The sequence below is a fragment of the Clupea harengus genome, chromosome 13, assembly GCF_900700415.2.
Source record: "Clupea harengus chromosome 13, Ch_v2.0.2, whole genome shotgun sequence".
Taxonomy (NCBI): Eukaryota; Metazoa; Chordata; class Actinopteri; order Clupeiformes; family Clupeidae; genus Clupea; species Clupea harengus.
In genome coordinates, this window is record NC_045164.1 from 25,037,158 (window position 1) to 25,090,354 (window position 53,197).

The following is a 53,197-nucleotide window of genomic DNA, read 5'->3' on the forward strand; positions in this document are numbered from 1 at the left end:
ACGGCACATCGTCACAGGTGCTTTGAGGCTGTCTCAAACCATCATAAAATCTCTGATTAGTATTCCCGTTGACTCATTTTGGATGGGGTGCTGAATCTCACGACAGCTTGGATGACATCAAGGCTAAGGATGTGGAAGTGTGTCATCTATGCAATTCACCCCTTAAGCCTAAATAGTCAACCATCCAACCAGACAAAAGTTTTCATTAGGTTCAGGATTGGAGAATTTGTTGCGAAACAAAGCTGTATATAAACATTAGAAAAATACCAATTTATCAGTAAATATCACAAGGTCATAATCTTTAAATACCAGCAGTTTTTTGAATGCACATGCACACACACTATTTGGCCAGTAAATGGTCTTTTGGAATGGTACTTCATTTGTGGATCAATTGATGTCAACTGGTTGAAGTCCCAGTAACAAAATGAAATACAGTGAGTCATCGCAGTCATTTTCACAAATAAAAGGCTAGTTGCTAAGGGTTGTGTTAATTGAGAATGCCAGTAACTGCTAATTAAGTAAGTGGCTTCTGAAAGTAGCCAAACTGTTTTGCATGAGAGAAAGAGTAACTGTTAGTACATTCTGTGCTCTGGTGTCTAACACTGGTGTGGCATGGTTTGTTAAAAATGGCTGTGCTTAGACTACAAAACTAGCTCTAACTCTTCCAAAGCTCATCATTGGTAAAGACAGTGCTCTGTTAAAAGCCATTGAATAACTTCACAGATCAATGAGTCCTGATGATCCTTCAAGAAGGGAGGAAGAGGAAGAGGCTGCTCAAGTGCTCTCTTGATTGGTAGTTACGTCACTCAAGCAGAGTTACTAGAAACGACTTATGTTCTTGAAAACATACGCGAAAAAGAGGTAAAAAATATATCATTACGTGTGCAACAGTGTAGATGTCACATTCATTTACACTTCTTAACCAAACAGAGACTTGAGTATGAGTATAGAAGTCAAAGAAAAGGGTAATATAAATATATATGTTACATCTATACAGTGATTCACAAAACAATTCCTACTCTGGTCCTAACATGAACTAGAAACGTTGTATTGTCTTCTTTGGCAGTAAAAGAGATCTGGAACTATCATCTGTTCACTAGATAATATGAAATAAAAATTAGGAGTCAGTAAAAAAAAAAGATTTGAGGAGCTTTGTGATTAGGAATGCCATTATCTTCTCTTTTTCTCCTTTAAAAAAAAAGAAAAAACATGGGAAAGCTGTGGGAAGTTTTAGCAAATGTGAAGATGAATCATCATGGAAAACTGATTACATCTTGACTATGGGCTGTTAATGTCATTCATAATTAGGCTGTGTGCTCACAAATAATGAACTACATATGCAGTGTAGGAAGCAGTGTACTTGAGGGATGTTAGTTATGATGTATTTGCAAAGACATAGTTGTGTAAAGTACAGTATTCTGCATATTAATGATAAAACAAATGCCAGTATTAACATATGAGGAATGGGAAATGGAATAGAATATACCCATGAGGAGATTAATGTTTCAATTTCCAAAGTATCGTCAGCGGAACCATTAATTTATTCTTGTGGTCCTATTAGCAACTCATCTTTTAAATTGAAAACAACTTGGTCACATGATGTTTTATAAATGAATGATATTCCTCCCACTAGACTTAGTTTGGAACAAACGTTAGATAAACTAAACATAACCAGACACAGAGCAAATTAGAATGTTTTTTTTTTGAACCAATGAAACATTGGTTAATGTCCAGTCTACTATACCAGCAAATGTGCTTGTTGTGAATCAGTGAGGAAATGTTATTAATATGCCTGATATGGTATCAATGAAACTCAGCTAAGCTCATGCTACTGACCTGATCATTGATATTTATTTCCCAGCTTATGCCAGTGCAATCCATGGTCTGCCTGTTCAGCCTACTGAGTTCCTACTAAATTTCTTGTAATCAATCAGGACTAAATGACCTCTCAGCCGCTGAAAGTATTTTGGTGGCTATTGTATTTTCCACAAGATGGAACATACGTCTTGGTTTGTGCATAAGTGCAACACCATATGAGATTTGCAAAATTTCAGTCTTCTTTGAAGGATGTCGTGATCAGTAGTAGTCGTTACAATGAGGGAGTAAGAATTGCTGAACTTGTAGGAAGTCATTTTTCTCTTAAAAAATGACAGAAAGTGAGAGAAAAGTATGTGAAACGTCTCTGGCCAGCGTTGCCATCTCTATTACAAATGTATGCTCTAAATTCATTTCCAAAATGAATACATAAAATATGTAGTTTGAAACAAACCTTTTATCTTTTTGCCATTGCACCACTTTTGCAAAAACAAAATCTGAATCCCCATCTTCTCCGGAGTTATGCATCGTGCAATTAATGGCAGGCAGGGCCATTTTTCTGTTGAAAATGTTCTATTAAAACAGTAAAAGCCAGTGCAGGGCCGGAGAGAGGAACGCTGTTCTCACTTCTCACTCAGGAACACAAAGGACTGCCCCATTGTTCATCTTCCTCTCTCCTTTCCATGGGTGCTTGATTTCTCTCTCTGTCTTGGCGGCAGGTTTTCTTTGCTCTTCGTGGCTCTTCTGTTGAGTGCTTTCTCCATTCAAACGCCTTTTATTTTCTTGAAGAAGAGGTGCAAAGTGCACACTCCACTGTCAATGGGGTATTTTCATATCACACCCCTCACAACACTGATTGCGACACCACCCTGGGCGGCTTCTGGAGATATTTCTCACGCCTGTCAAGGCTCATCATGTATCTCATATGGTCATATTTGTATTTTATTAAGTTTTAGGTTCAGAAAGTACCTCAGTTTAAGCTCCTTCTATGCCCTTCAAGCGCTGTAGCTCGTTTCTCGTACGAGAAACGAGCTACAGCGCTTGAAGGGCATAGAAGGAGCTTAAACTGAGGTACTTTCTGAACCTAAAACTTAATAAAATACAAATATGACCATATGAGCAGCACAGCCAGCTGAGATTAAAGTATTATATTCTGACAGCAGCCTTAAAATTGTTTAATCAGCAACCACCTCCTGACAAATATATCTTCATAACGCATCATGGGCGTGTGTGATAATAAGACAAGTGAAGGTTTTGTAAATGGTTGGCAATGTAACAGATGGATTAAAAAATATATATTAAACGAAATAATGTGTGGAATACTATGGGTTAATGAAATACAGGTTAGTATTGAGCATATAGAGTTTTTTTCATGTTCACACTTCTGTTCTATAATTCCCTTGTGGTCACTATACAGTACTTTACGTTTAATAGAATAGAATCTCATCCTGTCACTGAAATTATTTGTAGTGTGAGTTACTCCAGGCATTGATGGCATTGTCAGTAACCCATTATTTCAGTTTGGCTGCAGCACAAATATCTGCTTATTGTTATAATCTCAAAACCAGGGACGTGATAGGGCACTCGATTTTAGCAAGACTTTGATGGATGAATCATCTCTCTCTCTTTACACACATACACACACGTGCCCAGAGACACATACACACTCATATAATCTCTCTCTCTCTCACACACACACACACACACACACACACACACACACACACACACACACACACACACACACAATCACACTCAATTATGCAGGCAGCTCCAGTTGTCTTGGCGAGTGCGTTTGGAGTTTTGGGGAGAGTGTGAATGTGTGGAAAGTTAAATATGCCAGTCATCTCGGCTGGCATAGGCTGCTCCTCACTTCCCTATTGTGTGCCATAGTGAGAGAGTGAGAGAGTGAGAGAGTGAGAGAGTGAGAGCGAGAGCGAGAGAGTGAGTCATCGGCACCGTCTACCTAAATCCGTGACAGAGGGTTCCCAAGGGGCTTCTGCCTGAAAAAAAAAATGGAGCAGTTCTCCCTTGAAGGAGGAATAAGTTGAATTTTGTTCAAACGGTACATTGTATTTTGCATTTCTGTCCTACGGCTTACATCTCGTATGTAACAAAAGATACAATAATAATAACAATGACAACAGTAATAATAATAACAATGCACTATTAAAGATAGATAGATGGATGGATGGATGGATGGATGGATGGATGGATGGATGAATCTTTGAAACAGAACATCCACTTTTTTAAGTGACTGCAAGTCATGACGGCAAATGGAAGCACAGGGCGTTCTCCTGCCGAGTTTCTAATGATTGTTTCTTGGACATAATTACATAACTATAATTACATAACTATAATTACTCATGGTGTAGGTCAGCCCTGAAATAGCAGCGGGTCTCAGAGGCTCTGAAAACCCATCTCTGACCGAGCAGCGCTCACGTCACTCCTTCATGTGAGGTAAAGTACATTACATTAATATGAAGAAATATTTACATTTGTGAACAATCTACTGTGTCTGTTTAAAACCAGTTATATGCCGTGTTATCCACAATAAAAAGCCTGGCATTTCTCATTCTCTGTCTCTCGCTGTTTTAATTAGTACCTCTGATTCTTAGTTCCCTGAAGAGATGTCTCACAGTAGAACAGTTGTTGACATCACTGCCAAGATGTTCACTGGCATCTGTACTAACTACAACTTTCAATTAGACGTTCTTATTATTACCGGTCCTGTGCATCTAAATGTGCTTGAACTGGAACAAGGACACCTAAAAAAAAACTCTGGCCACATGTCTCAAATCTCTTTAAGTCACACACACACACGCAGACTTTAAGTGAAGTGCACCAAACTTTCAGAAGTGTGAGTGTGTCTATGTCTGTGTGTGTGTGTGCGTGTGTGTGTGTGTGTGTGTGTGTGTGTGTGTGTGTGTGTGTGTGTGTGTGTGTGTGTGTGTGTCTGTGTGTCTGTGTGTGTGTGTGTGTGTGCATGTCTGTGTGTCTGTGTGTGTGTGTTTGTGTGTGTGTGTGTGTGTGTGTGTGTGTGTGTGTGTGTGTGTGTGTGTGTGTGTGTGTGTGTGTGTGTGTGTGTGTGTGTGTGTGTGTGTGTGAATGCATGTTTGTGTGTGTGAATGTGTGTCTATCCATCCTATTTGCCTCTCTGCAGCTCGTCTTCAAATTGCCTCAGTGTCCTGCTTTTAGCGTGTTCTTCTCCAGAGCACTTTAACTCCGCCAGCCAGGCCCAGCGGCAGGCCACTCCCTCCCTCCCGTCTCCGCCGCCGCCACTGGGCTCTGGCTGAGCGATCAGGGGAGAATACAGATCTCAACGAGGGCCGCACTAAAAGCCTCCTTAGCCAGACGAACAGGCAGGGCAAGATGAATGCGCACACAAAAAAAGTATTTTAAAGAGCCCTCATCAGTCTCCGTGACCTCAGACGGCCTTCCATCGCAGGATCCAAGAGGTCTTATGGAGTCTGCTCAACTTCAGATTTTAAAATCCAAAGTGCCAGTATCAGGTGGCATAGGAGGAAGCCCAATTACCCGACCCCACAATGGCGTGCTCTGTTCCTGTGAGTCTCTCACTTTCTCTGGTCTCCTTGTGTGCCAGTGTCCAGTCTTCCTAGCCATGCCCCTTAATCAAACCTTACTGTTTAAATGTATAACGGCCTAATTGAATTGCATAAAATGTTTAACTCTGCCAGGATAATGACATTTAAAAAAACATGTGGAGGTTGATAATTTAGTAAGATTATTTATAATTATTAGTCCTTGGCAGGTGGTGATGAAATGAACTCTAACTACCTCTGATTAAGCTCTCATCGCCATGTGATTCATTATTAAGATTACTTTTTCAGAGAGCACAACAGATACTCCTTGTTTCTGACCCTTTAAATGATCAAAATATTCACTGTTTTACAAGACTAACACATTGTGCGGTGGAATATTGAGCTCCTGGAAATATGCATCCTCTGATTCACCCCTGATTTTCTTCCAAAGCAAATAAATGTAACACCTGACCCCTTGGACCCCCTTCATAATTACAGCCTAATCCTCACCCTTTTATACAATAAAAGTGCACATCAATCAAGAGCAATAAGTCGAGTGAATAATAAGACGTCATTTCAGCCCTCACTCCTCAATGCTTCCCCTATGACATCAGGCCCAGGTGTCCTCTTTGATATCTGCTATTATGGGCACCGGTTCTGTCCTGGTGTTAAAAGCCAGGAGCCATTCTCTTATAAGGGTGCATTGGTAATGATGCATTAAGCCAAGGATCAAAGTCCAATCAGCCCGACTGAGTGTACATGGAAAGGGCCTGGCATGGGGTCTAAGGGGTCTTTGATGGAGCCTGTGTTTAATTCACAATGCCTGACAGTGCTTAATGGAGCTGCATTTCCCCCCTACAAGTCTTCAACAGGCAAATCCTGGACGATAATGAAGACCCAGGGTGAGAGAGGTGCAGTAAAGGTAACCCGAAAGTTAAAACGGCGCGTGGACATTCTTGTTGAGGACAGTCTTGTTGACCCGTTGACTGATATTGTGTCCTGTCCTAACCCCCCACGCTTGACTTGGATCTCTGTGTGGCCTCCTCTGTCTGACTCCACATGTGGGTGTGGGGGGGGGGGGGGCGACAGTGGTACAGGAGGTAAAGAAGTCGTTAAGTAATCAGAAGGTTGCTAGTTCGATTCCCTGTCGAAGCGTCCTCGAGCAAGACACTGAACCCCTAATTGCTCCTGATGTGCAGTGTGCCATCAGTGTAAATGTAAAATGTGTATACATTGTAAGTCGCTTTGGATAAAAGCGTCTGCTAAATGACTAAATGTAAATGTAAAATGTAAACGTGTGATGGTGCAGTGGGACTGTGTGTGATATAAAACAATGGCGCAGTGCTCACAGTGGCAATGTGAATATGCAGTGAAGGAAGTCATCTGTAACACATTTGAAATGCTCAAGATGAATGAATATGTACAAGAACACATGACCCATACCTCTGTCACTTCCTTTCAGTGGAAAGATGAATGCATTGCACACATTGTTTGGGTTGTAAATGATAAGGTACTCCATCTCTGGAGCGTATTGCTTGTTCAGCTGAAAAAAGGCATAACATTGTGACTTTTAAGAAACACTGTATTCTGTATTAGTTTGCAATAATACTTACAATATTATTAGCTTACAATAATGCAGTCGCTTGGGGAAATCCTGATGACACTGTCATAACTGCTTTAATTAGGAAGGCGTTACCTCTGTCAGTACTGTTAATATGACATTCATTATAGTAGTTTTGCCATTTAAGCTCTTCGAGCTGTCAGAATGATAACATTAGTTCAACACAGTCTCAGTGAGCCCAACAAAAGCATTCGCCTCTAAAACAAACCCACCGCAACCTTCCTCCAGTATGGGGTTTTGGTGGAGGAGACGGTTATCCCCTATAAGGACTTCACATTACCTCATCCACTCCCTTCATGTCTATTAGCTCAGCTTCAGCTTGTCGCCTCGTATGCTATCCAATGTCAAGGGTGTGGTGGAGGTGGTGCTTATTGTTATTCATGACAATCTCAATCTGGATGGCCTTCTAATGACATGAAGATGCTCCAGAGCACAGATTGGTTTTCATCTCATCAAAATTTCCACTGCAGGCTGCTGGGAAGTAGCTGAGAGAGGGATGTACTGTATATGCACTCACACACTCTCACACACACACACACACACACACACACACTCACACACACACACGCAGTCACCCACAAACTCACTCATCCACAGACACATAAACACACACACACACACACACACACACACACACACACACACACACACACACACACACACACACACACGCAGTCACCCACACTCTCACTCATCCACAGACACATAAACACACACATACACACACACACATGCTCACTCACTCACAGACACAAACCTTGTGAGTACTTTTCACTTGAGAAAAGGGGGATGATATACTGGAGTGCTACGCTGCATAGTGATGACGTTGGCAAGCTACTTCACATCATCCAACTGAGTTATCATTCTCTGCAGGAATGTCACAACCTCCTGCTGGTATATTGGGTTTTAATTAAAACCAGTCGTTGTTTGATAGCAGGATATTTAAATGATCTTTATCACAGACTGTTATCAATACAGCCTGATGATTAGCTTGTAACAATGTGGAACAAGGAACTGTAATGAGCATGCATCTCACACAAGGTATTTCATTCAGAGAGAATTCCCAAGTGACAAGTTCCTCAAGCGCTCAAGTACGCCTTCCATAATTAAGCTCCATATATCAGTCAATGTGTAATTATGGCAACAACCACAGAAAAAAACAACAACAACAACAACAATTACAATAATAATGCTGGAGATGCAATGGATGCAAAGTGTATTGTTTGCCGTCCAGTGCACTGCCATTGTATTTGTGCTGGAGTCCAATAAGCTGGCATTGGCAGGCCAGCCGTGGCACGCAGAGCCGTAGTTGCAGAGAGCACTTCACGCACATGTCGGGCGCTATTCTCTCGTGCGTGCTGACAGTGAAGCCAGCCGTGTGGGTACGGAGCCATCACACATTAAGCCACTCGGCATGGCACAGTGGGGGGGGGGAGTGGAGAGTGTCAGAGTAGCCTTTCTCTCCCAGCTCCTCCATCGCTCGCCCGTTTGCTATGATAGTGATAGACTGAGTCATGGCCACGCTTAATGCCTCCGCTTCCCCAATCAATCTAAATCAACGGATCGCCCAGCGCTCGTGGTGGAGACCTCCTGTTTGAGCTGCGTGCTGCTGAGCGAGTGATGGGATGAAGGAGACTCACATCCTCTGATTGTGTTCTCTTTTTACGAAAACGCCGACACAGATCCCTGTAGGCTTGTGACAGGCCCTAAGGGCTTAGTTTGTGTGTGTGTGTGTTTGCCATGATTCCGTTTTTTGCCAAAGAGACACGCTCACCATGACAACTGTTAAATCTCTACTCGGCGACACACCTGGTCGTCGCATTAGTGACATTTTCCTCTGCGGCCCACCCGGGGAAAACCTTGGAACATTCAACAGAATTCAGAGAGTGATCATTTTTTGAAGGTTTCTTTTGAAAGCAAGCCTAAATAGCCACCAGGAGGACAAATAGCATAGAAACCTCCAGGGACACCATGCCATCACATCACACTCTCCCCTGTTGTACGTTAGATAGGAGGTTAGATAGCTGGACATGTAACGCATGCTTGCTTTCTAACCAATTGTGGCATTGCAGACCCTTACCCGACTTCCTATTGCTTCTCTTCTAATTGTAATCCTGTAATCTCTGAAGTTCACTTATTTTGTGAGTATGAGAGCAACACCCTGCCACAGTAACAAGCCATTAGCTTATGAAGTCTTCTGACCCAGTTATGTCAAACCATTCAAAGGAGCCTCCTCTGCAGCTTCCATGCAGTAATTCTGTTCCAGTGAAAAAAGGAAGCACTTCAGTAGAACTTGCTAGATAGTGCCATAGATACATAATTCATTGTGATGCCATTAACAGTGCGCCGTAATGCATTGTGATGCAGCCAAAATGGCCACCATCAAGGGATTTAATGAATTGGTGGTGCACAGATCCGGAGCGATGCACATTTTAAACAGGCAATAACAATATTATTATAGCAATGCATGGCAACATCCAAAATGTCACAGGGCAATCATCCTCGGTGACAGTGCAAATATCTGCTCATTCTATGCTGGGTTGTCCTGGCTATTTGATAAGCATGACAAAACTCCCGAGAGAGCGAGAGAGAAATGGAGGGAAAAGAAAGAGGGAGAGGGGGAGACAGAGAGCAGTCCTGAATCATGGTCATCAAATCACAGTATGATACAGTGTGACAAAGCAGTCCCATAATTCATGATTCATGACTTCTGCTGCTTAGAGCACAAACACATCTTTGACAGACTATTCTCTTGGCTGCAGACAGCATAAACACAGAGAAGGCAGCTCATAAATGTTTCCAGTACTCTGACTTTGTATTTACGGTAAGGAGAAGACAAAAAAAACACCAACCAACCATGACTCATGCTTTCTCCTTCAAAGTAGTTTTCGCTGTGTGGTGAAGAGGAGACTACGTGTGCATGTAATGTTTTACTTTTTAATGACCGTGTCAAACTAGGTACTTAAAGAACCTAGACATATCTACTGACATATCAGAACTAATGGAAAATAGAATTTTAAAATATGTGTCTGGTTTATAAGGTTATACTGGAGACCTGACATTGGATTTTAAAAGCATAATTTAAAAGTATGCAGATGCAGAAGCTTTGATGAATTTGAAAAAAAAAATGGCCTTCTGAACCTGTGGTCTGTTAAGCTGAAGTTACTGACTAAAGAATGTCATGTATTAGGATTCAAACCAACATACTATTCATTTCACCAAAATACTGCTGTCTGAAAGAAACCTTTCTTGCATATTTCTAAACAAAACATGAAGGCAAAATTATAATTTTTTTTTTTTTAGTATTCTATTCCTGACACAGAAAATGTACCAATACCATTTTCTCAAAGTCCCCACTTAAATTTTAAGGTAACAACTCAGAGAGATCCGCTTTTTGAGCTGAGGAAAACAGAATCATACCTGATAAAGCATTCTGGGTAGACATGGAAACCGTAGAGAAACAATGAGATACACTGATGTGGGTATGATTCATCTGTTATGTACAGAATTACTGTCCTCTCCAGAACAGTTTTTATTTTATTTTTATCTAACTACATCTTTAATGTCAGGCCTCTTATTTGTTTCTATCCTCTGTAAGGTGGAATGGTAGAGAAGAAGATTCCAGAAGATTATCACTCCATTTACATTCCCCTGCCGTGTTCCAGTGGACAGCCTGTGCATCGGCAATGAGCCCCCTGAGACTAAACGTCAGCTAAAAAGGGAGACAGGTGTATGTCTTATTTTAGGCAAAGCATTACATTAGCCGACTCCCAGATGCTGAAGTACACGCTGTTCCTCAGACACGGGGCTGAGTGTCAGATACTTACTCCCAAGGTCTCGGCTAACTGCTCATAATCAAAGACAACGAAGCCTCCAGCCTCAGGAAAACAGCGCGGGCTCATCATTATCATCAGTAATGGGTGTATCTGACTCCAGCGGGGCCACTCCGGGTCATCTCATGCTGCTAGCTTTTTAAATAGCAATCAGGATAAAAAACCAAGCTGTAAAATTGTTCACACAAGGAGCCAGAGATGAGGAGACTGAGTATTCTCAGTTGGCTTCAGAATCGGTGAGACATTTGCAAACATGTGGCACTTGACACCTCAGTGTGTTTATGTGTGAACGTGCACATGACACAAGGCAGCGATTTCATTGCTTGATGACTACTAACACACTCCGCTCTCCATGGCCGCTTGACTTGTGACAACACAGACCTGCAATGAATCACTCACGCAAAGGAGCGGATGCACACACAACATAACTGTAAGAGTCTGTGTCATGACAGTCTCTGTGCTGAAGGTGAACGATACATTCAGTGCCCTCCCAGTGTCACCTCTTTCTGTGCTGAAGGGGAACGATACATTCAGTGCTCTCCCGATGTCACCTCTCTCTGAGCTGAACGATACATTCAGTGCTCTCCCGATGTCACCTCTCTCTGAGCTGAACGATACATTCAGTGCTCTCCCAATGTTACCTCTCTCTGAGCTGAACGATACATTCAGTGCCCTCCCAATGTCACCTCTCTCTGAGCTGAACGATACATTCAGTGCTCTCCCAATGTTACCTCTCTCTGAGCTGAACGATACATTCAGTGCTCTCCCAATGTTACCTCTCTCTGAGCTGAACGATACATTCAGTGCTCTCCCGATGTCACCTCTCTCTGAGCTGAACGATACATTCAGTACCCTCCCACTGTCACCTCTCTCTGAGCACACTATCAGCGTAAGCATGCAAAAGAAATAGCTGAAAAAGGCCCTCTGCCAGCAGACAGCCAATGGAGATTTAGTACCAGACTAGTGGGGGTCACTTGAAGAAGGAGTTCAATTGAGCCCACTTTCCCAGCATGACTGCACACAGTTCAGAGTCACATGAAGAAAACATGGCAGTAATCACAAGCAGCATGCCAGGCCAGGTAAGGGTTCCAGACCTTTAGACTGGTCTGGATGCAGTGGTGTATCTTGATACATGGAGAGGTGCAGGGCACTCACAGACCACACAGCCCCCCTTTGAGGTTTGAGGTCATCTTTCTCCAACACTACACCCATGTGTGGCTACCCACCTCACTGCCCCCCCCCCCCTCCCCCCAAACCACTGTGATGTGTTAAAATGTCTGACAATATATGTACACTGAGAGGTTGATGAAGTCATCTTTCTAGGTAAGCAGTACTACTTTTGAGCACATTGATATGAAAATATTATGCAAGGCCCATGGAATCTCTAGCACTCTGGCTTTACACTGCGGGTAAAAGCAGGTAAGCCCTGCTGTGTGAGCTGGTGCCATTCTGGAGCTCAACTCTTAAATGCCACGTCTCTGGAGGCTGGTGAAGATCGATCTCCAGCTCCTGATACAGAGCAGCCTCTGAGGGGAGGTGAGAATCATAGCACCTTGGACAGCACTGACACTCTATGAACACAAGCTGATGCTGAAAGACCAGGGAAGCGTGGGCTGACATGCATGATTTAGACGCCTCTCCCTCGGGTTACAGAGGTGCTGAGCTCCAGGTAGAAAAAGAGACACTGCATAGCTTTGCATAGTAGGTAGAGTAAACCAAGGAAGTAACAGAAAGGGTTTTTCCTTTAAAAGTTTAATTTGGAATCGAATAGAAGAAAAAGAAAAGCCTTTATTGTCATTGTATTTGCGAAATATGGAGCATACAGCGTAATTTTGAATGAATGCGTGGCGTTCAATGTTAACTTTATGCCTAATGTAACTAACCACCAACCGGTAATACTAGGTGTATACACACACCTAATTTGATCTAAAGTGATCTAGTTTTAAAAGTGGTTTGCTCTAATTTTATGTGCAGTAAACCCAAATGTTTCACAAAGTGTGGTGCAACTGTCCGAGGGGCCGGGGGTTGGGGCCTCTGAATAAAAGCTTCTATGTACACGGTGCACAACCACTCACATATACATATAACAAGCGTATTCAAACTGTTCCTAAACTGTCGAAGTTTAGTTAACGTCCGTAAAAGATATTCGTGAGCATGCTGGAAGGATTCCTCATCCGTGTCCTCTCCAGTTCTTTCCCATTCCGTGGTGTTTCAGGAAGTGAAGGCAGTTTCAAAGGGTGACCTCTGGGGTGGCCCTTCGTCTCTGCCCGACGTCTCCTTGTTAATTGGGCGAGTGCATCGCCGACTCTTAAGCTCTGCCTTATTAAAAAGGATCAGATGTGCCGCTGTCATGGTGAGGCTTTCATCCACGACGAAAAAAAAAAAAAAAAAAACACGCCGTATCCCCGAAGATATCCTCTTTTGCTGTCGACGCGTCTTTGTTCTCCAGCTAAACACTGCATCTCAGTCTTATTATTGAAGACAGAGGACGAGGTGTGCGAGAGAGAGAGAGGACAAAACCCGATTAGTCTGGGCTAGTCTGTGTTCTCCCTCTTCTCTAGGGTACGTGCACAGAGGGACACCAACATAACACCCCCCCCTCCCCGCCCCAAATGTCTTATCTAAATTGTCAGCGGCACACAGCCTTGAGTTGGGTGTTTTATCAGCTTGTCTCATCGCTCTTGCCCTGAGCTGTGCTTTTGGCTGAATTCAAAACTGCACACAAAATGGGTGACCTTGGTACAGTACTTTAAGGTGAACACTCTCTATTTTCTTCCATTACTGAGGATGTGAATGGTGGTTGTAATGCTGACAATACTGACAATCCTCTTGGTTGTATGAACCTGGTACGTTGAATCTGCAGTGCGTTGCTTCAATCCCATTATGATCAGTCTGAATTAGTGCTCAGATTGACATTGTATATTACACACTGTGCAGGCATAGAAGTCAAACATAGCACTAATGATGCATAAGGGGGGGGGGTTTGCCATGCAATGCATTACTCATGCATAGATAAACCACATTGCAAGGTGTCGGGGATCTGCACTGTGAATGTGCTGCCCCCTGCTGTGAGCGGTGGGGATTTGTACGGCCATTTCAACTGAGAAGACGTGACAAGCGTGACAGGATGGATTTGTATGGCCATTTCACTGAGAAGACGTGACAAGCGTGACAGGATTTTCTCTGACACTTATGAAGACATGAACACAGCAATGGCAGCATTTCAAGTTGACTTTTTTTTTAGTGCACACCTTTTAATTGAGCATTAAATGTCAAACATGTTTGTTCATGTACACAAGTCGCACATTCAACGTTGTAGATGTGGCACACATATAGCAATGACCTCGTAGTCATTTCCCTGCAGATAATGGCATTGGAAAGGTTTGCAAGAAAGGAGCTTTAATAGGCTGTGTTCACACAAAGAAATAGTGTAATCATTTTCTCATATGTCTTTCTCCCTTAAATGCAAAAAAGTGCAATCTCAATAATATGGCAAGAGCACACCATGAAAAAAGAAGGGTTACTGGATTCAGAAAACAAACAGAAATCTAGCTTTGCCCACATTATTCAGAAAACAAACAGAAATCTAGCTTTGCCCACATTACATCAATGTCAGACAGTCCTGTGGACAACTGCTAACCACCACCTGTGACAGAGGAAGATGAACACCTGAACAAGGTCAGATAACAGGAAGAAGAATTAGTAGAATTAAAGTGTCCAGGAAGATTTATTGAAGTGGTAAAAATAAGGCTTATTATTTACATTAATATTGTGTGTGTGTGTGTGTGTGTGTGTGTGTGTGTGTGTGTGTGTGTGTGTGTGTGTGTGTGTGTGTGTTTGAGCAGTTCTACTCTCAAATGTACCATTTGGCAGACAATAAGGACAGAAGTCACAGGTCACACAGACACTGGCACAGGATACAAGGCCTGGGCAAGGACACCGATTCCCCTGGTGTGATAGGCTGATAACCCTGCACAGATCTGCAAATGTACTCCTACAGAAGCCATTCTATTCTGGTCAGCAGTGGCATCACATGCGCACACACACACACACACACACACACACACACACACACACACACACACACACACACAGATCTGCAAATGTACTCCTACAGAAGACTCTACAAGGCCATTCTATTCTGGTCAGCAGTGGCATCAATGGTATACACTGGCAGTGTATGTATGCATGCACACACGCACGCGCGCACACACACACACACACACACACACACACACACACACACACACACACACACACACACACACACACACACACACACGGCGCATACACACATACACAATGGGTCACAAGGCAACTACACCAGTCTAATGCAATGTTATGCTTTTCTCTCACACCTTTTTGTTTACTGTACTAAGTAAGTCACCCCCTGCTAGTAGTATTCTCCCTGTGAGATCATTGAGCAAACAACACTTACACATTATCTATCAGTTGGATTAACAGAAACACCTTATCTATCAGTTGGATTAACAGTATTTCCCATGATCAATATGATGTGTTCATCAATAAATGCAAAGTGTATTGAACCGATGCAAAAATATTAACAGGTCAAAAGAATACAATTAAAGTTACCTGCACTTATTTAAATCCATCTCTTGCCATATCTCATCAGGTAAACTGTTTAAATGTGGCTTATAGACCTACTGACAGACAACAGTGATGCTTACAGGATGACATGAAATAAATGGATGTTATTATACACACACACACGTTAATTTGTGCATCCGTTTCAAATGTATTACCGGTACTCTGCATGAAAGGCATGGTGAATAGTAAACAGCGCTGACTGATGTATGTTGATGTTAGACTTAATGACACGACTTCAAATGAAGGAGACGGAGAGCCACACACACCACCCCTTTTAGATTTGGACATATGTCTTGAGTTAATCATGACGTTTCCCATGGTGTTCCTTATACATTATCTTACTTCCTCACCGATACAAAAACAACCGCCAAGGTCTTGCAAGAGGAATATATATATGCAGCTCACACAAGTAGTCATATTTCTCTGCTGAAATACTCACTCATCAATATATCTTTTTGTGCATTTGAGACTTGCTGCAGAGGCAGTTTGCAAATTAGGAGAGACATTCAAGGACGTTTCTTGAATCTGGCAGCTTTCGCCATTCATTGGAACCTCACACAGACGGACTCGCTGGCGTTCCACACTACGGGCAAGGACAGTAGAGGAGCTTCGACACCCACAGAGTCTACACGTCTCCATACAACCCTGTAGTCATAAAGGTTTTTTCTTTTTCAAAAAGTCTTTTGCATCTCTGTCACATTGGAGTGGTTCCACCTGGAGGTCACCCCAAAAGACGTCTTTATGAAAACGCTGTTTAAGGAGAGGCTGGTCCCTGTTCCTAGGGTTGCGTCTATAGGAAGGCCTTGTCCCTGTTCTCAGGGTTGCGTCCATAGAAAGGCCTTGTCCCTGGTCTCAGGGTTGCGTCCATAGAAAGGCCTTGTCCCTGTTGTCAGGGTTGCGTCCATAGAAAGGCCTTGTCCCTGTTGTCAGGGTTGCGTCCATAGGAAGGCCTTGTCCTGCAGCATCTTGGCTAGTCTCTGGTTGAAGGGCTGGTAAAACTGCTGGAGGAGGTCCCTGGTTGCAGGCAGCATGGGGCCCAGGTGCAGGTCAGCTGGTCTCCTGGTGTTGGACGCTGGACTCCTAGTGATCTCAGCCTCCTTCTCCACTGACAGGGATCCTGAGTTACACAACCCCCACAAACACACAAACACACATATTTACACACATGTGCAGCCATACAAATACACAAACACACACATTTACACACATACAGACATATTTATACACATTTACACACAGTGCAGGCATACAAATACACAAACACACACATTTACACACATACAGACATATGTATACACATTTACACACATGTGCAGACACACAAATTGATAGGACAGCCAGAACAAAACTATTAACATCAGTAGGGCATTTCTGGTAAAGGTTATGTTGTATATCATACAAAAAAAAAGGAAAGGTTTGGTTCTTACCTAAACTGAGGAATCTGAAGACTTTGTGCATTGTTTTTTTGCAGTTGGCTGCATGATCTTCCAGGCGAAGAACTAGGATCTGCTCTTTGCTGTAAACGGACATCCAGTCCAGTAAGTACACTATGTACAGGCCAACCTGCAGTCTTACCTGGAGGAAGAGAGGGACAAACAAATGGATCAGGCTCTGGACATGCATTCTTGACTACCCTACATGTACACAACTCAAACAAATGTCTAAAACGTCTAAAAAGAATAGATGTTTTATAGACTGTGCAAATTCTAGGTAACTTAACCAACCATACATTTATTCCTGGTGATTTGTATTAGTAATAATAACACATAATGATCCAACATAATGATTCAGGAAAGACATTTTTTTTGGTTTTACGGCCACAAGAGATTCACTTGTCACCTGTCCTGTACTTCCACAGTCAACCAGCAGAGTGCGCCAAAGACTATACTTACAAGATTTTCACTCCTGTCATCCCTCTCTACATGCCCTGGGAGTTGTCAGTGAGCAGCTAGTTTCATTATCCGCGTTCATGATGAGCAAAGGCTGGTGTCATTATGTGGAACATGTTTCTCAACCACCTGAGCTCTCCTAGCCTCTGATGGTATGAATATATCCATCTGGCCGAGGCAACCAACAGCGCAGCTGTGTCCAGTGTAAAAAGGCTTTGGGAAAAATGAAGCCCGCCCAAGCCAACTACCCTACCGAGATCAAGACACATCTACACAACGGCCAGTCTGCAGCAGAGCATGTTGGGTTTGTCCTATGAGAAGGACACTAATGGACCGTCACTGAGCTCCACAGCGTCAGGCACATAGCAGAGAGCTGTGGGTCATTAGCCTAACTCATGTCACCTGAGCTCACAGCATTTAGCCCAATCAAGACGCCAGGAACCGAGCGAGGAGCCATTCGGCGCTGACACACTCAGGCCCATTAGGAAGAACGTGTCTGCTATCAGGACGGGGCTGCTGTTCCCAGCCTGTTCCTTTTCAATTAAATGGGGCATTACTTAGTCATGCTACGGCAGAGGTCTGATCGGTTGAGCCCCCGTCCATGTTCATCGCACGCTGCTCTGCTGTCTCCGCCGCGGCAGCACAAACCCTCTTAATGTGTGAGACTTACAGCAGTTAGTATCCATTCCACTGAAAGATTTCACACTGCGGCTCGAGCCAATTCTGGAGCTGTTTTTTTTTCTTCTTTTGTCTCAGTGAGACGCAGTCGCTTCTCAGTAAGCCGCTGACACAGGGAACATTACCCCCCAAAAGGTTATGACTGTGTAGCCAATGAACCAACAGCCATACCATTTGGCCTTAATTTGGCTGGATGCCGCGCGTACGTATTTAAAAAAGGAAAACACAAGCCTGGTTCATTAAGCAGGCCGACTCGTTAAAAAAAAAAAACACGTGATGCGACAGCCTTCTCATCCTGTCCCTATCAAAGAAACGAGCTGCGGGCTGACTCACGGGCATGGCGACGTTGAGGGAGGTGTTGTACACACAGGAACGCAGGGAGCTCTCAGACAGGCACGCCTCCAACAGCTGCAGTGACTCCGACACCCTCTCGTGGAAGTCCTCCACTGACTTGTTGGCCAGGCCGAAGTACAAGTAGTCAGAGTAGAGTCTGGGGGAGGAGGAGAAAACCACAGGGCAGACATGAGCACAGCGCCGGAGGAGAGACCCAGAGCAAACGCCCGAGAGACCCAGAGCAACGCCCGAGAGACAGCACAGGACACATTCACACGGACGCAGTAGGGTTCGCTGAACACAACCCAGGATCGATTTATTTGGGTTAGGGATAATGGACTAAGGCAATGATCGCCACCTTTTGACACCAATTTCTATTACAACTACGTGTGATATCATGAAGATGGGATTTAAGATACAAATAATATCATAATGGATATCACAGGTGATGAAATAAAGATTTTGGAACTATGACTTGATAATATCATGTATCAATGATAACATTGCATAGAAACCACGTGAAAAGGTCTCATCTTTGGAATTCATCTTTGCTTTCAAATTTTTTATGAAACATTAATAACCTCCTGACATTCATTCTTCAATGACATTCAGATACTGTGAATAACGTGTGCCTTTGTAGTCTTTGAAAATGCAAATCCATTGAAAGGAAAACAATAACACACTCTGGCTGATATTTTTTAATGAAGCAGTGGGTGCAGGGGACCGTATATAACTGGGGTTCAAACACAGAATCACTTAATAATTAAAAACCTAAAATATAGCAGTTGTAAAAAAAGCGGGAAATGTATTTATTACATGCGACAAGTAATTAAAATTCTGTAAAACACACAGGAAAGTCTGAGTCAGACATTCCTGGAGTGAGACTGCAGTCTTCGGCAGCGGCACCAAACCGAAGAGGAAGATGCTGACTCACGGTGTGCCTACCACACAAACAAACATGGCCTGTTTTAATCTCTTCCTCGCCTTAGCCATGTTTTCTTGGAGATCTTCATTACATGACTACATGGCATTTTGATGTATGTGTCTGTGACAGCCCTACCCCCCTCTAGACCACTGCACATCCCTCTCGTATTCAGAGTGTTTCTTTGCTTGCTACACCGTATGGCAACTGTGGTTATAGTTTAGCTGACTAAACTGGAGTTAAGTAGGGGTTTAAAGTTTAAAAAAAAAAATTGTTATGGTTTGTATGGAAAAGCAAATCTATGCACATTTGTGAAGATGGCCCTTTGTGTCATGGTGGGAAGGGGGATGGATTTCACCTTCGCACAACATTTAAATATTTCCCCATTGAGGTAATGAACAACCAAGATCAGCATAAATACCACAGTAGCGAATTAAACTATTTAGAGCTAAGCTATTTAGAGGGTATTTCTATTGAGAATAAACAGCCTGCATATTTGATATATAAAACTGTAAGAGTATAAGTCCGTACTGTACCTCTCTACTGGATCTCTGAGCATTTCTATTGAGAATAAACAGCCTGCATATTTGATGTATACAACTATAAGAGTATAAGTCTGTACTCTACCTCTCGACTGGATCTCTGAGCATCACAATGAATTTGGCATCAGGCTGGACGGCGTGGATGAAGTCCTGCACCAAGAATGGCGGCTCCTCCTCTGTCCCATTGTGGTAGAAATATACCCAAGCATTGTTGTCCCACATCGTTGAAGCACTGGCTTCACCTGCCAATCAAAAAGATGCTGTCACACGACCATTTCTTTACATCTCAACCCACTGGAAAAAAAAATAAAGTAAGCCTTTTTAAACTTTATTTCACCCAGGGTATAGTAGGATATTGGATATAGTCGATTCATAGATCATTACACCTGAGCATGTAGCATCTTCTGTTTGAAGGAAGCTACGGTACTGTCAGGTTGTGATGTGAGGGTAGTTTTCAAAGGCTTGTCTTGAAGGACCCGCTTTGATGTTCGTTAGCGTCGTCCAATTCAAGACGAATGAATTCCATCTGGGATGTGAGCTCTAGCAGCAACATGAGTCTGAATTTGGATGATGGCCTTCCGCCGACCGGCTCTAAAGATCTGACTCATTCTTCTGATCTGCACAGCAGGTACCCTGCATGATGTACCGTGCTGTTCCCATTCATCAGTAACACTGTGGTCAGGCTAATGATAATTCAACCCCCACATTCATAGTCAGGGCCAGTCCAGTGCCAGAGGAAGGGCAAATACAAGCACTGTTAGAGTCTAATATCTACCCTTTAATAGCAAATGAGCTCCTTCAAACAACCTGTCACCCTTACTTATTGTTGACAAGGTAGGCCTTTGTGCCTGTGAGCACTGCGTCCGATACAATTCAAGCGTGGTCAAGATTGGGTCAGGACTGGACAATCACCATTTAGAGTTAAACATAGGGTGAAAAGATATGTAATGACACATAATATGTAGGTGTCAGTCCCTGCATCTTATAATAACAAAAGAAAGCTACATGTTTGACTGAAGAAGAAGAGCAGGGTCTGTGTCCTTCACTGTACCCTTGGTCAGGAGGGTTGGTCAGATTATAACAGCGTCCTCCCACCCCCGTATCAGTGATGCTGTTTTATCACAAGATCACAAATCAGCCAGTGCCTCAGTCTCGGACACAGCAGCGGCCTCCAACCATCTCCGATTAGAGGATTAAGACACAGGATTCCACCTGCACAGCAAGTGTGAAAACAATCTTGTTTTTGCTGAGGGTCCACCTTGACTACAAAAAACGGGGCTCGGAAGTGATGCATGCTTTTTAGTCTTACGTAATGATGTCATAATGATGTCATTTACCTATAATGATGTCCCGCTTGGCACGACCTTTGGATCGGTTTCCCAGGAGATTGTCGTGAATCTGAAAGGCTGCCAGGTCAAGCAGATCCAGGTAGTCCTTCATGGGGTAGCGAGCATTGAAACCATCACTCAGCCTAATGATACCTGAGTCAGGGAGACAATCAGCATTCAGTCAGCTGTGCAGGGCCGTAGGAATCTGGGCCCCATTTCCCAACAACGATGAATCTTAGCGTTTACGACGAGTTCTCATAGAATTAATTTTGACACGCGTTTCCCAAACAAGCACATAACGCGAACACGCGTGCCCTGCTCTCACATATTACTTAACAGACGCTGTCCATGTAAACAGTGCTGAAAGATCATACCTGGTGATATCAGTTGACGTCATAGCTGCCTTTTGAACTTCACAGGACCTACATGCTAATGGCCTGCCATTTAGAAGTATACGGTAGTAGATATGGAACTCTATGGAAGGATATGTGACACATTCCACTTGTGTGTGTGTAAAGGGAGAAATGGAGTTTTTTTTTTTTTTTTTACCAAGCTTTTAAATTCCAAGGACAATGAGACTTAGTGAATAGTGGAGTGTAGTATAGAGCTATTATTCTTCTTTTTAAGTTGTATTATTATTATCATAATTATAGTGTATTACAGTGTAATATGGAGCTACAACTCAATGAACTACGACTAGCTAAGGGGGAATTGGATGAGCATGTTTAAATATTTCTAACTATCACACTAAGAGATTTGAGCATTGTGTTATAAGCAAACATCTTTAGTGTAACATGTTTGCTAGTGGTGTTATGGCGAATATATATTCACACCCCACGTATTCATAAACAACGAACAAACTTTCTGTGTGCAATATGTAGTTAGTTAGATAGCCAGTCATGAGTATTTTGTTTTGTTTGATGTGTGCTAGTGTGAACTCGTAGGCTATTTACAACATGTATTCTCATACAGTAGGGCCTATAAATGCGTTTGGATGGTTATGGAGTGTAACCGTGTCATTCCCTTATGAAAAAGCTTTGAGTTGTGTTAACAGCCCATCTCTGCATATGCATTGTTCAGTGAGAGGCTCATAGATGTCAGATGGCCATTTATTTGTTCATTGAGCTTTTACGAGACCTTAGAGAATCACCTCAAGTGATTGACTCTGCCAGGGTCCCATTTCATAACTTTGACAATTTTGTGTCCATAGTTTAATCATATTTTTATGAGCTTAAAATAACGTCATTCAAAAAAATATATAATATAATATATTTAGAAATATATATGAAAGAACGAGAGCGTACCGTTGCAATAACACTGATAAATGTATTGTGAGTTGTAATTTCCCTGTGTGTCCTGCTGGTGACCTCAGTGCGAAGCCTCTTAGCTGTCTAGGACTAATTCAGAGCATTTGTCCATTTACGGCCGGTTCCTAGAACTACTTGTCATGTTACGATGCCTCGTAAGATGATCCGTCAGAGGGATTCCACGAACTACTTAGGTTTACGACGCTCTTGGGAAACAGGGGCCTGATTCATCCGTTCATTCATCCGTTCATTCATTCATTCATTTATTCATTCACATCAGTTCTATTCAGATCTTTTCAGGTCAGTGCATAGTGCAGCTCAGATTATTTACATTCAGTCTGGCACACCTTGTGGTGTGGTCGTGTTAGCTCAATGTTAAGGCCTTATCAGAACATGGCATGCATATCAGTAATATTTCCCCAGAGCAGACCCACACGCACACACACACACATACACACACACACACACACACACACACACACACACACACACACACCCACGCAGCATACAAAAGACAAAGGCATTCACAAATGGAAAATGCCATGTGATCTTTGCAGCTTGAATGTGTTTCATTCTTTTTGGTCACAGTGCTGGTATGAAATGAGATTATCCCGCTACCGCTGGGCAGAAAATGGCAATTTCATAAATTGTTACATGGCTGATGAAGATGAAACAAGTGCAACAGCCCATGATGTTTTCCTCAGAGGTTTATGGTCCTTGACTACACCCAGCTGTTAGGCCAGAGGTGGCTTATAAAACCTGCGTTGTATTTCAGAAACAAAGTCATGGTTTCGCCACACTCTTCTCACTGTTGTGTCAGTAATGTCCCAAAGTTACTCCGAACTCTTTTAATCAAACAAATCTGTTGAAAGCATGGTTTGCATTTCACTTCATTAAGCATTACCTAACAGGCTGATCGTTTAGTTAATTTAGTATTTACTTGCTTTATTAAGCATTACCTAACAAGCTGATAGTTTAGTTCATTTAGTATTTACTTGCTTTATTAAGCATTACCTAACAGGCTGAGAGTTTAGTTCATTTAGTATTTGCTTGCCTGAGGATTGGCAAAACTTAAGCTTGTCAGAGAACACTGAGATTCTTTTGAAAGAGTCTAAAGACCCTCCTGTAAATCATCTAGATTCTAGAGGCTGCAGAATATAAATGAGTCACATGAGTTAGAGTGGCCTATAAATATTTAACACCTCCGTAGACACTATATCACAGAACAGCTTCACAAGCACTTTGGAAATGCTTGTGTCAATGACCATAAATAGCCATCCAGTGTGTTATTTCATCATTCACTAGTCGGCTGCGATATACAATGCACACACAGTGAGTCTAATTATGGGTACGTACAGACACTGGTGTGTTTGTGTGTCTCTGACTTTGATTACAATACCATGCGTGTCTGTGCGAGTGATAAATGGTTGCGAGGGGGAGCGTTGCATGAGATTTCTTCAAAATGGAAATCACACCCTATACTTGACACTATAGCCATAAGTCAAATCTCCTATCTCTGCCGTAGAAACTGATAAGAGCCTGGTCATGAGGGAAGATATGTTGGGTGTAATCCAGTTCCTCCGCCTGGGGAAACGACATCCCTCATTGTTAAGCCATAGAGAGACAATATATACTGAAAGGGAAGCCTGGCACCGCGTGTTACTACACTGCTGGTAGTGTTGTCGTATACAGTTTCGTTTCAGCATTTCGTTGCTGTGACTAAACGGAGAGGAAAACAAACTGCACCACTCTGCTACACCTGTGAAAAAGCTCCTTGATTTCAGACCCTTCACCGGGACAATCACATTTATTTTTCCTCCCACAGTTCAAAATGGCACAGTATTTCATGCTGATTTTTCCTCTCTCTCTCTCTCTCTCTCTCTCTCTCTCTCTCTCTCTCTCCCTCTCTCTTTATCTCTCTTTTTGTTTTGTCTCTTCCTGTGCGCTTGGCTTAGCTTCATTGGCCCTGCTGAGGGTGTTCACGCACCCATAAAAGCACGTATGAGGCACTTGTTTGTGAGAGATTAGGGCCGTGGTGCAGTACCACTGCAGCCTCCTCAGCTCTGGGTGCCGTTCCAGAATGACCCCCTGGATCAGCCCTCACGCAGTCATACCATAAACAGCACCTCAGGGAAATCATCGCCAGCATTACAGGCCTGCTGGGCTGTCATTCAGGGCACCTCCCTACACTACTTATCTAGTTGAGCGGTTCTCTGTTTCTGTCGACTGAACCTCTTAAACAACAGGATTTAGCCTACCGATTAGAAACAGGCTGGAGTTTATCAAGTAGTAACAGGATGTAGCCTACCAAGCAGTAACCGGATGTAGTCTACCAAGTAGTAACAGGCTGGAGCCTGCCAAGTAGTAACAGTATGTAGCCTACCAAGTATTAACAGGATGTAGCCTGCCAAGTAGTAACAGGATGTAGTCTATCAAGTAGTATCCCCCCCCCCCCTCATACACATTTGAGTGCTATCAAAACCCCATAACACTAAATTCTGAAGCTTTATCGGCATGAATGGTTCAAATGAACTTACACTGAACCTGAACGCCTTACCAATTCTCTTTCCTTACCAATTCTCTTTCCTTACCAAATCTCTTCAAATGAAGTTGCACTGAACCTGAACGCCTTAACAATTCTCTTTCCTTACCAATTCTCTTTCCTTACCAAATCTCTTCAAATGAAGTTGCACTGAACCTGAACGCCTTACCAATTCTCTTTCCTTACCAAATCTCTTTCTAGTCCACCAGTGAGGCTCCTTCATGGTAGTGAAGCGGACGTCGGGGTGCCGGCGTAGGCGGTCGTACAGGTCCGTGGTGCCACACTTAGGCTGACCCATGATGTAGAAGTAAGGGAGGCATCGCAGGCGGTACCGTTTCCCTCCCTGTTCGTACAGGTGTTCCCTTAAAGCGCTCCTCAGGTATTCGTAGATGGCCTGGAAGCGGCGTGAGTAGAGGGCGTACACGTTCTTCCCGTAAGGGTCAGCGGTGCCATTTCCAGTGTGCTCCTCGAACCAGCAGGGGTTTTTGATGCTGGTGAGGAACTTCCGAGGGATGACGGAAAATATCTGTGTGGTAAATGCAGAGACGGTGGCCTCGTTCGTTAAGCAACGTCAAGGCACTTTTATTTATACAGCAGCGCATTTTAAAACAACAGGAGTTTAACAAAAGTAACTTTCCAGTCAAGGTCAATTAATTGTCAATAAAAAATATACATGAATAAAGGAATAAGAGTTCAAAAGAATAAAAGTTAAAAAACGTTGAACTTACATGTGGTTCATTTTCCAGCAGCTGTTTAAGGTCAGGCACTCTTCGATGGCTGAACTCCACTTTGGCTACAATGCTCTTCACCACCTCTTTGACACTGGCATAGTCTCTGATGAAGGTCAGGTTATAAGGGTGATGTCCTGTATTACTCACGACCTGCACGTGGTATGGCGACGGGGTCAGCAGAAGACCCTTCTTGTCACCATTAAGGACGTAGGATGCCGTGATCAGGAAGGCCACTGTCAGTCCAAACAGGAAACTGTAAAGCTTGACCTTCTTGTGGCCCCAGGGCCACCATTGCCCCCTGTTCACCTCCACCAGAGCCAGCAGGCTCATCGACCTATCGCCCACGCTTTGCAGGACAGGCCCCCTTTTGAAGTCCTCAGCCTGGACAGGGAGGCTAAGACGGCCATATTTGTAGTCCATTTGGGAGATGCCTCAAGATCTTGTGGATTGCAGTAAATTAAATTGGACTCAGGAGCTGGAGGCTTCCAGATCGCCCGGAAAGCCGTGGGACACATCTGGGAGAGGATGATCATGCCTCTCCATCGCAGCCACGGCCAGATGCTGCCCTGCAGGCTGCACCAGCAATCACTCCAGATGTCGTTGCGGTCGTCGGCCCTGCAGACCAAGATCGGCTTCTACCTCAGTCTCCTTTCATCCTGTGGAGATAAAGAGGCAATATGAGCCCACTCCACAGTAAACAGAGCTATAAATACAGATGTTAAGCCTTTTAGGCCAACGCAATCAATCAGACTTAGCTGTTCTGGCCGGAGATATTTTACCTCAACTGTCACTGATAGTTCACTTTTGGTGCTCTTTCAGAAGCAAGCTGAGAGGACGCATTCCTCATGCCTGTTTGTTCTCAGCAACAAAGGCTTATAAATAAAAAGTTAATAAATTTACACCGCCCAATGCAAACGGCCCTGGGTCAATAAGAGCACCAGGCAGGGGCGAGAAATAAACAAGGCACCAGACACACACACACACACACACTCACACACACACACACACACACACACAAACATCGCACCAGACACCAAGTGGTGCGCTGCAGCTGCCAGGAGGAAGCGTGTTTTGTGTGTTTTGGGAGCAGATTTAAGTAGTAATCCATTTCTGGCCATCGGCCTCAGGCGAGAACTAATTAAGACCAGCCAGAGACCAGCTGCTAACCTTCTCACTCTACTCTCACGCTGCAAACACACACACACACCCTGCACACACACACACACACACGCTGCAAACACACACACACACACACACACACACCTACAAAAGCAAACACACACACACAAATACACACACACACAAGCTGCACACACCTACAAACGCAAACACATACCCACACACACGCACGCTGCACATGCACATACACACACACACGCTGCACACACACACACGCACACTGCACACACACACACACACACACGCTGCACACAGACACACACGCTGCAAACACACACACACGCACGCAAAGAGAAATATAGATGTATGCCTTTACACATAAACACTTCTGCACCTGCATGTTAACATACACACATACTGACATATGAATACACTCCCTTACGTATGCATGCATTCACAGACAGTTCCATGCCTTCTACAGTAGTGTTCCATACAAATCAAGCTTTAAAAAAGCTATGTGGCTATAGCTATTATGATATAAAGATACAAAAGACATTGGAGGCTGAGTGAACCGAATAAAGATATAGTTAATAAATAAATAATAAAGTTAAAGCATGACATTCATTCTAAGGCGTTCCCAATATAGGTTCTCTTCAATACAGGTTTGTTAGGGAAATCCTGGTAGTGACCGTTGTGCACTGAACGGAGTAATGCACATTTTGAAAGCGTTCCAGTGTAGTGCACAGGGTTTCTGGAGAACAAGGAGATATCTGACAAATGCCCTTCATCAACCGTGTAAGCTTGCTCCCCGGGCAACCGCTCGCACAGCCGATGACATTGATGAACATTCATCCGAAAAGACCCGCTTCAACACATTCAACTACAGTGAAACCTTCTTCTTTGCTTACATTCAGCACTTTCCACACAGTCACTCTTCAGTTTTTTCCCCACATATGTCTATAATAAATATGTGAGTTAAGTAGAATAAGTTAAGTAGATTTTTTCAAGGAGAAAAATCTGACGCTGATTTTCCTTAATGTTTAGCTTTGGTAGAAAGAGTGCATAACTCACGAAATGATGTTGTGTGGTCGGTCCACTTTTTAGGTGTGTCATGCAATGTGAATTTTTAAAGTGGAAAGAGTTATAGACCACTATTAAAGACTTTGCAGCTTATGCAGCTTCACTTCGGTGAATGTAAATATGAAGACTGGGTGAAACTGGCTTAATTTATAGTACTGCATAAACCAGTGGTATTATTACCTGCTGGGGCAATGTGGGTGGTTATACCCATCTTGTTGACTGACATGGTGTGTGTGTGTGTGTGTGTGTGTGTGTGTGTGTGTGTGTGTGTGTGTGTGTGTGTGTGTGTGTGTGTGTGTGTGTATGTGAGTGCTTCCAGGCTGACACCTGTATTAACATACATCTTTAAATGTGAGTCTGCAAAACACTAAACCTGTGTCAACATCAGCCAACAACAACAAAACGGCTTGCCTGAACATGAGACCAACCCCATCAACAGCCATCAGTATCCCCAGGCTATTCCGTCAAGTTGAGAAATCGGGTGTTTACACAGAACATTGAAGGGCGTGTGCCCGTGCCGAATGTCGACAAACAAATGTGTCTGGCTGTGCAGAAATCTCTGCTACTTTCAGTAGATGTGCATGTGTACTATGACTCTTGCTTAGACGATCCTGTGAACACGTACCGAGAGCGCGCTGAGATCAGTGTAAGCCAGCATAAAAAATCGGTGGGAGCTGAGCACACGAAGCCAAGCAGGGCCGGTCATCCGGGCCGGCACCGCGCCGCGCACCCCCAACAGCCTCACAGTGACCACAAAAACATTCCGGCCACGCCGAGGCTCGTAACAACATCTGCAGGCAGCTGGCTTCTCTCGGCATGACATCCCCATGCTGCAGCCCCCTCGGTCACTGACACAGATGGGCAAGGAAAACAAGTTCGCACTTTTAGCTAAAAGGCCAATTATGGTTCCTTGGCACTGTTTGGGAGTTGTGTTATTCCTGGAAGCGAACGAAGAAAAGTGACTGTGTGTGTGGATGTGTGTGTGTAGGGGGAAATCCCAACCGTGAGCACGACCCACACACACACTCTTATTGGACTCATAACTGTTTTAGTTTACTTTCCTCTCCAGCACCGTAGCAGATTAGACTGCCTCAGGAGAAGGTTATAAACCGCAGTCCAACTCTGACGACTCCACTCATGATGTGACTGTGAGTGTGAGTGTGAGTGTGTGTGTGTGTTTTGCTCCTTCTCTATGCTGTAAATGCCACGCCAGGGTCTCTTGAACAGACGGGTCGTGTACCAACAGGAGGGCTTGGCAAACACAGCAGAGGCGGCAGGTTTTCATATGCCACGCATGAGATTCACAACAGCCCCTTTGCAGCCGGGCCCTCTGCACTGCATGCTGTGTGTGTGTGTGTGTGTGTGTGTGTGAGAGAGAGAGAGAATTCATGCTCGTCCTCTGCTTTCTCTCTCTCTGATCCGGCAGCCGCTGTCTCGCTGCCTCCCCCACACCCTTCCTCCTCTTCCTCCCATCAGCAGTGATGAAGAGGCTCTCGCTGGAGACACTCAGAACCATTAGTGGTTATTGACCCACTGGATCCTCATTACTGTCTGAGCAGCCTTTCCAGAAATGTGGGAGGGGATGCTGCTGCTGCTGCTCCTGGTGGAGGTGGGGGGGTTGGAGACGTGAGGGTGAAGGGGTGGGGTGAGGGGGTTGGAGACGTGAGGGTGAAGGGGTTGGGTGGGGGGGTGGGGTAAGCTGCTGGATGTACGATGAGAGGAAGAGACGGTATTGGCTCCCACGGGGGGAGAGGAGGCTGTCACGATCGATCTGTTGGCGAGCGAGTCCACGGCAGCTAAGGTGGAGAGGAAGGGTAGTGCATTACCCTCGTAATAACCAGCCTTGTAGCAGACCGATTCGCAGGGCTACTTTCCTGATTTACCCCATCTGAGAAATGCACTTTATGGTATACAGAGAAAAGAAAAAAAGACTTAAAGGGGGTTTCAAAATGACTCTTCAATCTACTGTAGAACTTATCACTGCGGCAGATGAGGGAAAATGAGCCTCTCTCAATACACAACAGGACATGTTTTAGAGCACAGTTTAAAATGATAATGAAGCACTGCCAATGCGAGAGTTTATTTATGGTCGTGAGTGACAGCGGGAGAACATCTCAGATGATTTGGTGCTGATTTGGAACATTTCCCATGCTGAAACAGAGTGAGAGAGAGAGAGAGAGAGGGGGAGGAAGAGAGAGAGAGAGGGGGAGGAAGAGAAAGAGAGAGGGGGAGGAAGAGAGAGATAAAAAGTGAGGGGGAAAGGGGAACGAAAAGATTTCCATGGGGGAGATGGAGATCCATGTAAACCTTTGATAATTCATCAGAGAGCTCCTCCCTGCGCGTCTCCCACTGTCGCTCATCAGCGCGCAGAGGGGGAGGAGGCGAAGTGGAGCAGCAGAATGTTCTGGAATGCTACCAGCTCCACTGGATAAAGCCACATGAAGTCTGCCACAGTGTGACTGAAAAGAATGTGTCCAATGCTTTCCAGTTGTAGGGATTCAAATGAACAGTTTTTGTTGGGGTGTTACTGCCCCACACAAGCTCAGAGGGAACAGCCTTGTCCTTGCTCTATTACTGTGGCAGGCCCTGTGTGGCAGGCCCTGTGTTTTTGTCTATTTGACTTGACCCCTGTGGAGGGATTCACAGCAAGTTGATTATTTTGGTTCAAAGCTACTTTTTTTTTATTGAACTTTGTTGAAGCTTACCATCCCCCCCCCCCCCTCCCTCCCTCTCTCTCTACTTTTTTGACTTTTTAATGGAACATATGCCAATTTTTTTAATCAAAGTATTTACAAAATAACATCCATTTCTTTTTTTTGTTCATTTCATATCCTGTTTACAAAGCCTATGGGAACCCTTGGAGGCAACCACAGGAAACACTCTAAACCAGACCTTTTGATGGCAGGAAGATGCCATCTATTTTAAGTTCCTCTTGATGAGGTTGATAAGCCAGTGTAATGTTGTACATCAAAAAGCTACAAAAATGCAACTGAAGTGGGTGCCATGCACAAGGCTCAAGAATCACACACAGACACACACATGCACAAGGCTCAAGAATCACACACAGACACACACACACACACAGTCACAGACACACACACAGACACAGGCACACACACACACACACACACACACACACACACACACACACACACACACACACACACACACAGTCACAGACACACACACAGACACAGGCACACACACACACACACACACACACACACACACAAGGCTCAAGAATCTGGCCTCAAGTTGTTTTTCATCACAGTAATAGCCCTGGGAGAGCTGATATAAAAAGGATGTCAGTCAAACGAGGGGAGTCTTTTCCGCAGGCTCTGATTTTCAGTTGCTGCAGACAATCAACATTTAACTTGATAGCCAGCATGCCAGCATGATCTCCAGACTCTAGATGAGGGTTGAGTGGTAAAAGTTGGAATCCAGAGAAGATGGGGTTGCACACTGTAACTGTGGAATCAGCGTATATTGAGATCTGTTTTGTAAATGGATGAATTATTCACAGGTGATGTCTCTGCTAATGACTGTCATCAGGCTACCCAGCTGTATGGCTTAAGCGCCTAAAGCCAGTTTGATTTGTCCATTAGTGTTCCATCAGACGTGCTTGCGTGGGTCAGCGCCGCTCCGGTTCATGATTATGGTGTGACCCGAGAGCTCATTTCTACTGGAGCGAGAGAGAGAGAGAGACATTCCTGAATGGGAATCTAGAGGACGCATATGTTTGTGTTTGCAAGCAAGTGTCCATGCGTGTATGTGTGTGTGTGTGTGTACGAGAGAGAGAGAGAGAGAGCGCATGTGAATAGCTGTACAATCCACACAGAAATAAAAAGAAACCGTGTGTGTGTGTGTGTGTGTATGAGAGAGAGAGAGAGAGAGAGACATTCCTGACTCTAGAATGAGATTATAGAGTACGCATATGTTTGTGTTTGCAAGCAAGTGTCCATGCGTGTATGTTTGTGTGTGTGTGTGTACGAGAGAGAGAGAGAGAGAGCGCATGTGAATAGCTGTACAATCCACACAGAAATAAAAAGAAACTGTGTGTGTGTGTGTGTGTGTGTGTGTGTGTGTGTGTGTGTGTGTGTAGACAAACATCTAGGAGCGGAGGAAGAGGCCTACATGGAACTAACTCTGAAAGGAACGAAAGAGCAACCCTAAAACTATTTAGGCTTAGGTTTTTTGGGGGGGAGGGGGGGGGGGGCTGTGCGACAACCTCCAGCCTATTCCCCTCACTGTAAACGTCCCTCCTTGTGTGCAGAGACAGCAGACAGCTCCAGCCCTGGGCCAGACCTGGGCCAGACCTGGGCCAGACCAGAGAGGCACTCCCCTCTGCGAGAGAGGAGCCGCAGATGAGGCTGGAGGAGGGGCGTGGGCATTACAGCTCGGGGGCGGCGGGGAGGGAGCGGGGAGTTGGCACCGTCCCCATCCAGTGCTAGACTGTGCCTGTCCGAGCATACAATGTGGCTCTGTTAGCGGCAGGCGGTGCCATGATGAATGGATCAGCAGGCAGCGGAGTGGGGAACCGTGGACTGGAATGCCAACAATCTGGGTACGAGGTCAGGCCCGTCACGGCTGCCCACACTCTGGAGCGCCACCGCGGAAGGGAACGCGATCCTGCAGCGCACTGTGCTGGACCACGGGGGAGAGAGAGAAACCACAGAAACACGCTTGGAAAAACTTAAAAATAGATCTGAGGAGGGCTGTATGTATGTGTGTGTGTGTGTGGGTGGGGGGGGGGGGTGTGTGTGAGAGAGAGTGTGTGTTTGTTTATGTACTTGAGTGTCTGTTAGGGTTAATGTGAATGGCTACATTGGAGTGTGTGTGCGTAGCTGTGTGAGTTGAAGTGTGTGCGTCTCACAACAAAACAAGCTTGCACAGGTGGGTCACAATGTACAAACAGATAGACTATCCATGGCGACGCAAGGCCTTATCACAGTCCTGTCTGAGGCCCAGCTCTTGATTCGTATCATTACTGAACGCCATCCAAAATGTGTCTTACATAACTCATCATACTGTTTCACCCAAATAGGCCCAGACAAAGACAAATCAAAATCAAAACAAAACACACTGAAATTAAACTCATAACGAAGCCTGTGCACAAGGCCATCTCAATATTCAGTCAGCCACACTGTTCCCTTTAAAAATGGACAGGTAAAAAGGAAGACTTTGACTCTCTGGCCTGTTCCAAAGATGCTCTCGTCCTCCAGACTCTTGAGAACTCCGTCTTCTTCCTACAGTCTTGAGCGCCAGCGCCTCTGCCAAGTCTGTTGGCTTCTTTTCTGCCATACCCGTTAGTGCCACGTCCTTTGTGAGGCGACGTCAGGCGAGCAGGAGTGCCAGCCTCTTGCCGCGGGGCAAGAACGGAACAAAGACCCCGGCAGCCATTAAATGTTCATCACAATTCATTTAAGATGGAGGGTGAGGGGGGGGGGTGTTCAAAGTAACAAGAATTAAGGTCCTGGTGAATAATGCATGTCGAGGCCGTGCCAGGGGTGTTCAAAAGGCTGCAGGTCATACAGTCATGTCGGTAACACACACAGATATCAGCTCACACAGACACACTTACTCACTCACAGGCTGATTCAAGGGTAGACATCTGATGGTTAGGAACACACACACACACACACACACAGAAACACAAAAGAGCTGATAGAGAAAGGGTCTCTCCCAGAGGAACAGATGTACTTTTTCAAAGGCTGAATATACTATATACTCTCACAGGAGCACATTCACTTTTGGGCACACACACACACACACACACACACACACACACAAACACACACACTTTGATCTGTCTCTCTGCTCAAAAAGAAAGTTAAAGTATTTTTTGGTAAAAATAGAGTATACTGTAGGCAGAATCCTCAAATGATTCTCTATAAGAGAAATCACAAAGTCATTAATGAGAACCAATTCTTCAAGCCACACTCACTGTCTCACACCGACATCTCTCACTGTCTCACACCGACATCTCTCACTTGTCTCACACTGATATCTCTCTCCAAATTCTCAAAAACAAAATAGATCTCTATTATCCTCATTTACAGCCCTTATGAATCTTTTATGAGAGCTTTGGCAGATGGCATTCACTTGCATGTACAACGCTGCAAAATCATGTCGATGGTGTAATCAATGGACACCTAAACCTTCATTTCTCAAGGCGGTCCTCTCTTTCAGAAAAACACCGAAATGATTCCGCTCTGTGCAAGAACAAAGGAATTCTTTCCAAGAACACTTAAGATCTCTGAAGGCCTGGCTAATATATAGTATCTCTCCTGGCTATTACCGTTCATTTCTTTCGGACCCATTTAATCTACGTGGAAGAGGCAGATAAAAAGAGTACATTCATTGTGACACTGACTGTGAATTTCACACCCTGGCGTTGTTGTCAAAACATGCCATGAATGATTGTCTCGGTTCCACTCGTCCCAGCGCCACCATCCGCAGCTGTGTGAAATAAGATCAGAAAAGGAGTGTGTATGTGTGTGCGTGTGTGTCTTTATGTGTGTGTGTGTGTGTGTGTGTGGGAAGCTGCCTCCTCAAACTTCCAAGGGAGAAGTCCTGGAAGGCATGTGAGAATATGACTATTACAGCGCATCATTACCGCCTCGGTTATATCACACGCTGGTCTTTCAATTAGGGACTTAATGCTGAACGTTTACAAAGCGCATGCCTCCGAGATGTACTGCCATTCAGGTGCGTGATGTGGTGTCATTTCTCGCGGTCCCTCATGCGTAAAATGAACCCATCACGGAGAGTTTGGTGTGTCTACTACATCAAATGCATGAGAAGTTCTTCGTAAACTAAAATGTGTGGTTTATTCGGGGGGTCTTCAGGCCATAACTGACCAAACCTGTGTGTGTGTGTGTGTGTGTGTGTGTGTGTGTGTGTGTGTGTGTAGTAGACAAGACTTTAATATTGGACAGTTTCCATGATTCCCACGGGCTCTCATCATGAGTTGAGTGCCTTTGAAGAGCAACCTCCCACCCAGATCAAAGGCACCGACACCTTCTGCTCATCATGTCCCCACCACTGTCTTGATTGCTTTTTGGCACTGCTCTCTGATTCGCCAATGTGGACCAATCACATTACCAGTCAATGATACAGCTCCCTCCAAGTCTGTTCTTGACACGAGAGTACATCGAGTTTTGTTTATCTAACTATAAGATGCTTGAAATTAATCCAGTAACTCGAAACAGCCAGTAAATAATTGGAATGCATTACAGAGTATTTAATGAGCCAGCGATTTTTGGCCCATCAATCATTTTAGCATCGTCTACATCTTCATATGTGACAACTACATCAGCTCCATATGTTGTTGTTGTGATGCTTTGTTTACACAGCACCTAAGAGTCGCAAAGCCCGGTTCTGATTAATGATAGTGGTGCTGAAGCTCTTGTGTCTTCATTAGCCTGGAACTTTTTTTAGTTTGGGCCAATCAGTGATATGTGGGGAGTGGTTTAGGTAATGGCCAAAAAGAAGTGTGTTTTTTGAAAAGCCAGCTACAAATGGTTAGCACCTATGCAGCCACTAGATCTGTTGGCATCACGTGAAATGGGAAGAAATCTGTTGAAACCTGAGCTGAAGCTGAAGCCCTTCCCCTGGGGAAAAGGTGTCTTAAGGGATGAGTTTGATTTACCAGCCGGCTCCTCTGCCAGTCCAGTTGATTGGATCGCTGAAAGGCTGGTCCAGTTGATTGGATGTCTGAAAAGCTGGTCCAGTTGATTGGATGTCTGAAAAGCTGGTCCAGTTGATTGGATGTCTGAAAAGCTGGTCCAGTTGATTGGATGTCTGAAAGGCTGGTCCAGTTGATTGGATGTCTGAAAGGCTGGTCCAGTTGATTGGATCGGTGAAAGGCTGGTCCAGTTGATTGGATGTCTGAAAGGCTGGTCCAGTTGATTGGATCGGTGAAAAGCTGGTCCAGTTGATTGGATGTCTGAAAGGCTGGTCCAGTTGATTGGATCGGTGAAAGGCTGGTCCAGTTGATTGGATCGGTGAAAAGCTGGTCCAGTTGATTGGATGTCTGAAAGGCTGGTCCAGTTGATTGGATCGGTGAAAGGCTGGTCCAGTTGCATTCAGCGTAATTCTGGTCTCTATGCACACCATGATTGCAGTGACAATTGTGGGGATGGAAACACCCGGCCGATGTGGACCTGTTCTCTTAAAATGAAACCGCTCTGACACAGGAGATGTGGACCTGTTCTCTTAAAATGAAACCGCTCTGACACAGGAGATGTGGACCTGTTCTCTTAAAATGAAACCGCTCTGACACAGGAGATGTGGACCTGTTCTCTTAAAATGAAACCGCTCTGACACAGGAGATGTGGACCTGTTCTCTTAAAATGAAACCGCTCTGACACAGGAGATGTGGACCTGTTCTCTTAAAATGAAACCGCTCTGACACAGGAGATGTGGACCTGTTCTCTTAAAATGAAACCGCTCTGACACAGGAGATGTGGACCTGTTCTCTTAAAATGAAACCACTCTGACACAGGAGATGTGGACCTGTTCTCTTAAAATGAAACCGCTCTGACACAGGAGATGTGGACCTGTTCTCTTAAAATGAAACCGCTCTGACACAGGAGATGTGGACCTGTTCTCTTAAAATGAAACGGCTCTGACACAGGAGATGTGGACCTGTTCTCTTAAAATGAAACCGCTCTGACACAGGAGATGTGGACCTGTTCTCTTAAAATGAAACCGCTCTGACACAGGAGGGCCAATCCAAGGTAGATTTAATTGCGCTGAGACAAGAGAATACGGGTGTAAATCAGGAGGTTGACAGGCTGGTGGGCCAAACTGGACTGGGGGGAGAAGGAGGAGGAGGAGGAGGAGGACAGCCATGTGACATATTTATTAAAAGACATCAAACGCGGTGATGTTCCATTCTGACTCTTTGGCACATCATCTAATGTGACACATCCTGATGTACGAGATGATTGCTTGGGAAAACAGTAAATAAAATGCATGGGTCACTTTGTTTTTTTTTCCCATTCTGATCCAATTTAGTGCAAAGCCGGAGAAACAGATCCATTTTTCAATCTGTCATCTGACTGAATAGCCAAGCTATGGCCACAGGGAGATGCCAGATTTAGGCTCACACCGAATTTGTTTTTGATTTATTAATCATTTAGGTTATTATCTGAAAGTCTGCAATCTGCAGAATCTCCACAGAGCCAGAAAATTTGCATTCAATTGCGCATCACGTAAAACAGCAAATACCAGCATCCCTGCCATCTCTCTCTCTCTCTCTCTTTTTTCTCTCTCTCTCTCAGCAAATTTTACAACAAAGCTACCGTAAATTGGCCCTCCAAGGTCTTGCCCCTGTGACCACAACCCTGATGAAAAGGACAGATCCTTGTCAGCGGAACATTCCATAAATATCCCTCACCCCCATCCGTCTCTGCGAGAGCAAACACACACATGGTGATGGGGGCTGTGAAAGGCGTATTGGCGCCTACGCACACAGCTACGCACAACCGTGCATCTGTTGCGCTGGCGAACAATAGGCCATTAACCAAATGCATCTCGTGAGCACTTATTATATTTAGGCAATGTGGCATTTGTCACTGGAAAAAAAACTCACAAACTCACAAAACAAAAGAAATGATGCTGCCATTGGAAATGACATTGAGGAAATGAGTTGCTGACAGATTAACAGAACACCAAGACCCCATGAGGTCAGTCCGACCAACATCTGCCGAGCAGATGTGGGCTGCGAGCGACATTTGTCAGCCGTCCGCCAACGTGAGATTTTTTTTTGTTTCATTTCCAGCAGGCTTCTGTGCCGCCCTGACATAATAACAAACAGATCGACACGCTGAGGCGTCCTCCTACTGTTTCACAGGTGTCTTCCCACGGACGTGACCAGGGACTTCCTTCTGTCCTCCTTTTGTTTAATGCCTCGTGACGCTTCCCTTTCCTCTCGGCTCCCGGGCGAAGACTCAGCCTAATGTTCCATTTCTCCTCACAAAAGAAACTTCTGAGGAATAATCCGCCTCACACTGAGCATTCAAAGAGACGAGGTAGAAGTGGAATTAAAGGTGAACCATGGAGAAGAGAGAGCAGCTTGTCTGCCGGAGGCTCCCCCACTGTTTACCTCAGCTAGCTAACACACACATACACACAAACACACACACACACACACACACACACACACGCACGTGCGCACACACACACACGCACGCATGCACACACACACACACACATGCACACACAAACAAGCACGCATGCACACTAGGTAATAACTCACCTATTCATATGCTGAAAAATGTCATATGAGCTTGTGCTGTAGTGCCGCAGTCCATTGCCAGACCTTTTCCCTTACACATAAGAACAGCTATGGTGAAGCAGTGCTGGGTGATAGGGCTTTTCCCTTCCACATAAGAAGAGCTATGGTGAAGCAGTGCTGGGTGATAGGGCTTTTCCCTTCCACATAAGAACAGCTATGGGGAAGCAGTGCTGGGTGATAGGGCTTTTCCCTTCCACATAAGAAGAGCTATGGTGAAGCAGTGCTGGGTGATAGGGCTTTTCCCTTCCACATAAGAAGAGCTATGGTGAAGCAGTGCTGGGTGATAGGGCTTTTCCCTTCCACATAAGAAGAGCTATGGGGAAGCAGTGCTGGGTGATAGGGCTTTTCCCTTCCACATAAGAAGAGCTATGGTGAAGCAGTGCTGGGTGATAGGGCTTTTCCCTTCCACATAAGAAGAGCTATGGGGAAGCAGTGCTGGGTGATAGGCCGCACTTGTGTTCTGAAGTGGCAATAAGAAGGCTCTTGAAGTGGCCTGGCCCATAAAATGTGTAAAGCCTGACCCAGGCTAATTACACGTCCTGGAGAGGGGCAGTAAATCTCAGTGGCTCAATACACAGTACCTGCAAAGGAGCCTGTGAAATACCGCAGTTGCCATCAACACCGGAGAAAACAGTAGTCATTTCTCACCCTTTCATTCCTTCATTTATTCCCTCGTTCATTTAGTCTCTTACTTTAGTCACTTTTCTCTTCATTCATTCACCAGTTCATTTCTACCCACGCGAGCGTGTGCCTTCAGCCTAATATTTGCATGTCTTTTGTGGGAATCAAAAGCCTGTTATCATGGTTACCCCCACAGTTTGAACACATGAAAAGCAGCCGCGCATTCAGCACGCTTCCCCCTCTTTTCTCCCACTCCACTACGGGCGGTGAGGAGGAAGGCCGTCCAGATGATTCTTTATGCGCCATTAAAAGAGACAGCCAACAGCCTCAACCATTTGGCAGAGTACAGTCCAACAGGGACCAGTCAAAGCCACCCGAGCGCTCCGCACTCCACCGTCCATCTGTCCGTGGCTCACCTCTGTTTGTGTTTCTATTTCAAATGAAGATGAAAAGCGCCTGCCTGGTGTGAAGGTTACAGGGCGGGGGAGGCTGAGGGTACAGGGGGGGGCAGGGGCGCAACATGGCTGGGTGGTCCAGGGGATAGAGAGCGCCAGGGGGTAGAGGAGGCCTGGCTCGATCCCCAAGCCATCGGAGAAGAGCCAGGCTCTCTCAAGCCTTATCTAGCCCAAGCAGAGTAGCAGGAGAGCTTTCCAGTGCCTTGAGGGGAGTGTGTAACATACACGCGCACACACAAACACACTCACAAACACACAAGCGCACATTTATCAGCCCATACATATGCATGTGTCACGCACTCACCAACCCACGACAAGCTTAACATGATGGCATGTTATGCAAACAAATACAAACATGCTCCAGGCCTATATGAGAGTGCACTTCCACTGTGGTTCACATGGGCTTCAAGGGGCCTACAGAGACTCAATATTTTCTCTAGAGACGGGGGTCAGTGTCCTGTTGTCTCTCTTGCATGAGACATGAAATAAACCCCCCAGGTTCTGATACATTTCTACCCTGCCGTTATTTAGCCTAGGCTGCAGGGCTCCGTGACTGTAACACCCTACTGACTAACTCCTCATCAGCAGCCCCAGTGGTTCCAGTGGATTTGAAAGATTGCCTGGCCCGCCGAGAGGCAGAAACACTGGACGCGAGCGGACATGAATCACCAGCCATGGAGAGGCACAAATCACATTAGAATCAAATTACTTTCTCCATCAGGTTAGCCATCCTATCACTCTCCTTCTCTCGCTCTCTCTCTCTCTCTCTCTCCCTCTCTGTCTTTCTTTCCTCTGCCTAGACCTCCCTCCGTTTTTTGCCCTCATGATCACTCACCCGCTCTTCCAATCAATCATTATCTATTTATCTGTCTCTTTGCTTCTCTTTACCTCTATATATCTTGATTTGGCTTGGATTCTCGCGATTGCCAGAGCCTTCAAGAGACAGGTCCAGTCAAAGTGTAAAGGACAGTTGGTTCTTATTGTACCGAGATCTGTTTTTTTTTTTTTTTTTACAAAAACAGGTAGAGCTTTAGTTTAGTAGTTTAGTAAACATCCACCTTCGGGCCGAAATGTCACACACCGTGAGTTTTATCCAGAATGAATTTTATGTGGCACAAACTGCAGGGCTGCCTTTTCCAGGTGATAACGTGCTGATACCACCCAAGCATTTGGGAATGACCCCCAAGCTAAAGTAAAGCGAACTAGCTTGTTCCGTGCTTTAAATTTTACCATATGCATGTTATCAAGACCGTAAAAGTACGATGTCCACTGTCATATCAAAGCGTTCCTCTCCTGAAATACACAAAGGAGTGCGAAAGAGACCCAAAACACATTTGCCATACCTGAGTTTAGGCAGGTAGAAATGAGATTGTCTGGTTAATTACTGGAAAACTTTAGTCTCTTGGCAATGACCTCATCCCCACCCAATGCTACATGCTGTTAAGTTTGAGATGTTTGCATGAGTTGCATGATGGTTGAGTAGGACTTAAAAGGTCATCTGTCAGCCCAGCCCCACGCTTCCTTTCATTGGCTGCCAAGACAGGAAGTAAGCTAAATGTCAGGGGGAAACGGCACCGGCTCATTTGACGTCTGACAAATCCAGGTTTTCCTGTGTGTTGTGCCACATTCCCAGGAGTCACTGCAGCAATAACACACACCTCAGACACATCTGAGCAAAACTAACAATCATATTTGAGAAAATGTGAAATGAAGAAATAGCATAGTACTAGAAAACTCCGTTTTTGAAACACAGATTAATCCATCATTTAAAAACACAAATGTGGACTGTGTTATAATGTGTCATGTGAAATCCAAAGCCCAACGCACTAATGGGGACAACTGTGTTGTGATTTGGTGCGGCTGCCATTCTGACAGCTGTTGTGCAGCAGCTGAGAGGGAAAAAAACAGAGAAACGACGCCTAATGAGTGTTAGCTGTTTTCCTTTCAAAGCATTTGGCAGCTTCATCCCAGGTAGCCAATCAGATGAGGCTGTGGCGGGCAGAACCTTTGGTGACCTTTGAGGTGGTCCTCAGCTGAGGTTCTGACGTTATTCCATCTGTCTCATGCAAAATGACTGCAAGTTTGGAATAAGTGGGTGTGGGACTGTAGCGAATAATTTCCATCGGACAGAACCTTTCCATCAACTATTTGGACAAGAGCTGTTTTTCCTCTCACCGTGCTTTAAGCGGGCAAGGTCCCTCGTCCTCCACACAGGCCCTTATACTGGGACTAAAAACAAAGCAAAACTGAACTGAAAATGTAATTGCAAATAAAAGTAATCTACATCACTGTGCAGACCTGCTAGATTTACGCCCCAACTGAGCCGACTGAAATAGCAATGTCAGAACCAAAGTCAATGTCTTGAGTAATAAGTGTGTGTGTGCATGCATACGTGTGTGTGTGTGTGTCCTCCCAGTGTTTTTTCACCTGTGTTTGCCTGTGATGGTATCTGTATAGTTGGCTGTGTTGGCTCAGGCGTGAGGTATGGGTAAGCTCCCTTGCTGTTTTTCACACAGTGAAACATTAAAAAGCTTCACTCCGACAGATAAGGTTCTGCCAACCCTGACATTCTCTGATGGTTCACGGGCACCCATCACCTCCCAAGACATTGAGCAACACAATCTATGGGCACTTATCTCAAACATAGTGTCCACCTGTCCTTACCTGAAAATTGCATGAGTCTGAGGTCATTTTTTCTCTTTTCCTCCAGTTCTATGAAGGTGACTCCATCAGGTCAATATATTCTTATGATTTAGGGAAGGAAAATCATGTGTAATCATTACGTATGCAATGTGTGAAGAATGATACTGGTTTATGTCCAAATGTTGGGATTCTTTGAACTGATCTGTGATTAAATCGTATTATGCCATTCAACTTACACCGTCATAACAATTACTGCAAATCACTATGCAATACCAAGCGCGCGCTGACACACGGAGTCCGGACCGCACAGTCTTGAATGTTTCTAAAACTACATCGCTTCGGAACCTTATTTTCAAAGGACATACACCAATACTCGCCAAACCTTTCCAATTCCAAGCATGCCTACGATCAGCGGACCATCTAACTGTACCTTTACCGTCATCTTTCCCGATGAACCGTGGCAGACGGAATCGAATTCGTTCCAGTGTCGAGCAGGCAAACTAATGACCGTTTCTTATTGAAATTGAAATTTGAAAGTTCGACTTGCCGGTTTCATATGGAAATACCAGCACAAGTAAAGCACACTGGGAGGATTATGTTAAGACCGCGTTTTGCTGGCGAGATTCAAGTCATTTAGTTGCCGAAACGCATATGAAAAACAGATAATTGGCGTGCTTATAAGATGTACAAGTGGTCTCTACATTAGCACTGAGCTACAGTGTATAGCATTCTTAGTTGCCCAACTTGAGAAACGTGAACGTACCATGCCTTTCCATATAAGTTCCTTTGGTTTATTCCAGGGACGTCCTTCATTCGCCGTCTTGGTAAATGTTAAATATCCGAACCAAGGATGATGGATTTTGAATTTGAATTTTCTCAAACCGTATGGCATTAAGATGTCCTCACAAGTTTGTCTGCCTTATTCATCTGCTCATTTTCGACTTGCTGCTGAAACCCCTTTCTCTCTCTCGACACACACACACGCCCGGTCGGTCATGCTCAGGTTTTCTGAGCTGTCAGTGTGTCGACAGGGGGTAGTGAAACGCCGGAGAACAGAAACAGGAAAACGCGCATCACTCACTTACTTCTACCATCAGCTGACTGTCACGGTACGGTAGGACGGATAGTAGGTGTTCTCATCTCAAGCAGACTAGCAGTCTCATCTCAACTCTTTTGGAAAATGACGTTTCATAGTTTACACTGAGAGAATAGTCACGAAACCAAAATTAGATTCGGAATCAATTCAGAGGAATACTTGTCCAAGTCTTTTAACACACGCAAGAAAATTGGTTCCGGCCGTTAGTGTATCTCAAGACAATGGACATATATACAGACAATACACAATTACAAGCAATATACAGATTTTATTAAAGACAAACAATATACACAAAGTGAAGGTGTGTGTTGTGGTGCAAACAACAACAATGTGCATCACGTGTGAGAATGAAACTGATATTGTTGATATGAAGAGGGAGAACACTTCTTCAATGTCAAAGATATGCTAGCTTATTTTCATCTAAGCAACTCTACTGAGTCTTATGCCTGTAGCTATACGTTGTTAGAATGTAGCATGTAGATTTGTCATTTTTAGTTATACACAGGAAAAGATGTTTCCTGTAAAAGGAAAAAAATCCTTGTACTATCGGTTGGGGACTTCCCACAGTGGCCATGTAAAATCATCACCACCTCCTTCATGGACTCGCACACACACACACACACACACACACACACACACACACACACACACACACACACACAACGCACACCTTTGCACAGTGAACCACATGCCATTTAAGCACCAGTCTCCACCAAAACACGAACAAACCATTAGACATATAGATAAGCATCAATGTAAACGATGCAACTGTGGATCAAGGCTGGACTCAATTCATGTGGAGATGCACTGAGGTTTAAAGGACCATTATGCAATAATTTGACCTGAAAATAACAGCTTGAAATCATTTTCGTGGTACACTGACTTGTAATACGGAGAATGGCGTCTGTGCCACAGCATGCCTGATGCGCCTGGTATTGCATGTAACTTTAGGGTACAGGGCGCGAGACCTCTCACGAGAACTACGTAGTGCTTTATGGCACCACCTCACGCAACAACTAGACCCATGCGCTAGCTACAAGGGGAAACTAGCGCAGTATTTTCTGTATGGACATCATGGAAGAGGCGACGAAGCAACCGAGGAAGACGTTGACGGAGGATAGGAAGAGGAAAGGAGAGAATAGCCGAGCAAGAGACCGAAAAATAGTGAGTCTCAGACTTGCTTTTACTCGTTGGCGAGAGCTAAAAGTTACAATGTCACAATAAATGAAACTATGCAGTGTCGTGTCAGTGTCAAATTCTTGTGATATTACTCTACCTTGACTGTCTACATGCTTATTTGGCTTGTCAACAAATACACGTATACACTGTCCATAAGGGGGTCTCGAAGTGCGATATGTATTTACGACAGTGGTGTAAAAGCTACACTCCGCAACTTTAGAGGGACCTCAGGAGCAAAAAATACCAATTCTTGCGTAATGGGGCTTTAAGATGACCAAGACACTCAATTTGAAGAGTTGAGGGTTGAGTTTGTTGTGTTTTCTTCAAACAGAGAAATAACAGTCGCAGAAGTGAACGACTGTGTAATGCACAAGATGAGGAGGTTAAGAATATTGGCCATCAACTTGTTTAATGGAATCTGCTTAGTTTAATGGTTCTGCAAACTGTCAATGTCAGCCTTCGGCACTTGCTTCAACAGCAATTCATGCATTCAAATTTAATGACTCCAAAATTAGATGTTTTGTCTCTTTCATTTGATTCTGTTGTTCAAGTAAAATCATTTTCAACTCAATAGAAATGTTCCCAGGCACATCATTTAATCACACCAATGCAGTTCAAAAATGCAGGGACTTGTATGAGGGTTCGGGGCAGAGTCCATGTGACAAGCCACTGTGATCCTCATTTTGTTCCAAGCATAGTCTGATTTATTATCCCAGAGACTTGGGAATCCATCAAAGGCCATGATAGCACTCTGCTACGGCAACAGAAAAGAAAAATCCCTTGCATCCATCAAAAAAATGTATTCTTTGTCTTGTGTTCATTCTCTGTGAAGAAACGGGCCCTATCATCTGTTTCCTTGCGGTAGTGTCACCAAAAAAACTGAAGAGACAAGCTTTGTCTTGCTTACTATTTACCAAATGTTGTGTGCGCTGTAGTCTAAGATGAACTTTCTTTTTTCTGTTTTGGTCTTTAAGCATGCTCAGGAGTGGTGTGATTATGGCACAGCATTATCCAGCATTCACTCTCTCTTTCTGTCTCTCTCTCTCCCTCTCTCTCTCTCGGTCTCTCTCTCTTTTTCTCTCTCTCTCTCCCTCTCTCTCTCTCAGTCTCTCTCTCTTTTTCTCTCTCTCTCTCTCTCTCTCCCTCTCTCTCTCTCTCTCTCACACACACTCACACACTCACACACACATGAACACACACACACACACACACACATACATATGTTGAACAAAAGGGAAGTGTGAAATAGTGCCACTTAATATCCAGAATGGTGTCAGAGAAGCAGAATAAAATGGCTGACCTTGAGAGGGCTGAGCAATGGAGGGCAGGGAGGGCCAGAGCAGGGCTGCCGTGCGCTCCTGATGCATCGTCGTCCAAGGCCACGTCAGTGTGCCTTGCAGTGCTAGATAAGCCATGATTGATGCTAAAGGAGAAAAGGCGGCTTCTAGCTAGATATGAATTCCCTCAGTGATGGTGCGAATCCAATATTTAAAGGGTACGGTGTCTTCTCAGCCAACGGTGTGATTGACAGGTCCCTGGCAGAGCCTGTATGACATCTTTAGCCGGCCGTCACGATGCTGTCACGAATGTCATGTCGGCACCTGCATAGAGAATTAAAATGAGGCCTGTCCTTCCAGCACGGAATGAAACTATGCCTTGTCAAGTCTGCTGATAAAATGAACCTCTTGGATGTAATATAAAGAGTGATTGGTGGCAATTGGCAACAGTGAGGATTAGTGAAACATCTCGTCCTCATGGCACAAAAACACATCCCCACTGTCACACATGAAGCTCTCATCATTTCCTTTTATCTGATGCTTTTATCCAAAGCAACTTATATTACAGATATACATTTTACTCACTAGCCTATGTGGGCTCCCATGGAATCAAACCCATGATCTTGGTGTTGTTGGCACCTTGCTTCCACCAGCTGAGCCTCAGGAACACGATACAGACTCATTATAGTCTTGCCGTACGGAGGGACACTACCACCCACAGCAGAGGGACTCACTGGGAAACACCTACATGCATCTGTCAAGAATAATGGTGAGAAGGAGTATTTCATCATTACATTTCCATGGAGTTGTCCTCAGGGGTAGGGCTATGGGATGGGGGTTGGGTTGGTTGATGCAAGTCAGAAATCCTTTTAGTTAGGACCTAAAATCTGCTCCTGAATTAACTCATTTTTCATTTGTAATGAACAGTAGCAGTAGCTATTATTCTGCCTGAGCAGATCTATTTGGAGGGTTTCGCCATTGTGCTTTATTACCCTATTATTTTGCGTATGGATAGTCATTTTCATTTCTGCCACGGTTGGCTTGATATACACCAAAGGGGACCGTTTTTTAATAGTAAGACATGTTTCAGTATTTGTGTTTAAAAGCCTATGGCCAGTTGGTTATGTCTGAATGGGAAAAGTCAAAACTAATTTGTCACAGACACGAAACATAAAGAGCAACCCAAACCGGCACAGTTTGTGAAGTAAATCCTTAAAGGACACTTCTGTGAAATAGTTTGGCTAAACTGTGTTTATTTCCTGATAGCTTTAAGTACGGCTCTTCAAAATGTGCCTTTGGGATTCCCCAGAACTATGTAATCAGCAAGTGAAGGAGAGCAGACCAACTGGGCATCCCGGCCTGCCATTCATTTCGCCTGTACACAGCACATTATGGGATGGAGCATCGTTAATAGCATTTAGGTGGGGTGGATTCTATCGCATCTGTGTTGTTGTTGCTTATAATTCCAGAAGCAGTTTGGCATCCTGCTCAAACTCTGCTTTGTTATTGTAGCTCTGTTCCAAAATTATCCTCAAAAGAGGAAAAGAGAGAAGCCATATTTCTCTACAGTCTCTCTCTTTCTCTCTCTCTCTCTCTCTCTCTCTTTCTCTCTTTCTCTCTCTCTCTATCTCTCTCTCTCTCTATATCTCTCTTGTTTCATATGTATGTTTCATATGTGCTGCTTGATTGTTGATAGTGCATTAGAATGTTCTACTTTCCATTTGCAGTAGCTGCAGTGGAGAGCCTGTACTTGCCAATGACCCGGGGCTGTTTATAGTTGGAATTTTTCCCCTGTCTACTGGAATTGCCCAATGGGAAATTAAAACTTAATTCCCCATAGCCAATGAGATTTAAGAAAACACAAAATCCCTCCGTGGCATTTTACAACCACTTTTTGTTTGAAGATATAAATAAACTAATGCACTGGACACCACCACACAAATCGTGCTTGGCAATGCGGCGCTATCAAACAGAAGCTGTGAATTCCAAAACTCCCAGAGAAGAAAATAAGGAGGAAATGGTGGAAGTAAATTTGCCCTTCATCAACCGACATCCTTCAACTGCCCCCAACAGTCTGACAGTCTAAATGCCATTCCCATAGAAGGCAGTGGAACACTTAATGCTGTGCTGAATTGGTTATATTTGATGCTCATCCTCACACTGCTTTCAGAGGCTGACAGGACACAAGTGAAACTGCGAAACATCTGCTCGCCTTTATTGCTGGAACTGAAGGATAGACAGGCTTTAGAAATCCCTGTGTGTCTCACACCGCATAAGAGCTGCTTGAGAGGGAGGTTGTTACGGACAAAAGATACTTGCTTGTCTTGAAAAAGTTTGCGTAAGATCTGATTATTTGTGGAAGCCATACTTCTAAACACACCTTCATATGTTGTCATGCACCCAATAAAGAAGGACTCAGCGAATCCCCAGCACCAGTTCAGTGTTTATTGAGCCTATTATTTAGTCATTTAGCAGACTCTTTTATCCAAAGCGACTTACATATGTGTGACTTACAATGTATACACATTTTACATTTTACACTGATGGCACACTGCATATCAGGAGCAATTAGGGGTTCAGTGTCTTGCTCAAAGACGCTTCGACAGGGAATCGAACTAGCAACCTTCTGATTACTAAACGACTTCTCTACCAATGTACCACTGTCGCCCCTATTATATTATATGCCCTCCCCTCATGGTGGAAAATATGCGCTGTCTACCTATTCCACATTGTCTATGTGTACAGTGTACAGTCATGTTTTATATTTGTGAACACTTTGTAAATCTTTGTAATCTTTGCACTTTTTGCTGTCAGTAGAGTATGAAATTGCTATCTATTGCATGTACCCGTCTGACTGTGACTGTGGGCTGTGTGCATGCCTGGTCCTCCTCCTCCTGATTTTGCGAAAGCCCCTGTGTTTCCACCGCACAATGGCTGTCTGTTGCCGTGAATTTATGCGATAGATTTTTTTCTCTCTGCTTTAAAAAAAAAGAAAAAATGTAACCACACTACACGCTCTGTGCGGTGAGAAAGCAGAGCTAAAATCCCCCAGTATTAGTATAAATTGAAACAAATTGTGTTTTTTTAGCGGAGAACAAAAGGAGGGATTCAGCTCTCCCCACAGCGACGTTAATGCCCTCAAATCTGAACACACAGACCACAGGCCCCGAGCCGTTCTGTTACCTCACAATAACACGTCTGTGAACCGAAAGATGCGGCACTCCTCGCTCGCCGAAGATCAAAATAAAGGTTCATTTCCTTTCCCCACAGAGGTCAAGGTCAACTGCACTTTTTTCGAGAGAGACTTTAGGGATCAAAGTCAGGAAATGAAGTATAAGTGATTCTTTTTTTTTCAAGATTTACCATAGTCATGGTGCATAGCTTACAGTGCTAACGACTGACAGTGCTAAAAACCTTTTAACAGGTTGCACTTCTATATTGTTATAGACTGTTTGACACTAAAATCTCTTTATGAACACAGTGGGTTGATGAACATAGAATTTCACATTAAATGCATAACTATATGTGTGGCATATAGGTGGGGTTTGCAGTGGAGATGGATATTTAGTTTTTCATTCATTAGTGTTGCATTCAAAGCAACATTTTGTAATTAATTTGACTAAAAGGATCAGCATGAGATTTATATGGTTTGGAAATGCCATGAGAGATTGTTTATTTAGAAAGCAGCTTTGAAGTTTAGAATTACTGTAACTGATTGATAGAGAGGTTCTTCCCAGGGCAGCCGTTATACCCCACAGTGTGTGTCAGCTCCTCGTCAGGGCCTGTCCCTAGTAAACAACAACGAGAAGAGCATCAGGGCCTGTCCCCAGTAAACAACAACGAGGATAGCATCAGGGCCTGTCCCTAATAAACAACAACGAGAAGAGCATCAGGGCCTGTCCCCAGTAAACAACAACGAGAAGAGCATCAGGGCCTGTCCTCAGTAAACAACAACGAGAAGAGCATCAGGGCCTGTCCCCAGTAAACAACAACGAGAAGAGCATCAGGGCCTGTCCCCAGTAAACAACAACGAGGAGGGCTGGTGACTGAGAAGAACATCAAGAAATGATGTAGAGATTATGTTATCTAATTCTACATCTCTGATCTTCTACAGAATTTCCAACCCACCCGATTCTCTGTCACTATCTTGATGTGAAACCAATCAGAGAGGAAATGATAGAAGGTAACACATATGTATGAAGGTAATGTCATGTTATGTTATGTTATGTTATGTTATGTTATGTTATGTTATGCTATGCTATGCTATGCTATGCTATGCTATGTTATGTTATGTTATGTTATGTTATGTTATGTTATGTTATGTTATGTTATGTTATGTTATGTTATGTTATGTTATGTTATGTTATGTTATGTTATGTTATGTTATGTTATGTTATGTTATGTTATGTTATGTTATGTTATGTTATGTTATGTTATGTTATGTTATGCTATGCTATGCTATGTTATGTTATGTTATGTTATGTTATGTTATGTTATGTTATGTTATGTTATGTTATGTTATGTTATGTTATGTTATGTTATGTTATGTTATGTTATGCTATGGTAGGTTGTTGTGCGGTGCCTTGTCCTAAGAATTTCAGTGCCCAGTCTGACCCTGTGTCATTCTGTGCATCTGACAATAAAAGACTTGTGACTTAGAGTGACATAGAGAAAAACCAAGGAACCAAAATGGCAGGCCTGTCATAGAGAATATTCTGGCTAGATCCAATCGTTCCTGCATGCATTCTCATCCCTACCCAATACATTGGTCTGTGCAAACAATGCAATATTGCATATGTGCACAAGAGAAAATACAACTGAATTAAATGTGGCCTGTTGGCACAGGAGACCATAACCTAGTCTAATCTCTGTTCTAACAGAGCCCTGCATATACTCAATAATACATAAGCTTTTATTAACGGGTTTTATAGGGATCCATTTTTCCTTTCATTCTCCAGTGTGTTCTTCACCTCCTGTTGCTTATTCACCCGTTTATGGTCCCGTGCGTAATTTATGTTTGTGTTTATGTTCGTGTAGTTTATGTTTGGAGATGTAATGGGGTAAACAGAAGCGCCCCCTTAGGGAGCGATGAAGATGAAGACCAAGGCTGCCCAGCTCTGGGGTGAGGGTGAGGATGAGAGGGAGCAGAAGATGAACACGACCGTAAACTTAATGGATGCCAATAGATGGAGGAACACAAGTGTGGATCTAGTGTATGTTTTAATAGGGACCTTGGGGGTATATGGATAGACGGACAAGGCTGTGGCAGCCACTGATGAGGTGTAAATGTCGATGTATGTCTAGGTTTTTCCACCTTGGGGTTCACGAATTTGAAGTTTTTTTCAAAGGCTCTACACATCCATATGCTGTTAAACACTAGCCTTGCCATTCATTCATGAGATTGGAGTGTGCTTTGCCTGCGAATAGCTGTCATTCTTTGTGGAAATTATTAAAAAGAAATCCTGAAAAATGTGACCTACAAAGTCTTTCAAATGACTGGAGCTACTGATCCTGAAGGAAATTCTTGTAATAAAATATGTACCAAGTATGTTCCAAACACCCCGAGCCCACGGCAGCTAATCTCATTTGAATAATCAGTATCTCCACGCCATGCATATGCATGAGCGATATGTGCTTAATTGCTGACGATCCCGCGGGTGAGCGTGTTCCGTTTATAAACATCTAACACAGAGCATGACCAGCACGCCAACCCCGATTGCTCTCAAATATTGTATTTGTCTGATTCATCATTTCAGATGCAACCTCCCCCAAGGCCTGAGGGCAATTTAAACATTTAGCTTTTAACTGGCACTTACTTTCATTCTCATGTATCCACTACCATAGTGGAGTGTGTCCACACACACACACATATGTATGTGTGTATTGTGTTTTGATTCTGCAGTTATCTTAGCACAGTCTTCGGGGGGAGACAGTTCAGGGAGTGCAAACACTTATGTCAATAAAGTTTGACTGAAGTTTGGACGAAATTACGAGTACATTCTTTCCAGATATTTATGTGTGTCTGTGTTGCAAAGGGGAGGGGGGAGGGGCATTCAAGTGAATGGACGACATGTTCAAGGAAGTGAAGCTCTGACATTGGACGTCTTTATTAATACAGCACTGTCATTGGTCAAAAGTGAACGCCAACAAATACCACAGCATTTCTGGAAATCAGAGTAAAAATGTCCCACCCATGAGCCGTACGAGATGATTGATGGGACACTTCTCCTTCGACTGCAGCAGCAATTACCCTCTGGGGTGATGGAAAGACCAGTGGATGATCCCTCCATTTCATTCCTGAGTCGAGCTGACATCCAGTTCCCCACTCTGCTCAATCTCATCCATTAACAAACTCCGGCCCCGTATAAATACTTTTTAAATTATATAAACACTCACACTGGCCAGAGGCTGCGAGCCGTTCATCTTCTCTGACAGAAACTATGCTCGCTGGCCCTCCGTTTCGCACCATGGTTATTACCGCAGTCTGTCTCTCAGCAAGCACAGATAAGTCTTCACAGTGTTTATTTCCCTCTGTATTAGTGATGAAGGTATTTACCTCGAGGCTTAGGCCTTCATTATGCTCACTCGACAGGCACGCACTCAGACATTTGTTGACAACACAGACGCGTAGCTCTTCTTGTTCAACTTTCTAGTCCGCTTTGAGTCCGCACTCAGACATCTGTTGACAACACAGACGCGTAGCTCTTCTTGTTCAACTTTCTAGTCCGCTTTAAGTCCGCACTCAGACATCTGTTGACAACACAGACGCGTAGCTGTTCTTGTTCTACTTTCTAGTCCGCTTTGAGTTGCGCAGGTGCTCTGGTAATGTAGTGGCGCGGTCACAATAGCAACTCAGCACAGAGCTGCGCGTACACCCTCTGATCACGAAATGTACGTTGCATGGCCCCCTGAGGACATGCAAGTATAATCAAGCCATTAACATTTTTTCAGATGTGACTTGTATAAACACCTGGATTGGATGATTACTGTCAAAACTATTTACAGTTATATTTGACTGGAACTGGTGAGGGAGAACACAATATGTTTAGCTCTTAATAAAGCAATAGTTAAGAGCATAACATGGTTGAAGTTTAGTGCTTTTCTTGACATGACACTGCTTTGTTTATAATAGTTATTGGGTTCACACAAAGAATTAAAATGCCTCCCCGACATCTTGACTTGTTAGTTGTTTTCTGGCAATAGTCACCACTGCCTGAGCGATTCAGTTCATTGCTGCCAGAGTGACAGGGTTCAGTGCTGTCTCACCTTTAAAAAGGACCATTTCACCTTCGGTCATAGTAAAGAATTGACAGATATTTTCAAGTTCAAAATGATATATTTTGAGTAATGAGTCCAGAATTAGAAAGGAACTTTTGTGCTTTCAAAGTATTGGTATTAGGGTATTGTAAATGTGTCATGTTGATTGTACTCTAAATAAAAAGAAAATGATTAAAAAAAAGGACCATTCGGTGATAGTCTTCAGAGTAGATGCACTACCCAAAACCTGTGAAGGTGGGTGTAAAAAAGCAATGCAGGTACCCCCTTAAAATATCCGACACCCACCAAGCAAGCTGTACTGTACTGATGAATAAAGATGATGATATTGAAATTTACTTTCTCGGACCATTAATGGTGAGTCAGCTCAGCCAAATACTTGATGCAATTACCCCTCCCGAAGTAAGGACAATTACCCCTCCCGAAGTAAGGACAATTACCCCTCCCGAAGTAAGGAC

The 53,197-nt window shown here is 44.0% G+C and overlaps 1 protein-coding gene across 2 annotated transcripts; it reads right to left on the minus strand.

Moving 5' to 3' along the window:
* Positions 1 to 15,536: 15,536 nt before the first annotated feature.
* Positions 15,537 to 43,139, minus strand: chst15 (carbohydrate (N-acetylgalactosamine 4-sulfate 6-O) sulfotransferase 15). 2 transcript variants are annotated; one of them, XM_031578801.2, is made up of 9 exons: positions 42,676 to 43,139; positions 25,689 to 26,347; positions 25,147 to 25,486; positions 21,121 to 21,264; positions 19,869 to 20,025; positions 18,320 to 18,476; positions 16,847 to 16,994; positions 16,370 to 16,536; positions 15,537 to 16,295 (listed from the first exon to the last, which is right to left on the minus strand). In XM_031578801.2, the coding sequence occupies exons 2-9, from the start codon at positions 26,109 to 26,111 to the stop codon at positions 16,272 to 16,274; spliced, it is 1,560 nt and encodes a 519-aa protein (XP_031434661.1). In that variant the 5' UTR covers positions 26,112 to 26,347; positions 42,676 to 43,139; the 3' UTR covers positions 15,537 to 16,271. The 2 variants fall into 2 exon arrangements, with proteins under 2 accessions (XP_031434661.1, XP_031434660.1); XM_031578800.2 differs by having other exon boundaries at positions 15,537 to 16,536; positions 42,676 to 43,138.
* Positions 43,140 to 53,197: the final 10,058 nt, after the last annotated feature.

Excerpts from the sequence above, each read along its gene's own strand:
- chst15 (XM_031578801.2), bottom strand. The coding sequence starts at position 26,111 with ATGGACTACAAATATGGCCGTCTTAGCCTCCCTGTCCAGGCTGAGGAC. Across the intron at positions 20,026-21,120 it reads CAAGCGGGACATCATTATAG|GTGAAGCCAGTGCTTCAACG; the intron begins GTAAATGACATC and ends TTTGATTGGCAG. Across the intron at positions 16,995-18,319 it reads CCCTCAACGTCGCCATGCCC|GTAAGACTGCAGGTTGGCCT; the intron begins GTGAGTCAGCCC and ends CTCTTCCTCCAG.